Genomic DNA, 70,727 nt, shown 5'->3' with positions numbered 1-70,727 from the left:
TCTGAGTCTGTTTGTTTTTTTTTTTTTTTTTTAAAAAGGCTTTCTTCCTTCTAGGAGGTTGAGTGAGGCCAGTGTCACTCCTCTGCCTCACCCCTCCCTCTAAGGCCACACTTAATGCTCCTCTGACCAGCTGCCTCCTCCCTAAAGCCTACTGTTCCCCACTCAAACCGACCATGACCACCCACACCACATCACATGTGCCCACCCTGGAGGACCTTGTATCCCCCAGAGGACCCAGCTCAGGACTCTGCATATAACAGACTTAGCAGAAGGCTCATCATCCCAGAAAGCCACAGCTGGAAGGGGACTCAGGCCCAGAAGTCTGTATATAAGGGCAGACGAGCCCCAGAGACAGGAAGGGACTTACCCAAAATCACATATCAAGGTCAATCAAAGACCCCAGACTCCAGTTCCCTACTCTGCCCAGCCTCGTAGCTTGCTTACTGACCTCCTTTATGGGGCGGAGGGCCACGGGCGGCTTCTCACCCAGCCCCGGATGAAGGGAGACGAGCCTTTTCTCCTGTCCCTTCATGGGCGGGTCCAGGGACGTGATTTCTGGAGGTGGTTGCAGCTCTAAACTCAAGAAGTCAGAAAATCTTACTCTAAACCCAAGTCAACCTTAGTGAGAGGCAGTGGCCAAATCACGTCCCTTCTTTGTAACAGGGTTCTTGAGGTCTGCTTTCTAGAACTGTGGTGGAGCCTCCTGACAGCCCAGTGGCTGAGAACGGGGAGCAGGGGGCAGGCAAACCAGGGCTCAGGACCAACTCCACAGCCCCCCTGGCCAGAAGATGGCAGGCAAGGCCCAGCAGCAGTGTGTGAAATGGGTGAAGGGGTGCAGTGAGGAGAGAGAAAGCTGTGGACCTTCCAGGGCCTGACTCTATCTATCCCAACCCTCCCCAGGAGGCCACCCTGCTGATCACACCCGTGGGCCAGCATCACTTGTGTTCGTATCTTAATTCAGACAAGTTGTGGGCAAATTACTGGCCTGCTCCACTCCAAGCCTCAGTGTCCCTATCTGTAAAATAGGCTAATGATACCTACTTTAGAGGGTTGTGGGAAGGATCCAGAGGCAAGATATCACCAGTAATATAGTAAATAATAAGCCACTGAACATGGGAGTTGCCGGCTTTATTATTATCATTGCTGATGTGGCTGTATTCCAGCCACCAAGTTTTGCCCTGAGAAGGTACATGACCACCACAGGCGGGAGTCTGCCCCGGGCTCTCCCAGGAGCCTGAAGGCTATCTCGCAGCAGGGACAGGCTGGTGTCATGCCTAGTGAATGAATGAACAGGCTTGCAAAATGGTCCCGGAGCCACAGAACGTCCTCCGGGTTGAAGGCTTTAAAGTAAGCACGTTTTCTAAAGCAACCTCACAGAGCCTCTCAATGTGCAAAGTGTGTGAGCCGGGGGCAGGTGGGGCCGCTCGGTCCCCAGACCAGGGACCGATGTCTAAAGCTCGGCGAGCAGCCAGTGAGCCCTGTGGGGACGGAACCCACTGCCTCCCCAGATGGGGTGTTCGGCCTCTACTAACACAGCCTGGAGCTGTTTTTCCACATGCTTCTCAGCAGCTCCCCCATCCCCATCCAGCCATTGTGCCACCATCCTGACATCTGGCCCCAGCCCTCCTCATCCCTTCCTCAGGATGTTCTGAGAAACTCTCTCAAGGGCCCCAAGGAATTCCAGACATGTGATGTGTTCATTCACCCACTTCAGTCAATTCCGAGCGGGGCCGATGAGGAGAGATGACCAGTTATGGAGCTCCTGTTCTGCAGCGTCCCTGCCCCTGGCACTCTTTGAACACCCCCCAAGTCCCAGGAAGGAGGCCTGGGGGGATGGGCCTGTTATCAGGAATGCGGGGAGGATGCCTCAGAACTCAGAATGTTTTGGGTTTTCAGGTGGGGAAACAGAAGCCCAGAGAAGCTAAGCCCCTCGCTAAGAGTAGCAGAGCTATTAGGCGGCTGGGGGTGTCTATACATATGGGGGCCCTCGACATATGTGCCCGCACGTCCTCGCCAAACAGCTCAGCCCCAGGCTCCGGGGGCCACAGGCCAGACCAGAGGAGAGAAAGGAACTGCACTCTCTCCCTGAGCACAGCAGTGTCACGGGTGAGGACTGGTGGCTCAGGGAGGGGACACCTTGCCCAGGCCCAGCCTCACACATGCCTCACACACGAGTCCCCTAGGCAGCACCTAGGGGACCCCGGGTTTGCACTCCAGTACCACCCCTTGGGCACCCAGAGGTGGCAGGCCACCACTGGTCCTCTGAGCCATCTTGGACCCTGAGTGTGAAGCGCCGGGCACCGTGTCTGGCACACAGCGGGCACTCTTGTCGAGCGGGAGTCCCTTCTCCTGGCTCCATCATCTGTTTGGTCCTGCATCCTCGGTCCTGTCTTCAGGGCCTTTCCCCTTCTAACAGACAGACCGGTGGTGGGCCTGACCTGCCTTTGACTCCCACTGAGACAGCGCTCGGGATGGAGGCAGAACCCGGCGGGCTCTCCCTCGGCCCAGGCCCCGCTCCTCCTCCAGTGGCCGTCTCCAAGGCCTGCACCCACACAGAGAGCCTTCAGGGAAGGAAGCCGCCTAAACAGGCGTGTCTCTCAGTATCCTTCTGCAGCTTTGCACGGATGCCAAAATCACACCGAAAGACACAGGAAAGGGAGTGGAAGACCCCATCTAGATAGTTCCACCTCTCTCGACCCTAGAAGAGGAGATCTGCTGGGCATTACTGGCTGGCAGGCAGCCTCGACGCCTTAGGCTCCGGGAAGACGTCCTGCTTCTAGAGTCGCGAGGAGGGGCCAGATCAGGCAGCCAGGGCAATGCCCACATGGTAGAAGGCAGGAGGGCAGGAGGACTTCCCAGAAACACTGAGCAAGGCAGTAGCAGAACCACAGCAGAGCCTAGGTGTCCTATCTCCTCACCCAGTGCTCTTTGCCATGCCTGCACCCCACCCTTCGAGAACCTCTCAGGCTCCCCACATCTCCTCTCTCCAGACCTCAGTCTTCCCTTCTGTATTATAAGGGCTGGGTTGGGTGATCACCAGGCTCCATTCCAGTGCTGATATCTGGTGATTCTAAACAGCTAAAGCCAGAGCAGCTGTGCCTTCCACAGCTGGGCTCCCCCAGGCCTGGCACTAACAGGACCAGAGGCTTCTCTGGCTTTTCCTCAGTCCTTCAGACACACCGTTCCTCTTCCCTGTTCCTGGGGCTCTGTCCTCAGCAAGCTGCCAGGCTTCCCTGGCTTCCTCCCCTGGGAAGTATGTACCATCAAAGAGGGTCCTAGTTGGGGAATGACTCACTCATGGTGGCATGTCCGACATTGTGACAGCCGTAAGAGGGCAGGCATTTTAAGCCGGGATGAAGCTGGTGCCTTCCTGGTAGTCACCTACTCACGGGCCACCCTATGCCCACATTACCCTCTGTAGTCGCCTGCCAGTGCTGCTTTGAAGGTAAGACCTCCACACCCCAGCTTACCCAGAGAAGGCAGCCAGACTACTCGGGCCGCAGAACAAGAACCTATTCAAGAGCCATGAGAACCAACAGGGGGCTGGGTTTTGGCACAGAAGGGTCACTCTTGCATTAAAATATTGCCAAAAAACCCACACTTAAACACGTTTCTATGGAGAAACACACACAGCCAGAAATGCACACAAATTCAAAGACGTGCATGCATTCAAAGACACATGGTGGGGCGGGGGGGTGCGTGCCCACAATGAAATGCACGCATAAACATACAAGTCCCCTCATCACTACCACACACAGATACACACACATAAACAAACGTGCACACTGACCATCACACAGAGAAATACACCCATACGGTCATGAATCATGCAAATGGAGATACAAATACACCGGAACAAACTCACAAATATACATACATACTCAGCTGTCACCAGGCACATACAGAATGACCAAACATACCAGCTCATATGGACTCATATTCACAACCACAAAAAGCTAGGAGCCCAGGTCTTGGGTCAAAGGGGAGAAAATGCTGCTGCTACCATAATCCCCATGATCTGTGGGCAGGACCTCACTTTGCACCAGAATCTCTATTTGCTTCTCTCACACCCTGAAACTTTGCCTTCACAGCTCCCTGAACATGTGGTTTCTCCGAGTCATGTGGCCTCAGGGCCCCACCCCCTGTCCAGAGCTGGAGATCCCTGCCCCAAACATTTCTCCTCCTACCATCATCACACCTAAAACTCCACCTAGGTCCTAGGGTTACCTCACTCTCTAGGAATCCCTGGGAAAAAGGCAAATACTTTTTATCCCCCGCCCCCAAGAGGCATGGCAGCAAAGGGTTCTACCACTTAATGACTACGGGCCCTAGGCCAGTGACCTAACCATCCGAGTCCATTTCAGTTTCTGTAGAACGAGGACAACAGTCGTCACCTCCAGGTTGTTGTGACAAGTCAGTGAGATCACACATGTAAAGAATTTAGCCCTTTTCCCGGCACTCAGGAAATGTCAGTTACTATCATCTTCGTTTTTATGGCTTGGACTTTGACCACCAAGGGCCAGCCCAGCCATTAGCCGGAAGGAAAGAGAGAGCAGGAGTTTATCAAAGCAAACTGTAGAACCCAAATTTCCTTTGGTGGGGAAGTCTGCTGGTCAACAGCTCATTCAGGGTGTATTCTCTGAGCCTCCCCATGTGCTGAGTCCTGGAAGGGATGGGATTTCTGCCCTCAAGGATTCCACAGTGCAGCTGGAGAGGTGAACCTGGCCCTTCCTAGACACCTCCAGGAGCCTCCTCGCTGCTTTGCTATCTCCGGTCTTGCCTCCCTTCCCCTGTCCATTCTCCAAGGGCATCCAGAGGGGTCCCTGTAAAAGCAGATCATATCCTGCACTGACCAGCTCCACCCCTTTCCACAGCTCCCAGAGCTTTGGGGATAAAAGCCTAGCCCCTTGGCAAGGCCCTTAAAGCGCTTCATAATCCATCCCCTGGGCTCCAACCCCAGTGGCTTCAATGGGACTTTCAGAATCGCCAGCCCCTCCTGCCACAGGGCCTTGGCATAGGCTGTTCCCACTTCCTACAATGGAGACCCCTTTGCCCAATGGATCCTGCACACCTTTTTGTCTCTCCTCACAGTCTGTCCTGAGGTGCCGACAAAATGCCCTCCGAGTAGGCCAGGTCCCTCTGCAGACTTATCACCGTTGTAATTATACATGTATTGATTTCATGCCTCCCTCCTTCACAGGACTGTGGGGACCATGCTGGCCTGGCTCCCCAGTGCAGGACACATGGCAAGTATTCCTCAATACTTCCTGAACTAATTAACAAATATTAACGATATGAAGGAAAAAGGAGAAAGGCTGAGAATATGCTCTGGGAAGTTTTTTTTTTTTTTTAATGTTTATTTATGTTGAGAGAGAGAGAGAGAAAGAGAAAACGCCCATGCATACACACATACACACAGGGGCGTGTGCAAACTGAGGAGGGCAGAGAGAGAGAGAGAGAGAGAGAGAGGGAGAGAGCACACCCCAGGCGGGCTCAGCGCTGTCAGCACAGAGCCCGATGCAAGGCTTGATCTAACGAACCGTGAGATCATGACCGGAGCCAAAATTAAGAGTCGACGCTTAAACGACTGAGCCCCCCAGGCACGCCCCGTGCTCTGGGAGGTTTTTAAAGGGATTTCCTTGTGGTCAGTCTGGGTGGGTTTGCCGGAGGAGACAGCTTTTGAGAGCGTAGTAGAAACACTGAAAGCGAGGCAATGGGTGGTCTTGCTGAGCTTATCTGGGGCAGGGAAACCGCAGATGAGCATTCCGGGCAGAATCCTGGCACGGGCAATGGTGCAGAGGTATGACAGCACGAAGCCTGGCTGCCTCAGAGGCCCATGGAGTGAGCACAGGTCTCTCTGACCTCCCAGTTACACCCCGCCACCTGAGCCCAGGCTGATAACGTGGGGCATGACCCCTCCCCCAACAGTGCAGACCACACCCGGATCGAGGGGGCCCCTAAGGAAGCCTGGGAGGAAGGAGGAAGGGGGCACCCAGTTGGGAAGAGGATGAGTGTGTGCAGGTAGTAGGAGGGGGTAACGGGGACATCAGAGATGCCCTCCTGATACGTGCCAGGGCCGAGGACTGAGTGGCATCAGTGAACACTGATGAAATGACACACACGTTTCTGAGATCTCAGGGAGGGAGGTGATAACCCAGAGCAGCCAGGGAGTGACTCACTGCCCCATAAATCCTCTGGCTAGCCGACACTTGCCTTAGCATAAGCAGCCCGTCCCAGAGGTCTGGACAGCCACAAACACTTCATCAGCTGCTTAAGCCCTTGGCCAGCCCTGACCCCGGGCTGGGGAGTCCAGCACTGAGGGCTGCGTGGCTGCAGGGAAGCTGGCTCCGTCGGGGAGCCTCACCCCTGCAGCAGGATCTCCCCCTTCCTTTCTCCCCCCTCCCCCCTCCAGGCCCTGCTTGAAGTCCCAGCACCAGGCCAGTCTTCCCGGGGTGACTCACTAACTTCAGAGCTTATTCCCTGTCCTGTGCTCTGTACACCCTGCATGAGTGAACACCCCTACCAGAGGCCACCTGGCAGAATGGCAAGAAAACCATGTTAGGAGTCAAGAAAGCTGAGTCCAAAAACCCAGCTTGGCTATTAATAAGAATGAGGACCGTTCCAACGTGCTAATAAGAGTAAGCCAGATGTACTTATTCAGCCCCAAGCTTCAGGCGCCGTATTAGAGCTTCACGTGACTTTCCTGGTTTCGTTCTCACAACCCAACGTGCAGATGACAGAATGGAGGCCCAGCGAGATTAAGCAACTTTCACAGAGCCACACAGCCAGGAAGCAGCCAAGCTGGGGTCAGTCCAGATAGCCTGTGCCAGAGCCCAAGCTCTTCCATAATTCCATTATCGCACGGCGAGGCTCTAAGCAAGTACCTTAGCCTCTCTGTGACTCACTTTCCCTTTCTCTACAATGAGGGGATTGGTCTGGCTGAGGTCTAAATCCTTTCCAGTGTAGGCATGCCATCTTTCCCCTCCCTGGTGACCCATTTGCAGGTAACAACAAATGGGAGGAATCTTCTGGAGACCACAGCTTTCAGGAAGGAAGGGTGTGAATGGTGGGGACTCCAGCTCTGTGCTGGGCCACAGGGGGCTTCCAGGAAGTCGGTTTCTCCTCCTGCCCCTCCCGCGCCCCCCCCCCCCAGGTACCTAGGTGGTCTGGAGTAACCCTGCATCAGCAAGGCAGGGAAGAGGTGCTACCCTTTTTTTCCCTGGACCAAGAGCCACCAAAAAGCATCAAGACCCCAGGGTGCCACAGCCCCAGGGACGAGAAACATTAGTGGGAGGGAGAGGTGAGAGGCAGGTGGAACCCTCATAAATCCACCTGAGTGAGCAATGCTTTTTAAAGCCCTTTTCACTACAGGATACAAAATGCACCGTTTGGAGAGAGGATTTTATAGGCTATTTCTCCTCCTGGGTGATTTACCATCTGCAGGCCTGGCTTACCTGGGAGTTCTGCCCCTGAGGGATCATGGGAACCCATGGAGTGGAGTCAAGGTCAGTTTCACAACAAGGGCTGGTGTCCTTGCCAGGGCTCTGTGGTGGTCCGAGTGACTTGTCCTGACCTCCTGACCTCTCCTCCCAAGATGGGTGTCCACCTGGCCCCAGAGACATCAAGCGGGGCTCTCAGAAGGGACTTCTGCTCCCTACTCATCCCCCTCCCCACCCTGCACTCACTCACCCAATCCATTCTCTCTCACACACCTTCACTGCACAAGCCCATCCAGGGGCCCACCACACATGAGGCCCCATCTCAATGCCCAGGGTTCAGATAAATCAGAAACAGTCGCTGCCCTTGAGAAAGTCACCGTCTGGTAGATGGTTAAGTCACAGTCTGACTGTGACTGAGCTCTGAAGCCTAGGGGAGGAGATGCCTGCTGGAGTGAGGGAGTGTGGAGGAGGGAAGGAGCTCTCAAGGCAGGGAAATGGAGACGGCCTGTGGACAGGACCAGCCTGTACGAAGGAAGGCACTGAGGCTGGGACAGGCCTGGGGGGTGGCAGCTGGGGAGCTGGATCCCACCCCCTGGAAGCCATTTAAGGTGCTGGAGGAGGGTAATAACAATTGTGGCTTATTTTAGGCATTCTTTAAGCAATTCCAGAGGAAAAGTAACTCATCCCAATGCAAGGCCTTGTATCGGAAACAGATGTCATTGCAGCCACCTCCAAAGAGGGCCTCCTGGCTTTAGAAACAATTCCCACCTGAAGACTCAGGTATAATTATGTCTGTAATCCAACCCAAATGCCACTTGATGTGACAGAGACAATTGCTTTGTTTTCCCACGAGGGGGTGGGGAAGTGAGGGCATCTGAGCCCCGCCCCCCCCCCACCCAGAAGAGGGCCTGCAGAGGCCACAGGGTGGGGTGAGACGAGGGGAGCCATTCCTTTCTGCCCTGAACAGACACCTTTTGACCCTTGGGGACCAGGCCAGCTGGAGGTAGGGATGAGGGAAGCAGGGAAATGGGGAAGCCCAGGTTCAGATGCCAGCTCTGTCCGCAGTTGGCTGTGTGACCTGGGACAATTCGCCTTCCCTCTCTGGGCCTCAGCATTCTCATCTATAAAATGGAGAGAACACGACTGGTTGACAGAGGCTGGGCTGGTGCTGTGGGCCAGGCTCTGCAAGAACTTCAACACCGTTCCAACAGCAAGGGGCTGGCAGAGCTGGGATCTGAACCCACGTCGGCAGGACTTTCGGCCCCAGTTCTGACAACCACCCCACCTCTGCCAGAACACCTGCCTTGCTCCCTTTCGAAGTACTGGTGGGGGTGGACCAAGACACCTGCAAGCCATCAAAGGATGACCACCAGAGTGTCTGTTAGCCAGCCTGACGATGGCGGCAGTGCCCCGATGCTGCCTGGCGGCCCTCAGGCTGGTCGGCCTCAGCCTATGCCTCTCCTGCTGGAAAGCGGCCTTGGCCCCCAGGCCTTGCCCCATTCCAGTGTCTCTAATTTGGGCCCTCTCTCAGGGGTCCCCCAGGTCTCTGGCCAACCCGGGCCCAGTCAGCTCAGCCACCGGGGCCAGACCCAGCTGCCCAGAGGTGCTCCTCGATTTGAGTTGTTTCCTCCACCCAGTGGTGAGCTCGTTTAGCTCAGCCGGGCCCCTGTGGCCCTGGGGGGGTGGTCACACAAACCCCAGGGACTTCCATTCTCCTCTGGGAGCGGCTGCCCAGGCGTCCACTCGCTGCCCTCTGCTGCCCCCAACTGGCAGGAAACGGCCCTGCGCAGACGTCTCCAGCTCCCCCCATCTGTACTTACCACCTGGGAACTTTGTCTCTGGTCCCTTGGGTATCACTTTGCTCACCTCCACCTCCTGGTGCCGGGGCTGAGCCCTAGAAGCTCCACCAAAGGCAATGTTGCTCTGGGGCCGCAGATAATGGGTACAGAAGGGACGGGGTCTGTCTGATTACCTGGGACTCTGGGGGAAGGTGTCTGGAAGGAGTGAGCCCCACCCACCAGAAGAGGGAACAGAGGATGAACGTTGGCTGAAGGCCAGACACTGGGCCCTCACAGCCACTCTGTGAGTGAGGGGCCCCTGTGCCCATCTACAGATGGGGAAAGAGAGGCTCAGAGACCCACGATGATACCATCATTTATTAATGAGGCAGGCAGCTCTCCAACAGCACCAAATACCACAGCCCGCCGTCACTCGCCGGCCTGACCTCAGGTTCAGGAGGCTCCAAATAGCCCCTCACCCCGTATCTCTGCCCCAAAGAGCGTCCTGGCCCACCCTGGCTGCCCTGGCCAGCTCTCGCCCCCGGGTGGCCCTGTGATAACATTCCCGTCTCCTCGATTCCCGCTGCAGGAAAGGAGCTTCTCCCTGCAGAAGGTGGACACAGACCAAAATGATAGTAATTTTCCTTTTGGGTTTGAACAGTTTAATAACAATTAGCCTCTCTCCACCACCCTCTCATCCGCAGAACACTTGCCACCCACCGGGCCGGGAGACTCCAGCTCACAGGCCTCCACTGAGCAGGGTATTGCGAGGAGGGGCCCGGGGCACCCATCTGTGGGACCCCGATCCAGGGCCCGGCCCTACTGCTCAGTCACACCCAACCACGGCCGCACGGCTGACATCCCCACACTGGTTTGGGGGCCACAGACACAGATGGGCCCAAAGCAGCCTGGGGTGGCGGAGGGAGCCCCGACAAGTATTCCAGGCAAGCCTCCCCTCTCTGGGCCTTAGTTTCGCCACCTGTGCAGTGACAGAGGTGGCTCATCTGGTCTGTGAGCCTGACCAGCTTTTCCGTCCACCACCCCGATGCCTCACTCGAGTCGCCCCAGCTGAGAAGGGGCACGAATGGAGGAAGAGAGGCAGACCAGGAGATGGCAGTGTGTGACGAGTGGGCAGGAGCCATCGGAGGCCTCTGGGGACCTTCAGACCCACAAATGCCCATTTCCTTAAGCCTCTCTTCCCAGGAAGCCTGATGGAGGTGGGCAGAAGGACTCAACTGCAGGGAAGAGAGGGCTGGAAGCGGCAAGGCGTGAGCAGCCCCGAAGGGGAGCACGGACACAGGGACACCTGGGCTTGATTCCAGGCCCCGTTCCAGATAGGCTGTGTGACTTTGGGAAAGGACCCTCCCCTCTCTGAGCTCCAGGCCTTCCTCTGTACGGGGAAGCGTTCGTGATCGCTTCCAACGGCCTTCCACGGTGGTGTCGAAGGGGTCCCCCTCACAGGCCTGTGTGTTTATGTCCACGTGCCTGGCACTATGTGTGTGATGGGAAAAGACAGCTGAGTCACGAAAAGGGCGCAGGGAAAAGCTGCAGGAGTGGGGAGAGGCGTGTGGAGCTGGAAGTCCGCATCCCAGAGATCTGCTGGCTCCACTCCTACCCAGCATCGCCTGTGGCTCCTGTGCCCCACAGGGGCAAGTCCAAAGCCTCCACCCACTCACTTTCCTCTCCCGTGCCCCCTCCTTTATGTCTCCAACTCACCCAACACTCTAATCACACAGGGCCGTTGGCTTGTTCCAATTCACGTACGTCTCCCCCAGCTGGAATACTCTTCTCCCTTTGTTCCTGACAAACTCCTACACATCCCTCAAAGCTCAGCCCCAAAGATCCTCCTCCAGGATTTCTTCCCTACCGTTATCAGCCGATGGTAACTGCCCCGTGTTCTGCGTTCCCACAGCACCCCGGCCGCACCTCCATCCCACCACCCGGGGTGCGCACAAATGAGCATCCAGCAGAAGTAGGTGATTGAAAGGAACTAAGACCCCCTTCCAGAAGCATCTGCAATCAACCCGCGACTGAGTTTATCTGCAGCTTCCGCCACCCCCCTGGGCCTTCCCCTCCCTGACACTTCTCCTTCTCCATCTTGCAAAAAATAGCCCTGAGACCTAATTTCAGCTAAACCTTCAAACACGATTCTCCACTTTCAACTTCCCGAAGAGGAATCAATTGGCTGTCAAGTTTCCCAGAGTCTCTGCCGCCTCCCACACCCCAGCCCTGCCAGCCCTCCTCAAGGTCGATGGGAGGGGGTGGGGGGCAGACAGGAAGGACCCAGCCTACACCAAGGGGAGGTTGGGTCTGGGAAGGTGGCGGGCTGAGGGGACCCGTGGGGAGACAGGTAACAGTCACCATCACCTTCCCCCCAAATCAAACCACGAATTCCTAACATGGAGTGGCAGGTGAGAAGGGGCGGCATGCTGCTGTGCTAAGGATCCCTGGGCTTTGGGAAGGGAGATGGGCCCAGGCAGAGCCCCCAGACCCCGTCTGACAGCGTGTGCAGATACGGGGCCCCGGCTTGCTGCCTGCCTTCCCTCTCTTCCTTCCAGGATTCCCTACTGATGCAGAGAAAACAGATCTGGGTTTGAATCTCGGCCTCGACATCTCGGTGGAGCCTGAGAGCTGAGGGCCAGAGACGGGCAGAAGGCCCATGTGGTCACGTGCTCCCAGCTCCCTTCTCCATCCTACCCTAGTCCAGGGTCCTCCACAGCTCTCAGGGCACACCCCAGCCTGCTGGCACCATGGGTCCTAGTGGTCCACTCCCCACCCCCAACTCCACCTGTAGATAGAAGGAAGTCATACCAGATGGGCAAAGGTTCTGTGTCTTGCCCAGGTCACAAAGCTGATATGAGGCTCAGCCCTGAGTCTGCTGACTTTTAGCTCATTCTTTTCGTTACTGCATTGAAATCTTTAAGCGCCCACTTTATGCCCAAACCACATGTTGCCTTACAAAGTCCATACTCCTCATTTTAGAGAAGGGTAAACTGAGGGTCCCCCAGGGTCACATGATCTCCAAGAAACAGAGGTGGGACTTGTGCCCAGCCCCTGATGCCCTGTGGGGTGGCTGCAGTCCCAGGCCAAATCACAAAAGGTTGGGGCCACGTATGGGTACAAACAGCCGGGACCCAGAAGTGCTCCCAGCTGAGTGGTGACCTTGGACAAGTCCAGCCTCTCCCAGGCTTTAGTCTTCATGGGGGAGGCAGACAGAATGAATCCGAACGAACACAACATGTTGATTCTCCATTAAACTCCATGGTTGCACAAGGGCGTTTCTGTGAGAGGGGGTGACATCCTGTCCCCCGAGTTTCAAACGGCAGCGAAGACACCAGTTATTCAGGTATATCCTGTACTGTGTCTCCTGCCTCCCCCGGGGCAAAACCATGTTGCCTGGGTTCCCTCGGCGGGGGAGGGGGAGGGTACACACAGCAGCAGTCAGCCAAGCACGTGAGGATGCGGCCTATGGCAGCACATGTGAGGAAGTGCAAGCTGGGCAGGAGAAGAGGGTGTGCTTCTGGTCCTACAAGCGTCCGTCCCCAACACCCAAGCCCGGCTCCCTCCCACCAAACGCCCTGTCCTTGGCTCTCCACCCTGACCCTCCCCAGATCTCTACTGTTCCAAAGCCAAAAAGGGAAATACGATTCCAAGGATAATGGCGGATATTCAGTATTGAGTGTCCACCCTGGGTCAGACGTGGGCCTCGACGTGCCAGGACTCACGAAGGTCCACCACAGTCCTTCAAGGAAGGGTGGACATTCCACACGTTACTGATACAGACCGGAGGCTCAGAGAGGCTGAGTGACTAATGAGGTCACACAGGTCACGGAAGAGCCAGGATTTGAACCCAGATCCCTATCTCTGAGCTCTCTAGCACCCGTGAGGTCCAAGCACAGCCCAGTATAGACACTCACACCCTGAACTGCTCCACACAGAAAAGGGCCAAGGTGTCCAGGGAAGGACACAAAACGTGAATGTCCAACGGTCCTGGCATCCATCATTCTGGAGCTGTGTGACACCGAGCAAATGATTTCATGTCTCTCAGCCTCAGCTCCCTCATCTGTGAAATGGAGACACGAATGGTCCCTCCCCTCCAGGTTGCTGTGAGAAGTGGGTAAAGTGACAAGTGAACACGCTTTCCACCTTGCGGACCCAGCTCGTGCAGGCGGGACTGCGTCCCAGTGCCTGGGGGTCCAGAAGCCCGGGGCTGGCTCTGACCCACACACGGTTAATGGGGCGAAGACGTCACTACAAGAAGGACGCCAAACCTACCCGGCAGTTAAAGAGCCGCAGTGACAGCAACTTCAGGGTGTGATGATACCTCTATCAGAGCAGCAAAAGGAAGGGGAACAGGCAAGGAGAAACACTGGGAGGTTCCAAGAGGGCACGGGGGCAACGGCTCCCCTGCTCACGGCCGGGAGTGCACACTTGTGCCCTGACGTCAGAGAGGCTGGTCTCAACCTTGGCTCCACCGTTTAGTGGCGCTTGGAGCTTAGCTGAGTGACTTCCCCTCTCTGAGCCTCAGTTTTCTCATCTGTGAAATGGGGTGATCAAAGTTTCAGCTTCAGGGCTGTCTTGAGGATTAAAAAAGATCATCTACGTAGGACCGGAAGCATAGTGCAGGTGGCTACGTTATTATTAGTCTTTGTTCCCTAAGGCCCCTGAAGGCTCAGCCCCAGAGGCTGTGGCCCCTAGGGCCCGGGGGAAGGCAGGACTTGGCCTCAGCTCCAGTTGACTGATTGGAGTCAGGGTCACCCAGGTGTCAGCGTCTTTGCCCTCCCTGCAGGCTAGAGATGGTCTTCCAGGGGCCCCCACCACACCCAGGGGAGTGACCCTGAATCCACTCTGGCACAGGCTTCCCTTTCCTCCTGCTGCCCAAGGCCAATTCAGAGCCTGAGGCTCACACCCACCTCTTGGGGGAGCTTTTTAAATGCAGATACCCAGGTCCTGCCCCTGACCCACTGCACTGAAATCTTGAGGGAACCTAAGAATCTGTTTTGCAAGCATTCTTATGACACACAGACAGGCGGGAGAATCAGTTGCCCCATGGAAAGCCCCACCCCGCTTAGCCTGGCTTTTGAAGCTCCATCGGCCCCAGACTCAGCCCAGCTGCTCAGCTGCCTACCCAGTCCTCCATACCCCTCAACTCCAGTCCCACCACGCATTTCACCGTTTCACAAACACATCAGTTTCTAGTGCGCCTCTATGCCTTTGCAGCTGCTGTTCCCCCTACTTGGAACTCCCTCTTTCACTGTGCCTTTAAGACCCAGCTCATAAAGTCAGCCTCCAGGGGGATACCCTTTCTAATGCATAGGGAACAGCTAGTTACTCCTAGCTCATCTGGAGCCCCAAAATCACACCGCATGGTGACAGCCAGGCCCGTGCCCTCTCTGTTCCATCCACCCAAAACCCTCTTTCCCCTGCTCCCCATAGGGCTGGCGCCTCATCCCTTGGGCCTCGGCGCAAATATCACCTCTCGACCACACCACCTCAAGGAAGCCCTCCTGTTGTCCTCTATCACAGCAGCCTGCTTTTCTTCACAGCACGTAGCTCGAGCATGAGAATGTCTACCAGGTCCTCTCTTGGCCACCTCCTCCCACTCAGCCCCAGTCCCAATAATGGTGCCTGGCACACAGCTGGCTTGCCATAAACACTGCTGGATGAAGGAATGGATGAAGTATCGATCAAACATCCACCCGTCTCCTCTATAGACCATGAGCTCCCAGGGGAAGAGACGGCGTGTTCTGTTTTCTCCCTGTCTGTACTTCTCTGTGCCTCCAGTGGCCGACAGAGCACTGGACAGAGGGGCGCATGGGAACATACAATAGTGTGCGTGCTCGGCGAGGACACAGCGGGACACAGAGAGTCAGATGATAAGGGTCACCGCGTTCTGTCTCTGTAAAGCTGTTCGGGTTAGTCATAAAAAGGTGTATGCTAATGAGGCCACTGAAATCAATAGCTGAAGTATATATGCTGTGCTTTGTCAATTCTAAGGCCTCATCAGTTTTAAGATGCAGCATTATTTTATGGGTCTCCAAGAAAGAAAAAACACAGCGATTAAATTATGACACGCCACAGACTGCAACGTGAGAGATATTAAAACGCAAAAATTAAAATCGTGCATCTTAAGAGTCGCGGAAGCGTGGTGTGCATGTGCACACGTGAGGGTGTGTTTATCTGGCCTCGCTCGCGCTAGACTCTCGCTTCCCCGGCCAGCTTGCTCTGGGCCCCGTGGCTGCGGGGCTGTCTGTCCTCCGTCTGCCCCCTCCCTCACAGGACGGGACCCCCGTGTGGCCCCCAGGCTGAGCCACAGAGAGGGGAGCAGCTGAGTGATCGGATACCTAGAACAAGGGAGGCTGGATGCTCTCCCGGTCCGTGAGGTTCCAGGAAGGGGGCCCGCGGGGTCGCAGAGTGGCACCCCAGGCCAGGTGGCGATGGTGACGCAGAGATAGTTACCGTGACCCGGAACGGCGTGGTGGCCGAGGGCTCCATGCTGGGGTTCTTCTCTGAGAGGCTGCCGGGCAGACTGCGCCGGGAGCCCGGCCTTTCCTGGGGCGACTCTGTCAACAGAGGGAGAGAGAGGGTGAGGACAGACGATCGAGGCCACTCGGTCAGGCCCTCCTGTCATTCCCCATCCTGCCCAGGACGACAGGCAACTGGTCCCCCTAAAAGAGTACAGCCACTGTGGAAAACAGTTCGGCTGTTCCCCCAGAAAGTGAAAGACAGAATTACCCCACGATGCAGCAATTTTTCTCCCGGGTATATACCCCCAAGAGTTGAAAACAGGGACATACACAGACTTGTATGCAAATGTGCACAGCAGCAGCGTCATTCATAATAGCCAAGAGGTAGACACAGCCCAAGTGTCCATCCACAGGTGAATGGACGACCGTTCATACATACAGGGTGGTACATCCATACGATGGAATGCTATTCCGTCATAAAAACGAACAAAAGTTCTCACACACGCTGCAGTGTGGACGAACCTTGAAAACATGCTGAGCTACCAAAGCCAGACACAAAATGTTGTACGAGTCCACTTACATGAAACACCTGCAATCGGCAAACTCATAGAGATGGAAGGTAGGTTGGAGGTAACCTAGGGGCTGGAGGCAGGCGGAATGGGGAGGTATTGCTTAATGATAAGAGTTTCTGTTTGGAGTGATGGCAAAGAGCGAGAGACGGGTAGCAGTGATGGTCACACCGCACTGTAAATGTATTTAATGCCATTAAAGTGTACCCTTAAAAATGATTAAAATGGCAAACTTCATTTTATATATATATATATATATATATGTAATTTATATAAGTATATATATATAATATATGTGTGTGTGTGTATATATATGTATATATGTATGTGTATATATATATATATATATATATATATATATAGTTGTGTATATTCCAATGTGTTTTAAAAAAAGCTCTCTCTAAATCTTCACTTCGAGTCATATATCTTGTGACATAATAAAGCTTCCTGTTCCTGGAGGTATACAAGTAGTCCCTTCAAACATGAGAATCTGTGATCTCTGGCTTCCAATTCAGACCTTCTTTTCTAGAGGCCTTAAACTCGATGGGAGTGCAAAGGCTGGTAGGTTTCAGGATCAAGGGTAGCACCCAGCTGGTTATTTCAGTGTAGCCATGGGGGGGCCCAGGGTAGCCACGGCTTCCCACAGTTCAAGAGAAGCTGGAAACCCGAGCTTTTCAAAATACGAAGTGTTTTGATTTTTAAACGGTGACAGCTTACTTACAACTCACAGCCATGACCTGAGCCTGCCTGTTCAAAACCTCTCAGGTCAGTGCGACCTGGCCACTTTCCTGGCTGGCTCCCCCACGCCGTGCTCGGCACTGGCTATCTCTCTGCCTGTGCTCCAGCTGTGGTCCCCCACAGAGGAATCCGGTCCATCCCATCCCACAGGCCCATGAGGAGACCCCTGGTAATCCCTCTGCCCCCAGCTCTCAGCCCCCTTCTGGCTCCTCTAGCAGCAGCCAGGCCAAGCCTCCTACCGATGATCTCACTTCGCACACAGTACATGTCTGCCTGTCTGTCTGTCTGTCTGTCTGTCTCTCTGCTTGGCTATGGAACTCCTACCGCCCGTGCCCAAGCTGGCTTCATCTCATCTCCAGTATCCTGTGTGGAGCCTGGCACATGGGGGCTGCTCAGGAAAGTCCTGTTGGCTCGCAAGGAAGAAAAAGGACGGGGGGCAGACACTTCCCCGGTGCATGTGCACACACAGGGACGCATGCCCAGCCACACACTCACGTCCACATCTATGCAGACACTCCAACGAGTACCCACGCAGACTCATCCGCAGGGACACATGCATTCGAGGACGGGTGGACGTGTGCACATCTACAGAACAGATGACGAGAAGCAAGCTGTCCCAGAAGGCAGAACGGCAATGTCTACATTTTCCGGTCCTTTCCCTCCATGTAGCCAGATTGGACAGAGGTCTTCAGAAGTGTGGAAGGACAGAGTGGAGCCCGTCACCACGCCCCCCAGGATAGGCTCCAGTACTGAGCCCTGGCCAACGACCAGGCAGGCAATGCCACCCTGGGCCTGGGGGAAGTGGGCCACCACGGGGAGGGGTTCAGGCGTAGCTGACTACCAGGCAGGGGCTGATACCAGGTCCAGTTGTGCACTAGCCAGCCCTCGGCCACCTCTTCCAGAAAAGCTTCCACTACTCAGCATCTCCCCAGCCCAGTGGCTGCGATCTCCCAGGGCCTCTCTGCCTCCCTTGTGGTGTTTCCTGCTGAGAACCTTCTTCCCTCCTCCTCCGCAGTCCCTGCTAGTCACACTCTAGGAGACACCACTCGTTCTGGAGGTTTCCCTAGGAAATCTCTTCTTGGGCTCCTCAGTCTACCTACACCTCTCCCCCCACCCCCCCATCACCTCCACCTGGGTGTCCACCATAACCATTGTGTCCTACCTATGTATGAGGCACTGTGCTCAGCGTCCAGAAGCCCCTCAGGAACTTCGCCTCCCTTCCCCAACACACACACACACACACACACACACACACACACACATCCCTCCACTGCCCTTCCTGGGCATGTGGGCCATCATGGCTCCAGGCAAGACATACATGGAGCCACCAGGTAGGGCAAGAGGAACCCAGCAAGGCTGCCTCTCCTCTGAGACAAAACCTGATATCCCCTGTGCAAAACACTGCCTCTTGGCCTACTGGGTCTTAGCCAGGGGCCTTTGGGGTTACTTGATCCAACCACCCATGGTACAGATGAGGAAGCTGACAGCAGAGGAAAGGAACTTGTCCATTAGCCAGCCTCTAACTCAATAGGACTATAGCACAGACTCTCTCTCAGGTGCTCCCAAAATAGCCTTAGACTTCAATTCAGAAGCCCTGGCCACACCCCACCCATGTGAGAAGGTAGAAACGCAGGAGGAGCCTGCAGGAAGGGATAGGAGTCCCCTCCCCCCTGCACAAAACAGCCGGGTCTTCTCACTTTTCAGCCTCCCCTGCATGCTCAGGGCAGGGCCCTGCCCTCCAGAGGAAAGTGACAAGGGACCTTCCTACCTCTGCAGGCAGCTTCCACTGGCCCCAGTTCCATCCTCCACTCTTTTCCACCCTGCCTTCTGCTCCAGGGGGCTGACCTGTGTAGACCCCACCAGCTGAGCTTCTGGACTCCCCAGTTTCCATGAGGTTAGGCCAGTGGTGGGGGGCCCTGGCAGGAGATCGGACGAGGGGGGGGGGGGAAGAGTCGCCCACACTGGCTGCCTCCTTCCACTGATGGTCCCAGCTCCTATCAAGAGGACCCTGTCCCCTGAGCGCCCACACACCTCCCCTCCCTCAGCCTTGGTAGATCATCCCCGGTTGTCACTGGCTCTGGGGTCCCACACTCCTCTTCACGGTTCCCCACACCCGCCCACACCTCAAATCATCCTAGCGTTAAGTGCCATCTGCTTCCTGCTGGACCCTGACTGCTTAAGACCAGTCTGGCTCCCCTAGCTGCTTAAGACCCGGCCCCCGCTTGTGGAGCGGAGGCAACTCCTTTACAGAGGGGTGGGGAAACAAGGCCAGGAAGGAAGCTGTGTCCTGTCATGGGTCTTCAGGGGCAGGGTCTGGGCCAGGCCAGGCTCTCTCCCCATCTGACACCCCAAAGGGCTTTCCCAAGCTTGCCAGAGGCTTGAAACACTAACAAGAAGCTTGTGGATTACGGAATTCTGAACCAGCATTTCTTTACCTTTTATGCCTTATCATTTCCCCTAAGAGGTCTTTTTAAGCATTTTTTTTCTAGATTCCCCCCCGCCATAAAACTCTAATACCATATACAGTAGCTATCTTTATGTACTGTACAGAAAGTAAAAAGAGTGAAATTTTGGGGTTCGTGGGTGGCTCAGTCAGTTGAGCGTCTGACTTTGGCTCAGGTCATGATCTCACGGTTCGTGGGTTCGAGCCCCGCATCAGGCTCTGTGCTGACTGCTTGCTTGGGGCCTGGAGACTGCTTTGGATTCTGTGTCTCCTTCTCTCTCTGCCCCTCCCCTGCTTACCCTATGTCTCACTCTGTTTCTCAAAAATAAATAAATGTAAAAACAAACTTTTTTTAAATAAAAAAAAAAGAGTGAGATTTTTTTTTTGCCCCTTCCCTTCTGAGAACCAACTTTTTTCACCTACTTGGGGTAATATCACCCCCAAGTTCTGGAGCCATTCAAATAGAATCCCCACATGACACCTTGGACAGCTATGGTGAGCTCCACCTTCCAGATGAGGAAACTGAGGTTCTGCGAGGCAAAAATGACTTCCTCTAAATTTCCCCCAGGCAGGAAGTAAGAGTATGTACTCAAGCCCCTTAAACTGTTCCCCAGCAACCCACACTGAGGACCTCAGAGAAGGCAGAGGGTGGCTGGAGCGTGGGGGGTGGGGAGGGGTGCAAGACTGGTACCGGGAGACAGGATTCCACCTGGCCTCTGCTGTGTGACTCCAGGCAAACCCCCTTCCGTCTCTGAGTCCATGATTTATCATCAATCCAGTGAGTCAGGAGGGGGTCAGGGCTGTGACTATCTCTATTCTCCACCACCAGAACAAAAGCAAAGACAAAAACCCAAATCTTTCTTTATGGAAAGTTGATCACCTTCCCCCATCCTAATTCTGCCTGCAAGGGATCAGTCTGAGTCCTCGACAAACACACAGAGGCCTATGTCCTTTGATTTAGCAGGACTTTTTTTTTTAATCTGGGGACGCAGACACTGGCCTCACGTCCTCAGAGGTCTAAGCAAGACACCTAGTGCCAAACAGAATCCCGGAGACGTTAAGTGACCTAACACTGTGCAGCGTGAAGGTGGCATCCCTAGACCTTTGGAGCACTGGCCCAGGAGTCTCCTTTCAGCTCACACTCTCTCTGTGACCTCCACATGACCTCGGGGCTCCCAACCTGCAAAACTGGGCCACCGGCCGAGCTGACCCCAGATGCCCTTTCCACGAGGAAAAGAAAAAAAAGTCTCCATTTTACCAGAAGTGCCAGGCTGCATGCATTTTAACCTTCATGTGTTTGCAAAATAATAATAATAATAATAATAATAATAAAATAAAATAAAATCAGTTTCATTCAAATGCTGCCGGCTTGGTTGCCATGGATACCACCTAATCATGAAGGATGACTGTTACTTGTTCCCATGGAAACATGGAGGCCTGAGGAACATCCTGTAATTTCAGACAAGACACCAAATTTCAGTTGTCGGGTTGTACTGCCCAGATCTTAATGCCCAAAAACAGGTAGAGGCAGCAACCTCTAATACTCACATCAGGAGAAAAGAATTCAGCACGAGTACAGAAAAAGGAGAGGAGAGACAGGGGTGTGTGCATATGTGCTGCAAACAGTGACTAGGAAAATGCAAATTAAAACTACCAGATGCCATTTCTCACCTTTCAGATAGACAAACATTAAAAAAAGAACAGTGACCCCAGTGTTGACAGGGATGGGGAAGGCTCCTTCGTCACTGCCGGTGGAGTGGGAAGGGTTTGGAGAACAATTAGGCTAGAGCTAATGGAAACCGACACACGCATGCGCCCTAGGACCAGACTCCCCCCTACATGTCCAGTCTTGAACGATGCTTCATCCTTGCACATGGACGTCTGCACGAAGATGTCCCCTGCAGCACTGCTTTGTAGTAGAAAAATGTTGGGAGCAGCCTAAACGTCCACCGAGAGGGGAATGGAGCACCACACCCTGGGGCAATCATTTGGAGGAATACTATACAGCAAGGAAGAGGGTATGTCTCCGGGGGCTCCGTTCACATGGCACACAATGGCACTACAAAGGATCCGGTTGTGTGAGATCAACAGGAAGCACACCAGAAATATGACGTCGAGTGAAAAAAAGTACGTTGCCAAAGGAAGCAATGCAATCCGCTTACATGCTCCCCCCCCCCTTTTTTTTTACAAGAATGTTCCTAACATTTGTAATAGCCAAAAACCGAAACAACAAAACACCCTTCAGTAGGTGAATGGTTAAACTGTGGTCCATCCACTATGTAGGAGGCTGAATATCGGCCCCCCCCAAAGAAGTCCACTTTTCTTCCTAATTCCCAGAACCTGAGAATATGTTACCTTACATGGGGACTTTGCAGACATGATTGAGGTTAAGGAGACGGGAGTTTATCCTGCAGCATCCAGAGGGAAACAGTCTTAACCGTGGAAGAGGAAGGCAGGAAGATGAGTCAGAGAGATGTAATGATGAAAGAGGCAGGGGACGTTCTGAGCACGAGAGGAACGATGGCAGAAGGGGATCACAAGCCAAGAAAAGCTGGGAACCCTCCTCTGTTGACAGCCAGTAAGAAAACGGGACCTCGGTCCTACAACTACATGGAGCTGAATTCAGCCAATGAAATGGATTTTTCCAAAGGAACCCAACCTGCTAACATCTCAATTTTAATCCCGTGGGACCCACAGTAGACTTGTGACCTACACAACTCTAGGATGACAGATCTGTATTTAAGCTAATTTTTTTCTAGTGTTTATTTTTATTTATTTATTTTTTATTTTTGAGACAGAGGGAGACAGGGCATGAATGGGGGAGGATCAGAGAGAGAGGGAGACACAGAATCGGAAGCAGGCTCCAGGCTCTCAGCTGTCAGCACAGAGCCTGACATGGGGCTCGAACTCACAGAGTGTGAGATCATGACCTGAGCTGAAGTCAGACGCTCAACCCACTGAGCCACCCAGGCGCCCCTAAGCTGCTAATTTTTTTTAAGGTTTTTGTTGTTGTTGTTGTTGTTGTTGTTGTTGTTGTTAGTAATCTGTACACCCAACATAGGACTCAAACTCACCATCCAGAGATCAAGAGTCATGTGCTCTCCTGACTGAGCCAGCCAGGCACCCCTAAGCGCTAAATTTTTTTTTCAATATATGAAATTTATTGTCAGATTGGTTTCCATACAACACCCAGTGCTCATCCCAAAAGGTGCCCTCCTCAATACCTATCACCCACCCTCCCCTCCCTCCCACCCCCCATCAACCCTAAGCGCTAAATTTTAATCTGTTGTCGCACAATAAGAAACAAACACACATGCTGTGAAATATTACACAACAATGAAAAAAGAATGCACTAATAGATTTCCACAACTTCGGTGGATCTCAAGGGCATTATGCTCCGGGGGGGGGGGGGGGGGGGCGCAGAAGCCAATATCAAAAGGCCACGTAGTGTCTGATTCCATTTATGTGGCATTCTTAAAGTGGCAAAGTTCTAGAGATGGACAGTTGAATAGTAGTTGCCCGGGGTTGGGAATGGTAGGGGGTGGGCAGGTGGGTGTAGCTATAAAGGGGCATCACCAGAGATCTTTGTGGTGCCAGAATAGTCTTGTGTCTTGATTGTGGTGGTGGTTACATGAATGTGGATACATGTGCTAAAAATGGCACAGAATTATACATACACGGTCCCAAGTTTCAGAAGGGGAGAGAAAAGAGTAGATGAAAACAGCCCCTGACATCCAGAAGCCGACCTGACATGCACAGCTACATCATGTTATTCTCCTTCTGGACATAAACAATCTTATAGGGTACTAGTCTGAGACGAGGTTACCATGATAAAGTGAGACAAAACAAGGCCACTTCATAATTTTGTCTAAGCAACTGACAAAAGCTGGGTCACTGTACCACCCGCAAAACAGCAAACACCCTCCCACGTTGGCTATAATGACAGACCGCTGCTGCTTTAACAATGACAGCTTTATTATCGTCATGCTTACCTCCTCCCCCCAAAGATAAATTTTGAGATAACCTATCATGGAAGCGCCCCGCTTTCTGGCAGCAGCCAAGCTAGAGTGGACCCCACTTCCTCAGACTTCCCCAAAAGCACCCAATCAAAGCCCAAATCCTGTAGCAGGTGTTTTTCTACCATATTCGGACTGAGACGCCCTGTGGTTCCCGGTGGTATATGTTGTCCCTCGCTGCCACAACAAAAAATAAATCCAACTTGTCTAACTAGAGGTGTGCTCTCAGTGGGTTTCTGGCTGGAGGGCATTGATGTTGAAGGATATTGTAGGTTAGTCATGTGGGATGTAACTATCAGGGGAAAGCAGGTGTAGGGGGCATGGAAACCGCTCTGTACTCTTTTTGCAACTGCCTATATAGCTGTGATAATTTCAAAATGGGAAGCTAATGCATAGCCTGTTTGGAATACATGGGATCATAGCTGTGTGTAAATAATTGAGATTTTCCAACCCAAGAAATGAACTGCAGAAATATATTGGTATCCGGTGTCACCTAAGTAGAGAGAGTCGCCAGTGGTGTAGAGGTAAGAGGCACAGATATATAAAAATCACTGCTGAGGCTTACCCTAGACGATGTAGGCTGAAGTTCATTTGCTGTCTATGTGATTAAACTGATACGATGTTTTACCTTCCCTTTGTATGTGTGTTTATCAAAACATTATCATCAGAGGTTGCCTTTGAAGAATGGGATGGGCTATGGTAGGAGCAGATGACTGTACCATTTACTGAACGAGGAATAATTTAGACTTCCAAAAACTAACAGTAAAATTAAAAATACACATAGGTGGTAGAATGATTCAGTACGAATTGTGCCGCCTGAACACACAGGAAAGGAAGAGCAAAACAAAATCAGAAAACGAAACAAATCAGTCTCGGCAGCCCAAATGACCAGTTACACAAAGTGGATCAGGAAAGTCCAAAAAGCAGACTTAGGAACAAACCGGTGGCCAAGGGCACATAGCTCCCCATCCCGGAGTGCCAAAAGACTGGTCCCCACCCTCCTCCCCGCCCTCCACTGCGGGAGTGGCCAGGTAAGCAGCAGGAAGAGCCAAAGGTAAAATCACCATGGCAACAGGCCATGGAATCTTCATGTTGTTAGAACTTCCCAGACACAGCAGTCCAACTAGATGCCTCTGTGTCCATCTTTGTGTGTGTTAATGAAGAAATCCGTCCTTTATTATTATCTGCTTCTAACAGCTGAATAAAGAGGGCCTCCTCCTGCACACTTTTTCCAGTTCAGCCTTTGGTCGTCTGTCTTTGGGAGAAGGACAGGTGTTCCTTAGAGGTTACTAAACCTTACCCACCTGCGGTAGGCAGAATAATGGGCCCCTAAGAACCCACATCTTGATCCCTAGAATCTGTGAATATGTCACGCGTGTGGTAAAAGGGACTCAGCAGATGTGATTCAGTCAAGGATCCTGAGATGGGCAATTTACCTTGGATTACCTCCTGGATCCAAAGTTATCCCAACAAGAGGAAGATAGGAAGGTCAGAGAAGGCAGAGCTGGCGCTGTAGTAAAGGAAGCAGAGGTTGGGAGGCGGGGGGTGGGAGGGGGGTGGGTTAAAGACTTCCAGCCGGAAGTTTCTAGAAGCTGGAAAAGGCAAGGAGACTGACTCTGCCCGAGAGCCTCCAGGGGGAAGAGTGTCCTGGCCACCACCTTGATTCTAGCCCAGGGACACTGGTTTCAGACTTCTGACCTCCAGAACCGTATGATAATAAATCTGTGTTGTGTTAAGAGACTGAATTTATGGTCATTGTTACAGTAGCAACAAGAAACCAATACAGCCACTGATAAAAGCACGACTTACTCTAATTACACTAAAGTAAAGATAGAGGGATAGCACTGTCAGATCACTGGCCGATTTAAGACAGGGGACACTCCAGGTGTCTCGTCTCTCGTTCTCCAAAGGGACAGCTGCTTTAAAGAAAGGAGACAAGTTTCCTTCTAGAAATCTTCATCACCCTATATGATGTAAATTTGTGTCTTTCTCCACGATGTACTTGTTATCAAAGGACATACATGATAACCACATATACCTGGAAACCACAAGAGGGTAGGGTACCATTGCTGGCTATTCCGCAGTATAACTTAGAGATGTTTTCACATCTGTGCCTGGAGAACATTTCATCTTTTCAGCACCCTGTGTATTTATCCTCAGTATAGATACTATTTACATCAATCATCCTTCCTCTAGGGCATATAAGTTCTAATGATAGCACTCCAGAGGGAACCATGATTATTTAAACCTAAAATATTCAGATGTGTTATTAAATTTATCCTATCTTTCATTCCATTCAGAAAATATAAGCTATTTATTTTTTCCCCAAAATTCAACCTCAGGACTTACTGTTTTACACTTTTGTTTAAAAACCATACTATTAAATTAGAACATGGCTATAGATATAACAGCCTTTATTTTTTCTGACAAATTAAAATGGGCATAAAGCTTTAAGTGTGTATATACTGATTTTTTTTACATATAACTTTAAAACTCTCTTTACCTTTCAGTACATGACAACTCGGAATTCAAATTTTAAATTATCTCCAAGTTTCTAATTTAATGGTTTGATGCTAAAGCAAACTGAACTTCAGTTCTTTGTATAATTTTTAGCCTGAGGAACAGCTGACCCCCGAGATCCTGTAAGGGACATGACGCTATAATTTGGAAAAACAACAGAGCGATCATTTTATGTTCTGGAACAGACCATCTGTGACTGCCCTAGGAACTTGGGGGAAAAGGGGACCAATGTAAACATGAAGCTCACGCTACCTGCTATGCCCAGAGTCCTTTGTCTCTGACCCACGGGGCTCGTATCTTCTGCCAGTACCCGTGAAACTACCAGGCTAAGCTGCTAGTTTGCAAGTAGGCTAACATCTCCATCCTTCAGGGTAATTAACAAAGACCATCAAAAATACTTAGGAGTAAATTTAATAAAAGAAGTACAAGACTAATAACTAAAAATATAGTCCTGGGAGGCTTTTTTTAAAAGACCCAAATAAATGGAGAGATACACCATTTTGTGGATTGGGAACACTCAGTGTTGTTGAGACGGCATTTCTCCCAAACTGATCTATAGATTCAATGAGATCCCAATTAAAATCCTCGCAGCCTTTCTGAAGACGCTGACAAGCTCAATTTTAAATTCAGATGGCAAAGCAAAGGACCTAGCATGGCCAAACAATCTAGAATAAGAAGAAACGGGTTGGGAGACTTACATTGCTTGCTTTTCCAGACATACTTTAGAGTCTTGAAATACAGCTAAAGCAATCAAGACCTCGTGGTATTAGCATAAGGACATAGATCAATGGAACAGAAGAGCCTGTGGAAACTCTACAACACGTATATGGTCAATTGATTTTTGGAAAAAAAATGCAAAAGTAAATTGATGTTGTGAAGGATAGTTTTTTCAATAGCTAGCACCAGAACTGGATACCTGTAGTGATAAAAACTGGCCCACTAGGAAATGGGGAGAAACAGATGTGGGGACGGCGACTGTGCCACAGGAAGAAACAGGTTCAGAACCCTGACCACAGGGCTAGGAATGCAGAAGGCGGGATTCAGCCCCATAATCTTTGAACCTAAGGGTTTTGCACCATGATGGGAAATGAGCCTCCATGCACAGATGAGTGACAGGACAACGGGTCCCAAATCAGCCAGGAAGCTGAGTTTCCTCCCTGCCCTTGGTCTCTCTCTACGTTTCCAGGTCCCATCACAGCCCAGCCACAAGGCAGAAAGAGAAGAGGGAGGCCTCACTGCGTATCACATTTTGTTTCCATGATGGTGGGCGTGGGGAAGGGAAGGAGTCTTGAGACCATGGAACTATTAACAGTCTCTTGTCTCTCCAGTGGAACTGGGATCAGAGTTCAAGTTGTCTTTAAGTTCAGGACTTTGGTTCAAAGTCAGGCGACTTTGCTGGGGGTGGGTCTGCTGGGAGAGGGGCATGTCCAGGGTACCCATCCCCGCCCAGAGCATTTGGGGGAGGGCACAGCAGCTCCCCTAGAGGGGATGTGGAGGGGAAAGGCTGCTGGTACTCAGGAGGTGGAGGGAAGAGCCAAGGAAACAGCGTTCCTCTCAGTTAACATCCCGGGACCTCACGAAGGGGCCTCTCCAAAAGCACAGTGTGGGGTCTGCCCCCTGGCCCCTGGCCGGCCTCATGGACAGTCCGGGATAAGTCCTGCAAACTTCTCCGCATCTGTAGACACTGTCACCAGCTCTTCTTTAGGACCCTCGACTCGAGCCTCTTAACAATTGCCTTTGACAGTGTATGCCTCCTACTCCTCATCCTAACGTGTGCCTCACTTTCAAGGACTTCCCAGCCTTCCAGAAAGCTCCGGAGTTCCTGGTCACTCCAAGGACTCATAGCCTAAAGGCTTCTCTGGTCCCCGAATCTCTCTCCTCCTTTGCTTTCTAAGGATCTCTAGGAACTTTGGTCTACAGGGTCACCTCCTCCGTTTCTATTGCTGTGTTTCCCCCGCAGCTCGTTGGTCTGGAGCCTCAGGGCCTGTCCCGGGGCAGGCAGAGCGGGGCCGTGTGTTGTGTGCTGGGAACGTAAGGAGCTCCCAGGGTGCAGACACATGTTTGCTCGCCTCCGCCTGGGCGCAGGTTCTCCACATCCGTTCTTTAAAATCGTGCCATATTACACCTTTGGAAGGGTTTGCCTACCCAGTAAAAGCATAAAAGCGCAGGTGGGCCGGACACACACTGCCTTCGGGAGGTTGATTATCCCTGGGGAGAGGACAGGGCACTTTAGCCACACCCCACGGGTCAGCAAATTTTTCCCATAAAGCATCAGAGAGCAAATATTTTAGGCATCTCTCAACGACTCAACTCTGCCAAAGTAACACGAAAACAGCCACAGGGGTGCCTGGGTGGCTCAGTCAATTAAGGGTCTGACTTGGGCTCAGGTCATGATCTCACGGTTTGTGGGTTCGAGCCCCGTGTCGGGTTCTGTGCTGACAGCTCAGAGCCTGGAGCCTGCTGCGGATTCCGTGTCTCCCTCTCTCTGTATGCCCCTCCCCTGCTCATGCTCTGTCTCTCTCTGTCTCAAAAATAAATAAAAACATTAAAAAAAATTTTTGTTTTAAAAGAGGAGATAGAGGGGTTTAGCCCTAACTGGTGGTCTCCCCTGGGGACCGTCGGTAACCCAGGAGCTGCCTCCATAACGTCCCCGGGAGGGGCTTCCCAGGTCCCCAGCCCCAGCGCTGTCTGTGTGGGTGGGACTGGGGGCCACAGCCTAGGTCCTCTGGAGCTCAGGGCGCCACCCCAGGAGAGCCGCTGCAGGAGGGCCTCGTGCCCCAACCTGCTTGCTGTTAAACCTGCAACTCCAATCAGGTGCGTAGACACCAGTGGATCTGTGACCGCAGAGATAGTTCGGGAAACTCAAGTTTCTCTTGGACCTCAGCTCCCACCCAACTTCTCCAATGGTCCAGCTTGGCACACCACTCCCGGCCCTCTGCCCAAGCATCAAGAGCCAGAGTAGGCTTGCCAGTCGAGCCCACAGCTCTGCCGGCTCCCACCCCGCCCCAAGTGCTCTAAACTCACCTAGGTCTTTCCGAAGGACTTATCCCACTACTTTCTTGCTCTCCTGAGTGCCAGGCTCCTACCGATTTGGAATTTCACGACCCAGTTCAATTTTCATGAGTAAAAACAACGCCATAGCATCATGTGGGAACAGGCAGCAATAGGGCCTCTGACTGCTGGTCTTGCCAAATACAATGGTCAAACAACTATCACCATCTTGGGGTGCCTGGGTGGCTCAGTCGGTTGAGCCTCCAACTTCGGCTCAGGTCACGATCTCTCGGTTTGTGAGTTCAAGCCCCACATCGGGCTCACTGCTGTCAGCACGGAGCCCTCTTTGGATCCTCTGTCCCCCTCTCTCGGCCCCTCCCCACTTGCACTCTTTCAAAAATAAAACATTTAAAAACATTGTCACCATCTCGCCTCTCATAAAAGGCATGTTCGAACCCCAAAAAGAGTCCAAAACCCACCATCTCAGAATAAAGAAACGTGACTCAAATGGATTACGTGGAAATGGATGTCTTGGGAAACTCATCGCACTGGACTTACACTTCTTTTGCTGTCGGTCAGGGAGCAAATGTGGCCGTGTGCCCAGTACTGGTCCTCAGATGGGGATGGCATTCCCTGTACCACCTCCTCCAACCTTGTCAGCTTCTCTCCACCGGCCCTCTGCCTCCCTGAACCCCACACCCACTGGCCTCCCTCTGGATTCTAAAGGAAGCGTGAATGACCTCCCTGCCCGGCCTCCCAACCCTGCTTCACACCCAAGTCTTTAAGGACACCTCCTCCCACACTCCCCCAAATGGGTCTGGTCCTTCTGTCCCTCTCCCAGCTCAGACCCACTGTCTCCTGCTTCTGGACAGCCAACATGGCCACCTACGTTCAATGATGGGCACTCTGCCGCCACCTTCTCCCTGACCCACACCAATCTCGAGCGCTGGTTACTAAAACTCACGCTCCTAAACCACAGCTCTGGGACGTATAGTGAGGGTTAAACATTCTGACTCTGCTACTCAGCAGCTGGGTAATACTGAGTAGGTAACTTACCCAATCACAGCCTCAGTTTTCTCATCTGCAAAATGGAGTAGATCAGAGAAACTGAGAGAATGAGGATTCAATGAAATGATGCAAAAAAGGACTTAGCAGAGCCCCTGGCACCATGCAAGTCAGCGTTACAATTACCATTATTTTCAAAATCTTTCCCTTGATTCCCTGTGGCTTGCTAGGGGGAGTTGCAGCCTCTTGGCTCACCATTCAAGGACCTGTCTATCCTTCCAGTCACATCATCTGCTAACCTGATTATAGGATACCTTCTCCCAGGCTCGGCTTCCTGAGGGTGGGGACTGGCTGTATCCTCCATGAGGGTTTGCAAACAGTAGGTGGCTCACTAAAGCTCTGTTGCTCTGAACAAGTACAAGTGACACTTGTAGCAGCCTCTGGGGGAAGGGATGCCAAGGAACCATCTGGATGGTTCCGATCTCCACAGACATCACATTTTATTTCTAGATCAGCCCTAATAAAGGTGCAATTAACCCCTCAGGCTTTGGATGAACAGATCATGACAATTCACCCACCCTATAATAATACTCTTTGTTTGCTACAAGTGCTTCTGGGCCCAGAGACATTTAGTGACTTGTCTGAGGTCACACAGCATTTATGACATGCAGTGAGGACTCCCACCCTGGCCACACTCCTAAGCCAAACTCAGTCCCCAGAAAAGAAGTATAAACGGGTAAGAAACGATTTTTTCCTCAGACTATCCCTAACCAATTTATTGGTTTCCAATGTCTACAAACCTCCCACTCCAAGAGGGACACCCAGAAGGAGCCCCATCTCCCATCTCTGGTTGCTGGGCTCCTCTGGCCCCTCCCTTCCCTCTCCCCTCCGCTCCCTCATCCGCTCCCTCCTCTTCTGCCAGGCGCTCAGGGGAGGGGACGGAGCCTCTCCCAGCCCCACATCTTCCTCCCCATCCTCCCTGTGCTCTGCCTTTTTCATTTCACAGCCATGTCAACTCATCACCTCCAAGGGCCAAGAAAAAAGAAAGAACATGGCCTAGATGCCGAAAGTGCTCTCCTGTCTGTCAGGGAGAAGAGAGGAGGGAAATAAAAGCTAACAAGACTTCTAAAAGCAAAATCCCCAAACCACCTCTTGGGCACCCAGCAGCTGTCAAAGTCAACACAGGAAACTGGCAAAGGAGGGAAAGCCCATCCCGAATAAAACCCCGGCAGCTGTGGAGTCTGGGATGGATAGACCAAGCGCGGCTACATTTCCAAGGGCGAGATGGGCGTCCTCGGCAGACTCGTCTTTTCTGCTAACGCACAGGTGGGTCTGTCTAGACTGCAGAAGTGAGCCAGTCTTTTCTGAGTATCAAGGCTACTGGTCTTTTCTTTTTTTTTTTCTTTCACTATCATTATTTGGAGGGCTATTGAGATTCCCCTCGCTTCCTTATTTATGCAGTCAGAGGAAATCACAGCACAGAGAGCCGCTTCCAAACTCAAGGCCACGTGGGCCAATTTCAGATGGATAATTAAATATTGAACAAACGCTCAAATGCCTCTGCTGGATCGGGATGGCTAAAAATAACCACCCTGCCACTCTGCGTGGCATCTCGCAGGCTCATTCTCAAATCCCTCCTCCCAGCTACTGTCAAATACAACCTTCCCAGTAACGGTGGGGAGCTGGGCACAGACTGCCCAAATTCCCAATCAACAGAAAACAAAACTTCAGCTCCCGGTGAGCTCTGAATGTTCCTGACCAGGAAATACTCTCCCTTTCCTGACATTTAAACCAAGTGGCCTCAAGAGGAAGGTGCAGGGGAAGTATCACAGTCGTTGGCTTTTCTTTTAAAAACAGTCCAAAGGCTTCATGTCACTTCTACGCAAAACATGTATGTGGTCCAGGATGTGAGCGTGTTTGCGTCGAGTTACACGGGAGTTCAACCCCCATCCCCTCCCCCAAGAAGACCCAACGAGGAGCCCAGCTGCCTCAGTTTCCCTTTCTGTGCTAACCTGAGGAAAAGCCACAAACAAAGCCAGCGCAGAAATAGAGCGCAAGGGTCAGAATTCCAGAGCCGGATCTCTCGTTAACTTCTTTGCATAAACTTGAGCACGCGCCCTTGGCTCTTCGGGCCTCGGTTTCCCCAGCTGTCAAAGGGAACAGTTAGCCCCCTGGTGCTGGAGATGCCACGAGCCCTCCCACCTCCATCAGCAGCTGAGCAAAGCAGGCTCCGGCCCCCCATACCACCAGGTTTCAGTAAGGAGAGACACAGCCGCGAAGCTGACCCCACTGAGCACGAGAGAGCGTGAAAAGGGGAAGCGCTGGGTTCCTGGGCACGGTTCTAAGTGTGAGTGGGCTTTGGAGTCCAGCAGCCGCCTTTCACACCTTGCCTCTTACAGCCACTTACTTCACATGGCAACTCAGTGTCCCCACCGGGCAAAGGGAAGTGACGATAAGGCCCCCTGCCCCCTAGGAGGATGGGGGAGTCAAAAGAAATATAAGATGATCAGACACAGCTTTTGGCCCAGGGCCCGGCACAAGTTCAGCCATTATCTTCCTTCTTATTAAAGGTGATAAAGATGGGCCAAGAGGCTGACATTCCAGCAGATTCACTGGGACCTGGGACCTCTGGCCTCCCTCAAGGACATGAACAGCTCTGCAGAGTGGGCCTCAGGCTGTCTGCCCGTCTTCAGGGACCTCACCCAAGGGGACCCTGACCGCTTAGCACAAAGCGATGTGGTGAAGAAACAGGGCTGGGGCTGTTCGACCTGTAGCCTTCCCAGGGAAAGCGCACGGTTGGCAGAACACGAGTAAGGATACAGGGGTGGGGGCGGGGGGTGAGACTGGGCCCAGGGCATCACCTGAGCGGTCCCAGGCAGGCGGGCGGAAGAGCCCACCAGGAAGCCTGACCCCTAACAGACGCCAACAGAATCATTCCCCTGCCTCCCTCCTGAGTTAGGGCCAGGAGCTGGGGAGACGATGGCCGAGAACACTTAGTAGAGTCACTGTGCAAATCGGATAGGAGGAGGAGGCCTTATCCAAGCCAAGGCCTGACCTCAGAAAGATCTGCCTGCCCACAGAATAGCGAGGTGCTGCATCTGTAAGCTCAGGAGCTGGAGTCTTGCAGAGCTGGGCTCCACCATTTCTGAGCCGTGTGATGCCGGACAAGGCTCCCCAGTCTTGGCGTTGCAGTCTCCTCCCCCATAACATGAGGATAATGCCAGGATCCGTCTCACAGGGTTGTTGTGAACGTTAAATGAGATAAGGCAAGCACAAAATTAGGCTCACTGCTGGGCACTGAGAAAGCACGCAACAAACAAAAACCATTTTAACTTTATTACATGCCATGAACGGGAGTGAGCATCCCAGCTCCTGGGGTGTGTAAGGGTGAGGAGGGCCTGGAGAAGCTGGGGCCAAGCCCCGCAAGAGGGATTGTGTCTCAGCAGGTACAAATGAAGAAATGAGGCAGGAAAGGATACTTGTACAATGACAGAGGTTGCATTTGGGGCAGAGAGTTGGGACTCGGAGCCTTGGGGGGGGCCAAGATGGCGGGGGTGAGGGGACAAAAGACACAACCAGACCCCACGCTCAGAGCCAGCTTGCCAGCCCGCGGGGCACCTCGGCAGGTCTCAGTGAGGCCAGGGTCCCTATGGAGTGGTTCCAGCCCCCGCCCTTCCCTGTGGTGGCACACAGCCGCTTCCCTAGCCATCGCTCCCAACCGGGGAGTGGCTGTGTCAAACCAGTACCCTGCCCCACCCTGGTTCTATGAAGGTGCTTCTGTGCCTCAGTGTCCTCATCTGGACCCCCCCGGGTTGGATCACTCAGCTGCCATATCTCCTTAGGAGGTCAGCCTCAGCCCTCCTGGGCACCACTGCGAGGCCCTCTTGCCCGCATTTCTCCAAGTATGCTCAAAGCCCCTCCAGAGGCCCCTCAGACAGACTCCAGCACACCCGGAAAGGAAAGGGGTCCGGGGAAAGGGGAGAGGGACCACACAGCAGCCAAGAGATAAGGCCATGCAAAGGGGCTATGCATGGACGTGGAGGAGGGCCTGACCATCTCAGGAGAAACCATCCACCAAGTCCCTAGCGCCCAGGCAGGGTCGGGCACGTGGCCGGACCCCTGGAAAAACTCAGACAACAACATGAAGAGAAGAATCAAAACTTCTCATGAGGTCAGGTCTCCCGACATGTCAGGCAGCAGGCGCAGGGTTAGCCCTGCTTGACAGAGGGGGTAACTGAGGCCGCGGGAGGTCCCCAGAGTCACACAACCAGCTTGTTGCCGAGCTGGGAACAGAGCCTGTTTCCCACTAACCACGGCTCTGTACCCTCAAAGGGCTCTGTGCCCCAGGGCACCTCAGCAAGCCAGCCTCCTCAACCATCTGGCGGCTTGGTGAGGGCTGGGAGCACGTGCCATTCATCCCCATGTGCCGCCCAGTGCCCAGGCTGGAGCCCAGCACGTAGTAGGTGCTCAAGACATGTTTGCTAGTTGGGTAAATGGGCCATACTTTATCCAGAGAGAGAGGAAAGCTTGCATTTCACCCCAGCGGCCCTGGGGGGACAGATAAGTCAAACAGACGGACAACACTTTCCTTGACCTTGGGGAAGGTAAGTGGGAAGGCACCCTGGCTGATGACACTCTACCGGGGACAGGACCCTCTCATATCCAAGAGCCATAGCTAGCCTTCGAGTGGACTCAGGGTCACAGAGCACAGTGTGAAATGGCCAGATGACCCTTACTATCCCAAAGTCACTCTTTCCACCCTGCCTCTGGCCATTGTCAACTGCAGGTCTCACTCTGCCTATTCCTCAGATGGGGCAATCAGGGCCCAGAGAAGGAAGAGCTCTGCTTAGTGCCCCCCTTTGCTCCAAGCTGGGGGCAGGGCGTGCTGCAGACACTGTCCCTCGCTTGCAGCCCTGCCAAGGACAAAGGCCTGCTCTCAAGTCCACAGTGAGGCCCCCGCCACGACTCCAGGGGGCAGTGGGAGCTGTGCGCAGGGGGCTCCCCCAGAGGTGGCAACCTGGCCACACCCCTTTCAGAGCCCCGGCCAGCTGCAGATCCCGGCCTCCAGCAACGCTTTCCTGCACTTCTCTGTCTCTGAACAAACACACCCCCTGAGTTCTCAGTCATTGTCCTTTCTCGCTAGTGGCAGAGGCCAGAATGGGTGTGGAGCGACGGGTTCGGGGCTGGGGCGCTGGAGACCACCCCGCCGGGCCCTGATGTCACCACTATGGGACCAAGCCCCCATGGTCCTTCTGAGGTCAGAAGGGACTGGCTCAAGGCCACCGGGTGGCTCCCCCCACATGACTTACCACCTAAATTTGGGCGCTGGCCTCAGGAGGAGGGCCAGCCCTGGGGGCAGAGGCAAGGACCTGGGGATCTAGTGGAAGGAGGTCCGTGGCTGCTTTCGGTGGCCAGGGGCCTCCAGCCTCCACCTCTCACCCTGCCAGCCAGTTCTCATGCCCATCCATGACTCCCCATCACGCAAGGCCCTTTCTCTGGCCCAGACTACTGCTCCCCTCCCGGGTCCTTCCCCTCCCCCGGGACAAATTCTGTCCACGACACCCAAGGCATTTTCCTTCTCCCTGTCGTCGTGCACAGGCTGTTTCTCTGGCCAGAGTAAGAACGCCAACTGAGGCCCAAGTTGCAGGCAGCACAGGCTTCTAGCTTTCAGTGCACTTGCTCTCATTCTTAAATGACCCTTCTGTCACTACACCTGTTTACCAGACAGGGCCCCTGAGGCTTAGAGGGGTAACCGGCCAAAGTTTTGTGCCCAACTGGGGTTTGAGCACACATCTGACTCAACCACCCCCTCTACCGAGGGAAATGCTATCCACCTTGTGACTCCCTGTCCAAATGTCACTTCCTCTGTGAAGCTCTCCCTGATTTTCCCAGATCGAACTTCTGTTCAATGACAGTCTCCACCCCACTCCCTGCAGGCTTTGAGCTCCTTCAAGGCTGGGACACAAAGCAGCGGCTGCTGCACAGGTGGGGCCCGGAAGCTGGGGCTCAGCTGACCGCGGGACACAGGGCCTCCTGCCCAGTCAGCTGAGCAGAGGGGGACTTCTGTTTCTCCCTGTGCCTCTGCAGTCAGGGACAGAAGGGCACTGAGGTGCAGAGGAGGTCATGCAGGGCATCTGCAAGGAGAGGGGAGGGGCGGAGGCCTTGGGGTGGCCTGAGCATTACGGGGCATTCGTACACACCCATTTCTCATGGCATAAACCCATTTCCTCACTGAGCCCTACAAGTCCTGCCAGCCCTCTTCACAGCTTGAGAAACTGAGGCTCAGAAAAGAGAAGTGACTGGCCCGAAGTCTCAGTGCTTGAACCCAGATCTCTGGTCTCTCAGGCTAAGCCTGGATGGGGGTGGAGCAGCCAGAGGCCACTTCAAGGAAGGCAAGGGGATGTGTGTCACAGGCCTTCAGAGGCCCTGGAGGACCGAATTCCCAGCACACACCTGTGCACACTCTCAATCTCAGCTTGAACCCATCCACGCATGGGGAACTCACTACTTCAGGAACTCACTACTTCCTGAGGAAGCCGCGTATGTTGTTGTTCAGCCCCGACTGTGGGAAAAGTCTTCTCCATGCGGGGGGAAGCAAATGAACACGTACTGCCTGACTTGCCCTCAAGCTGATGGTAAAACTGAGGTTCAGGGGCAACACTACAGGGCTCAAGCCACACGACCAGCACCCAGCGGGGTGGGGGTCTGACCTCACGTCTGCTGGATTCCAAGCACAGATTTGCTCAAACCCAGGCCTGATCAAACTCAGCCTTCCCGTTTCCCAAGATAACCTACTCGGCCCAGGTCCCTGCTGGGTGCTACCAACCAGGTCCCTGCTGGGTGCTACCAACCGCCTGCGCTCACGTGCGTGCTCTCTCTCTCCCTCTCTTTCTCCCCCTCTCTCTCCCTCGCCCTTGACCAAGTCCCCTTTGAAGCCCTCCTCCTTCCGGGAGTCCTCTCCCTAAACTCCATTGCACCCAACCTGGTGCCCAACCTCGGAAGGAAGTTGTGCTTCCCCCCCCCCCCCCCCCCAAAAAGCAGCCTCCTGGATCACATGCGCTCCCAACTGAGGATCCTGTTACTGGAAAAAAGAAAATGCTGTTCCCATTTCCCCTCCTCCCTGTCCTGCCTCCTGACTTGAAAGAGAGAAACTTTTCAAAGGAGGTGGGCCCACCCACTCCGAGGGGTCCCAGGCAGATTCAAAAGCTCCAGCTCCTTTGGAGCCAAGAACTCATGGGACAGGACCCTCTGAAGTCCAACCACCTGTCCCTCCACCCAAGAGGGGGAGAAGCCTAAGGCCCTGGGGACAGAAGTTGTGGGGGTGGGGGCGCTGAGATGGGCGCCCGGCCCTAAGCTGAGAGGCTGAAGCTCTCAAGGAAAGGTAAGGAAAAGCCAAGACCCTCTCAAAATTACTTCATTGCCAGGCTGTTGGGTACACTGAGGCACAGTGGTGCAGGAGGTGGAATCTGAGAAAGGGAAGAAAGAGAACCCCGATGGCAGTCTTCCCTTCCCCTGCCCCAGGCACAAGGGGAGACGGGATCTTCGGATTCCCCAGGACGGTGGCGGATGAGGGAGAAGCTGGGGGGGAGGGGGGAGGGGGATCAAGCGGACACAGTAATGGGCAGCCAGAAAGGGCGCGGGGGGGGTTCCCGTTATCTAGACTGAAGGAGGATCGGGGGTCCCTGGCATTCCGGGCATCAGGTGGTGAAGTGGCGGTAGAGGGGACCCAAGGGTCAGGGGTCGGGGTGGCGCCTACCCCTGGCGGGCCGGGTCCGGCTGCGGGAGCGGCTCCTCTGTCGCTGCAGCCGGGGCCGCCGCAGCAGCCGGTAGTAGTAGGAGGGCCTCCCGGTGCTCTTCCTGGCGCTGCCGCCCGCGGACATGCTGCCGCCCGCCGGGCACCGGGCCGGGCCTGGGCGCGCTCACACGGGCCCCATCGCGCGCTCCGGCCCGCCCGGCGGGCGTCCCTGCCTTCTCCCGCGCGCTGGTGCGGTCGCCGCCGAGGCCACGGCTGCCCCACAAAGTCGCTCAAACTCCTCCTCCCGCCCCCGCCCTCTCCGAGCAGCCGGCCCCGCGGCGGGGGCCGGGGACCGGGAGGGAGGCCGGGCTGGCACCGGCCCGGAAAGTCAGTGCAGGAGAAATCCCGGCCTGGAGTCGGCGGGGCGAGGCGGCCCGGAGTGCCCCGGGACCCCAGGCGGGTCCCCAGGAGGGTCACCGTCCGCGCCCCTCGCGCCTGAGAACAGTCGCCCGACCTCAGGACTCACGGGGCGCACCAGCTCGCCCGCGGGGGTAGACGGTGCACACTCGCGTGCGCGCGCTCCCGGACACCGGACAGGACGCACGCAAGGCGGCCTGGCGGGCACCGCGCGGCGAAACCGGTCACCTTCAATTAGGGTCCTAATGAGGCTGACGCTGCAGGGCGCGTTTCTGCCCCAAGCTCACAGGGCGGAGCGTGGATCCACAAACAGCGCCTGGCGAGCTCCTGGCCCTCGCTGGCTTGAAAAGACATCCCTTTCACGCAGAAAAATTGCCTATTCTTCACAGTTTAAAAATGGTCCCGTTGGATACACATATTATTTGTATATAATTACAATTGTGGTGTTTCTCTCTCAAGCGCACAGGAAGTAGAGAGAGCGTAATGAACACCCGCGTATCTCGCAGGGTTGGCCAAATCTCAACATTCTGCCCCCTGTGATCTAGACCGTCCCCCAAATACGCCACCACGGAGGCCGGAGGCCGTGAGGTCTGCCTCCCGCCGAGAGTTCACAGCTGCTCTGGGAAGGCAGCAGAAGAGTCCCGACGCTCCTGGAGAGACGCACAACTGAGGCTGGGAGAAGAGAGCTGCCAGCTCCTGCTATGGCCTTGTGCTGAAAAACTTCTCCAGGTCACTCACTCCCCAGCTCAAGAACTTTCCACGGCTCCCCAAGTCCAAACAACCTTCCTTGGTATTTGAAGCTCCAACCATTGGGCCCCAACCAAACCACTCTCTCCAGCCTCCCCTGCAGCTGCCTCCTTCTCACTCCTCTTTGCCCTACTCCCAAAAGGGTCTGCCTGGCCCAAAGACCCTACTTCCCGGACCCAAATTCTCTAGCCTTCCCTGACCGTCCTGGCCCTTGTCTGTCTCTGTCTCTCCCCTAACTTGTCCCTGGAGCTGGATATACCTTGTAAATCTTTCAGACAACTACCTGCGGGAGCTCCCTTCCCTTAAGGGGAAACTGAGGCCCTGCCAGGGAGGGCTGACTTGCCTTTGTCATACAGAAAGTGGCAGAGGCTAGTGGTCTTGCCTCCCGACATGCAGTCTTAGGGAGTCACACATGGGCGCTGGAGACAGTCTGGAAGCCCTCCAGAACAGCTGGAAAGGCGTGGCCCTGGGGGGGGGGGGGGGGGGGGGGGCAGTCTGGGCAGAAATCCAGGCCGGGTTTTGCACCTCGCAAAGGGAGTCCCCTCTTGGGCTCCCTCAGCCAGGGGGAGGGCCCCCAGGTCAGGAGGAGCCTGGATCACAGCTGGAAGCCTGGCGCCATCCGGGGGGGGGGGGGGGGGGGGGGCAGGAGGGTACTGCTTCTCCAAACCTAATCTGGGTTGTCCAAAGAACCCTTCTGGCCCCTCTCCCCCGAGTGCTGGCCAGTCCCTGGGGCAGATGGAAAACCACAGTGCCTGCAAGGATACCATTAACGTCTGTGGCGTTAAGTATTGCTCTAGCTCATTCTTATTAGCTACTAACACTGCCCAGGAGCCTCTTTTCCAAGAGCAGAGGCCCCAGGGAAAAGCTGTACCCAGTCCCTCCGTCCAGAGGCAAGCTCTGGGCCATCTTAGCATTCATCATCCTCTGGCTCAGCCTCCCCACTCAGGTGGGGCTCCCACAGACACCTGTCACTCTAAAGAATGACCTCCACAGCCAGGCCCTCCAGTTTTGGGGGCTGGAGGGCTCCCAGGAAGTCCAGCTCAAGGTGGGGCCAACAGTCCTGTTCCCAGTGCTTGGAGTTCATCAGGCCCGGTTTCCTTCCCAAAGCAGGAATGCCCTGCTCAATCAGGGGACGAGAGGTTCCCTGCCAACAGACTCTCAGTGGCTAAAGCGAGTGGTCTTGACCTGGCCTCTCCAGCTGGCAGATTTAGTTGTTGTTGTGTGTGCGTAGAGGGAAGGGGGATGTAGCTAGGAGCTCAGGACCTCATCTGTAAACACAGTTGGGCTCCAAAGGTTTGGCATAGTCTCTCTGCCTATGCTTGGGCTTCTCAAGTCCTCTGTGCCTCAGTTTCCCCACCTGCAAGGAGAAGCTATGGACTCCCCCACCTATCTACCTTGTGGCGGGAAGAGGGTCAGCTATAGAAGAGGAAGAAGCTTCTGCATTCCTGGCCTTTGAACATCTCTGCAGACCTCAGGAGGGTCTGGAGTAGGAACCAACTGGGGTACTGAGGAGGCAGGGGACAGGGGAAGAGCTGGAAGACAAGGCGCCTGGGCCCTCTGTCCCTCCTCCTGTCCCGGGACCCCCAGGGCAGCAGGCAGACAAAAGGCAGCTCCCTGCACACCCCAGCAGAGCATCTGGAATCAATCCCGCTGCTGTGGAGCAAGCCACCCACTCCCTTTCGCTGCCCCTGTGGCCTCCTCCTTTTAAATGTAAGCAGCCCCCTTTCTGGAGGCCACCTAGACAAGAGGAGGGGCACTTCAAAACACCCTCCCTACCACCATTTCCTGCGACATTCCCCTCCAAAGGGAAGCCCTCTGTGATTGCCCTGGCCAGCACAGGCTTCCCAGGCCCTGCTGATCCGTGAGCCGGGGTCCCACAGAGCCCACGGTCTGTCGGTGGTCTTGTTCTCCACTCCCCTATCTTGACCGCAGAGGGTCTCCTGAATAGGCCCACCTCCCGCCTCCTCAACCTGCTGTTTTGGGTTGGGATCAAGGCTGCAGCCTTCACACCCGTGAGCCTCCAAATCACCCCATTCGTTAAACATGTATATTTCTGGGTTCCCCCAAGACACTTCATTTGGTGGTTCCAGATGGGGCCTGGGAGTCTGCATGTTTAGTAAGTGTAGGCAGGTGGGGGACAGGGGCTGGCTAAATCAGATCTAACCCTCCACCCCCCTCCTCCTGCCCTCAAAAGCCTCCACAGGTGAACTGGCAGAGTACTGAAAAGGACCAAGCTCTGTCACAGAGCAGCCACATCCCCTCGTACCCCTGCCCACTCCAGCCCCTTAGCGATCTGCTCCCCAAAGACACCTGCTCCTTGCCACCTGCCTTTGCATTGTTGATCAGATGGCTGCAATGAAGCTCTTCCTTCTGCATCTGGTGAACCCCTCCTTATCCCTCAGGACCCAGCTCAAATATCACCACATTAGAGCAGTCTGGGCCCCACTGAGAGACCCTCTGGAGCCCGCCACACCCCACCACTTGGGCTGTATAATGAGGACACCAGAGAAGATCAGGAAGAGAGGGACCCCAAGACATTCCCTCTGGGTAGAGAACTGTCAGCATCTGGATGTCAGGAGAAGAATAATACCCTGCTGGGAAGCGGTGGGGGTGGGCAGCCTTAGAGCTGGGCTGTAAGTCCAGGTAAACCACAAGCCAGGCAGGGGCCAGGTCAGGAGAGGCACCAGAGGCAGGGGTGGGGGCCAGCCTAGTGCAGTCTCCCCATCCCACTGTTAGCTTTAAAGTCAGTGAGGGAGGGGGGCACCGAGGGGCTCAGTCAGCAAAGCATCCGACTTCAGCTCAGGTCATGATCTCACAGTTTGTGAGTTCGGGCCCCGCATCAGGCTGACAGCTCAGAGCCTGGAGCCTGCTACGGATTCTGGGTCTCCCTCTCTGTCTCCCCCTCCCCTGCTCAGTCTCTCTCTCTCTCACAAAAATAAACATTAAAAAATATTTTTTTTAACTTAAAAAAAAGTCAATGAAGGAGGAACAAAAATACGTATTGTCAGAATTACCCCTGAAAAGGCTTAAACTGCCCGTAAAGGACAATTTCCCTCTAGTGTTAGGACAGAGGTGAGCAGAAGGCAGAAGGGCCTGGCCCTTACTGAGGGGCCATTCTGTGCAAGAGCAGGAAGAAGCATTCATCTAACATTAGATTCCACCCAGGGAGGAGAGGTGCTCACCCCCGAAGGGGACCACAAAAGTCCAAGACTTTCCACAGAGGAGAGTTACAAGTTTGTCCTGGAAAGGTCTGTCTGAGGATGAAGTTTGTATTTAATACTGATAACCCATATTTGGCATTTATTGTGTGCCAGACCCTGTCTGTAGCATTCAGTGCACATCATCTCCTTAAATTTCACATAAATCTTGAGGCAGGTGGTTACCGCCTTCGTTTTACAGAAAATATTGCGGGCACAGAGAGGGTTAGTAACTCCCCTAACGTCACACAGCTTGTGCTAAGGAGTCCGGATTGGAACCCAGGCAAGCTGGAAAAAGCAAAGTTCTTAAGGTTGAGCAGGACTTAACCCAGAGACGGAGGAGGGGTAGCAGCCTGGAACTTTTCATAAAAGCCAGCTTCGACAAGGAACAGGAGGAGGTGAAGAAGATTAGCAGTCCTGACAGGGGAAACATTGGAGCCCACACCAGGCCCCACACAATGGGTGTCGAGAGGGCTCAGACCTGTCAGGCTTCCTGTCGGGACAAGGGTAGACAGCAGTGACCAGGGGAAGTCCCGGCCAGGCAGCCTTGAATGCATCCGCCTCCCAGGCCAGCCTCAAGCTTTGAGTGGCTGAAGCCCTGGGCAGGGGTATGTGGGGGTGGGGGCACTGATGGTTGAGGTTACGGGCCTCTGCCTGCGTCCAGGAACACAGCAGGGCCAGGAGGAGGACCTCCGTCAGGCTGCGGTGGGACAGGGGCTCTCCCCACGCGGTGGAAGTGGGAACAAGCCCCGCGAGGTCACACTCGAGGCCCAGCCGGGTGTCCACCAGCTCCACTGCCCCCCAGACTCCCTCCCTAAAGCCACCAACAAATTTTCTAACATCCCTCCCAGACAGTGGCCCACTCAGGGCCGTGCTGACCCCAGGCTCGGATGGCTCTGCGCCCCCTCAGCACAGGTGGCACTGGGGGACTGGCCAAATGTGGGTGCAGACCCCTGGGGAGTGTATTTTCTAAAGCCACCCACAGCTGGCCTGAGGGTGAGCCCTTGGGAGACACCAGACCTCCAGCAGGGGAGGAGGCCTGTTGGCAGGTCATTGTGTTTCTTTGGGTGCTGTGTGACTCAGGGGAAGCCTCTTGACATCTCTGGGCCTCAGATTCCCTCGTGTTAGGGATGAGACATCTCAGCCCAGCCCACCTCCACAGGATTCCATCAGGATGTAGAAATTTCTTCCAGTCTCAAACCAGTACCTATGTGTTCCCTCCAGAGGCCCAGAGAATGTGTATTTCCTTCATCAATGCCAACAACCTGCCAAAAAATCCTGGGATGGCAGAGCTAGAAGGCACCGGCAGAGTAGACGATGGAGCCGGAGAAACTGAGGCCTCATGGAACAGCCACTTGCCCCGAGGACGCTGCCTCACTCATCACAAACCCAGATGTGGCATCAGTTCCCCAATCATCACGGGTCTGATTGCCCCTCACACCCCAGCACGGAACAGTCACAGTGGGGCAGCGTGACTCCCCACAGAGGGAAAAGGGACGCCAAGAGAGGTTGTGACTCGCCCGATGTCACACGTGGGTGTTGGGGGGTAAGGCCAGCTTGGGACTTAAACAGAACTGCCAAGACCCCCTTTCTCCTTTCAGTCCCCCAGACCGCCCCTCCCAGAATGCCTGCTGCCTTCTGCCCGCAGGTGCACTGGGCTTCCACTCCGGACCGGCTGCCCCCCAAGCTCAGGGCTCCAATCCCAGGGCTGGGGAAGCCTGGGATCCAGTCTCCAGGGCCCAGCCCCGGCCCTCCTTCCTCACCCCCTCCCTAGCAGCCGGCGTTTCAACCCAGATGGCCAGGCCTGGTGCAACTCTCTCCCTGCACTTCCTCTCCCTGCCCTGACCCAGAAATGCTGCCAAGCTCCAGGTGGGCCCACGGCCCCTCCTTCTCGGGGCCCAGGCCTGGGGCTGAGGCTCCGGGTCTCGGGGCTTCCTCCTCCCCTTCCATCTGATGGGCCCAGACAGCTCCACGCCCACTGGGTGACCAGAGGGGGTGGCATATGGTCCCAGCGTGAGGTCGGAGAGCCCCCTCCCTTCCCAGGCCGTCCTGCCTGGTCATCTGTGAGCCACTTGATGGCTGGCACGGGCCTGGGTCCCAGCTGGGAGGGGCCTCACTCAATCCTCGCAGATCCCACTGAGGAGGACAGATGAACTGGCCCAGGAGCCAGCTCCTAGGAGGCTCCCGTCTAGGCGGGGTGCCGAAAGAGTGTGGGATTCGGGGTGAGGAACCAGCACTCCTTGACTGCGTGACCCCAGATCAGTGCCTTCAGTTCCTCAACTGTAGAATGGGCTTAATGACACTTCTACTTTGTGAGGTCTCAGAAGGTCAAATATCATAGCAAATCAAAACCTTGTGTATAGGGGTGCCTGGTGGCTCGGTCGGTTGAGCAGCTGACTCTTTTTTAAAAATTTTTTAATGTGTATTTATTTTTGAGAGAGAGAGCGAGAGCGAGCGCAGAAGTGGGGGAGAGGCAGAGAGAGAGAGAGAGGGAGACACAGAATCTGGAACAGGCTCCAGGCTCCCAGCTGGCAGCACAGAGCCTGATGCGGGGCTCAAACCCCTCGAACCGTGAGATCATGACATGAGCCAAAGTTGGATGCTTAACCAACTGAGCCACCCAGGCGCCCCAGAGCATCCAGCTCTTGATTTCAGCTCAGGTCATGATCTCACGGTTTGTGGGATCGAGCCCCACATTGGGCTCTGCGCTGAGAGCGCAGAGCCTGCTTGGGATTCTCTCTCTTCCTCTCTCTGTGCTCCTCCCCACCGCCAAACACAGATAAACATTTTTTTTTTTAAGTTAAAAAACAAAACAAAACAAAAAACCTTGTGTATAAACTGGTCAACATCTGTCCCTCAGGCCTATTTCTTTTCTCACTAATCTGGGCCCCTCGAGAGCGGGACAGCCAAAGCTGGTCAGCATGGTTACCAGCCCAGAGTGAACTCTCAGTAAGACTCACTAAGAGAGAAGGTGGCAATCAAATGGGTGACCCCATCTGATTTAAAGTCAGCACTAAGGAATTCAGAGGAGGGAGAAGTCCTGGAAGACTGCCTGAGAAAAGACTCACTGGCATTGAACCAGAAGGCTGAGTAGGATTTGACTGGGTAGAGAGCAGAGGACTGTATTCTTGGAGGGGGAGACGGCAAGAACAAAGGCCCTGAGGTAGAAACCGGGAAGGCATATGCTGGGGGCAGTGTGTAGAATGGAGAGGCTGAAGCAGAGGATGATGTGGGGACTCCGGAGGAGGCTGTATGGAGCATGTGAGGGGTGGGGTCAGGCAGAAGAGATGGGGAGGTAGGCCCAAGTGGCAGTGAGGCCCAGGTGGCACCTCCATATGGGGAGGAGTGAAATGTAAGGAAAGAACCCTGATCGTGGAGGCAGAGGATCAGGGCTCTAGGCCTAGATCTGCCGCTGTGTGACTGCCTGACTTTGGTAAGTCATAGCCCTCTCTGATCCCCATTCTGCAACGATCAGGGAAGGCCTGGCTTTATAAGGCAAGCCTGCAGGTGAGGGGATAGGCCAGATGCCCAGGAACTACATCGGAGCCTTCAGAAACAGGTTCTGGGGCCCCACTCCCAGCATCCTAGAATCCAAATCTTGGTGGGTGAGGCCAAGGAAGCTATATTCTCAAAGGAGTTTTCTCACAGCTTTATTGGAGAGCCGCTGGCTGAGATGGTTGTAGACTTGACTAGATGTCTTTCCAATCCCTGAGCATGCCAAACATGGCCCCGCCTCAGGACCTTTGCACGTGCTGTTCCTTTTCCCTCACACACTGACCCTGGAATTTCAGATGGTCAGCTCCTTCCTGTCATTTAGGCCTCAGCTCAAATAACACACCTTCAGAGGCCTACCCTCGCCGCCTTGTCTCAAGTGCCTCTGCCCCAATCCCCACCCCCTGTCCCACTGCCCTGTTTTATTTTCTTCAACTTACTGCATCCTAAAACTATCTTATCTGTGTATTTGGTTGTTCACTAATCGCTTTTCTTCCCTCAAACTGTAATGAGGGCAGGGTCCTTGTTTAGTCCTGTCACAGCCATGTCCCCAGTGCACAAAACAGCATTCAATATATACCCGGTGAATGAGGTGACTGGAAGGAGCCCGGCTCAAAGCCCCCATTCTTTTCTCAAGAAGGGCAGCTGTGGTGCCAGGGGCCAGTCACTTCACCTCTCCGGGCCTGGCTTTCTTCATTGTGACATGTAGACAGCAGGCTTCAGAGTTTACTTTTAAGCAGCAACCTGGAGCTGATCAGGAGGCCAGGCTGTAAGTCCTGACTCTAACCAGGAGCTTGCACAGAATAAACGAACGGATGAATGAGTGCCTTTGCTCTGCTGTGTGCCTCTGAGCAAGTCCCCTCCCATTCATAGTCCCCTGCCCCCTGTTTCCCCTCCTGTAAAATGGGGTTGGCCTGAGTGAACCTTTGGCACTGACACTCAGAGCCTCTGTGCCCAGTCTGGAACATAGATGGGAACCACAGCAGGTGTTAGAGGAGGGGCAGGCTGGGCCAGAGCCATGGTTCTCACATTTACTGGACTTTTCCTGGAGATCCCACCAGGCCCAAAGCTGGCATCTCAAGGCCACATAGGTGAGAATTAAGTGTAGCTTCTGTGACCTGTCACCCCTCAACTCTAGACAGCAAGAACAATGCCGGCCCTGCCCCCACTCTGGGAACAGCATTTTGTCTGGAAATTCCACCAGGGGGAGGAGGAAGGGCTGGGGCCCTAGAATTTCTGTGCCTGCTCAAACAGGAAGTAGCTCAAAGTTTGGGGCCAAGGAAAACAAGTTCAGGGGCATCCTGGAAATCAGCAGTCCCCTTGGCTGGGACTTGCCCCTCTCACCAGGTGGGGCTCTCCTGGTGACTAATGATTAACATAGACAGACAGATGGTGTGTGAAAGGGGGATGGTCCAGGACCACAGGCAAAGGCCTAAAAGGAAGCAAAATTCACCCAGTCTCGTCTGGCATACCTTTGACAATGGGGAGCTCACTACCAAACTGGCCCCTGTCCTCAGAAAGTCTAAAAGTGACAGTGCCTTCCCACAACTAGGAATTGCAGAAGGCCTTTCGGGATCTAGTGGTCAGCCCACACTTGACCCAGGAGTCAGAGAGCTTGGGACTTGCCCAGGGTCACTCAGATGTCCCCAGGTCCTCTCTCAGTTCCCAGTAGCAGATGAAGCTATTCCAGGCACAGTAAGGAGGAGCTAGTTTGAGCAGCCCCACCCCCACACCCCTCCTGGCTAAAATGCCTAAGTTGGGGGGGGGGTGACCTCTGGCTGATCTTTATTAGAAAGCCCAGAGGGCCCTGGGCCTGGGGGGGGGGGGGCGGGCTGAGACAGCATAGGGCAACATGGGTTATGAAAGCCCCTGTGCTGCCTGCCTGCCTGACCCACAGCCCTCTCCTCTTCCCCTGTAGCCTCTGCCCCAGGAAGCTGCAAGGTGGCTTCAGAATTTTCTAGACCTGCTTTCTCTGACCTCTTTCTTGTGTCCTCCTGTTGCCCCTGCCGGGGTGGGGGGCCCACAGAGCAGCCCAGAGCCCTCAGGAGCGGCCTTCAGTGCTGCCCCCTACTGGGCTATAGATCCCTAGGACAAAGTCCTTGGCCCTGGTGCCCCGTGGGGAGGGCTGTGCCCTTTGAGATCCCCAGGGTGTCGTGGCACAGGGTTCCAGCCTGCTGAGTGACATGAACTGGCCTCCCCCACCCTCTCGGGGGCAAACGGGATGGCGCAAAACCTCGGTTCTCAGATTCGAGGCGCTTCGGTACCCCGGAGAGCAGGTTAAAATGCAGATGCCCAGGCCTACTGGGGACAGCGGTTTACCCAATCTGGGAAGAGCCCAGGAGTCTGCCTTTTTACCTAGCAGAGAGTGAGCCCACGCTGGCCACACAGGCCCCCTTTGGCTCTCTCTCAGGTCCCTGGCTCTGTGGGTTCTGGGACTCCAGCCCTCAACAGTGTCACAAGCCTTTTCTAAACTGCAACCTATCTGTCTCCTGTCCCTTTCTCAGAACTCTACAGTACAGACGGGCAAACTGAGGCTCAGAATGGAGAATAACAAAGTTTACCCACAGTCCTCGCCCCTCAGAGAAGCCCCCGGCTTCCACCTCCCTCCCCAGCTCCCCATAGCCTGCCTAGATTCTGGGGCCCAGCAGGTCAGCTCAGGCCAGGCAGCAGCCCTGACTGGCCCCCTTTGTCCTGGTCTGTGTGCCCTGCGACCTCACCAGGTCCTGGGCTGATTAAAATATCCCCTTACAGCTCCAGTAGGCCTGGTGTCCCTTTACAGGGCTGGGAGGGCCACAATCCCATCTGAGGTGACACTGACAGCTTACTGCTGCCCTCTGGCCACCCTCAGAAGCTGGACACTTGCCGGCCCCACAGAGATTCGAGAGAACCTTCACCTGAAGTATTTGCAGAACCAGCCAGGAGAAACCAAGGCCCAGAAAGGGGAGAGCCTTGCCCAAGGTCACACAGGACACAGTTATTAACCACAATACAGAGCTCGCTCTCTGCAAGGCAGCATTAATTCAATGAGTCCGTATAACAACACCCTCTCCTTTTTTACAGGCACGGAAAGGTGATTGTGGCAGACGCGGGACTCAATCTCACGTAGCCTAGTCCCTAATGGTGACCCAGTACTGCTGCACGTAGTCTCCCCTCACGTGTCCCTGGGTAATTTTGTTTGCAAAAGGGCGTCGTGGAGCAGTGAGGCAGGGCACTTGGCTTCTACTGCCCGCCAAGATGGTGGTCCCTGGGTGTGGCCCCAGTTCCTGATCTCACCTCTCCAGCCTACACCCACCCATTTTCCTTGGTCATGTTGGTCTCCAGCGACCCGCACCCCCCTTCTCTCCTTCATGTCTTTGCTCCCACTGTTTCCACTCGGAGCATGCGTGCTTCCTAGACTCTGAGCCCCTCTGTGAAGCAGGCTATTGGTCGTTCCAAAGACTAGCTTGGGTCCGTCCACCTCTCTCCAGCTCTGCTGTCATGACTCAAATCCAGGTGACCACCGTCTCTAGCTTTGGGGACGCCCACAGCTCCTGACTCGTCCTCCCAAATGTTCCCCGAGTCGATTCTCCACGAAGCAGCCGGAGAGAGCATTTTACAACAGCCCTCTGTCCCAGCCACCCTGGCCTTACTTGCCTTTGGACAGTCTTTCCAGTTCATCCCTCCAGCCGGGAAGCCCTGCTTCCCCCCAAAGGCCTGCCCACACCATTTTCTCCGGGCTCCCTGCACCTTTTCCTCCAGGGAGCCCTCATTGTGCAGTGACATCTTTTTTTTGGTGATTCATGTCACATTTACCTCTCCCGGCACGCTGCCCTCCTGGCAGATCGGGTCCTGCTTGCCCGGCTCGCATCATAACCCCGGTGCCCAGCCCGGTGCCGTCGCATGGCTGCTGCCAATCAAGAGGCGGGGGCATCACAGTCGTGAATTCGGGAAAGCGCCGTCCACATAAACGTGCCACGGGGGTCCCCAGACCTCCGGGCCTCAGCGCCATGAAGCGAAATGGGGCCAAATGCCCTCGGCCCCCACCCCAAACGAGTCATAGCTCAGGGCTCATTAATTTTCCTCCCCACAGGTTTCGGTGCTTTCATTCTGTGATTTATAGCCCATCCGATAAATTTCCCCCATTATCTTTCGCACGCAGCGTGCTGCCTTTCTGCCAGTTCATAATACAGTTGGCTCTCTGGCCTCTCCCCGGAGAAATCGAAGGCTTGGCTCCAACTCGGGAGCAGGCCCACGAGGCCACGTGGGATTCCAAAGGCTCCTTTCAGACCCAAACCTCAAGCAGGTCTGAGCGTCGCCCTCAGGATTAACTGGGCAGGTCCTGATTGCCCTCCTCCCCTCCCTCTGGCAGGAAGTCTGGCAGAGACCATGTAGGCTGAGGTGTCCAGTGCCCACGGGGGCCTTAGCAGCCAGTTTTAAGGCTGGGCTGCAGACTCTAGCGCTTTCCCCAACCGGCCTCGACAGTTTCCGAAGGCTCCACAGACATGATCTTCGTCTACCTCTCCAGCTCCCCGAGAAAGGCAGGACCTCATCAGACCCGTTTCACAGATAAAGAAGCCTCTCTAGAGGTGCCTGGATGGCTCAGTCGGTTAAGCATCCGACTTCGGCTCAGGTCATGATCTCACGGCTCGTGGGTTCGAGCCCCGTGTCGGGCTCTGTGCTTACAGCTCAGAGCCTGGAGCCTGCTTCGGATTCTGTGTCCCCCTCTCTCTCCTCCCCACCCCTGCTTGTGCTCTGTCTCTCTCTTTCAAAAATGAATAAACATAAAAAAAATTAAAAAAAAAAAGAAACTTCTATAACATACAGGAAATTACATCCCAGCCCTGCTCACCCCACTGGGTGCTTGCCAGGTTCAGGTGCAGCCAGTAGAGATTTCTGAGGGTATCCTCTGTGCCAGGCAATGCGCCGAGCACTTGACTTGGGTGGTCTTCACTCACAACAAACATTAGAGGCCAAAGTTACTATTATGCCCATTTTACACATGGGAAAGTCGAGCCTCAGGGAGAAGCAACTCTCCTAGGTTTGTACAGGAAGCAAACAGCAATGCCCCAGAGGAAATGCTACTAGGGTAAGGCATGAGAAAGATCTGGAGGCACAGGGAGCACACAGCTGCAGACAGAACAAACAAAATAAAATAAAATAAAATAAAATAAAATAAAATAAAATAAAATAAACAAAATAAAACCAAAATGTCAGGGATGCAGGGCCAGCTCAGCACTTTAGGGGTGGGGATCCCACCCCTGGGAGTACTCCACCGGGTGACCTCGGGCAAATCCCTTAACCTCTCTGGTCCTCATCTTCCCACTCTACAATATGAATACTGTCCTGCCCAGGACTATCACAGGGTTTGCATGAGGCAACATGTAGAAAGCTACCTTATGAACTGCCCGGTCCGGGGCCGAGTCATTTCTGCATGTTAGAACAGTGAAATGAGACATCGTGCAAAGACCTGTAGGGAACCTCTGTGCTACTCCAGGCTAAGTGTGACTGGTGGCTCTGAACCGTGCAGGCATCTGGACAGAAGACACGGGCTCCTCCTCGGATCACAGGCTGCTTACCTCACTCTGGTCCCGGGCACCTCACCCCCCGAGGCTTGGGAGCCACCGGGTGGCCCTCCTGCTCCAGGGCTCACAGATCCCAGCACTGACCAGCTGGCCCTGGGGCATCGAGCAGAGGACATTCCAGACTGGCCTGGGCCGGGTCCCCCCCACAGCCGCGGCCCTCGGCCACTAGGTCTGCTGTCCTGAAAGTTTCTGCTTCTACTTTATAGTTTCCGTGGCAACCACCTCTCTTTCTCCGATTGTTTTCCTATCCTCAGTCACTTTGCCATCTTAAGAAGCAAGTTTCTCTCTTCTTTATACTAAAAGGAGAATAAAAGTGGGTTGGGGCAAGAGGTCTGGCCGGGAGGATGAGGACAGAGAAGGGATTTCTGGAGTGCAGCCACCGTTTGCCCCCCAATAAAGACCACTGGGCCTGGGACTGTCCCCAGGGTCCTCCACAGCAGCTCCTTCAATGTGACTCCCTGCTCAGAGGGCCTGCCGGGCCCTGCAGGAGCCGCTCAGGCTGGGGAGTCCAGGCTTCGCAAGCTGGCTGGGCCTAAATCTGCCTGCTGCCGTCTGTCTTCACCCACCAGCGCCCTACGTTTGGACGGCATCCACCTCCATGCCCCACGCTCTCTGCTTTTGGGAAACCTTCCTTTCCCAAGGCCTGGCCTCGAAGTAGTGCCACAGGAAGTCCCCGCTGATGTCGCCACCACCCCGTCAGACCTCCTCACTTCTCCACTGTATCTGTTGCTCTGCCACCCAACCTTCCTTCCCGACGGCCTTCTGCCCTGAGGGCTGGGCCGATGCCTCCCTCACTCCATGTCCGAGCAGGGCCACAGGAGGCCACGCGGAACCTGGGGCCATGGAGCCCAGGGTTCCTACCACCATCTGGCCACCGGCTCTCCCCAGATTTGCTCCAGAACTCTATCTTCCCCCCATGGTCAAATAAGGATGGCACTCACTTCCTCCCAGGCTGGTGGAGACTGAAATGAGTTTGCAGGTCTGAAAGAGCTTGGAAAATTCTGAAGTGCTGTGGGGAGTCCGGGATTATTTTTAGGTACTGAATTAGTGCCATCCAATGAATAGCCTGAAGGCCTCCTTGACCCCACAGATCTCAGGCTCTCTTTCTCCACCTGCTGACCTCCCGAGGCATTGACTGCCCACGATGGCCAGCTCCACACCAAGTCAGGGGCCACCAGCTTTCCTGACACACACACACACAGACACACACACACACACACACAGCCCCTGACACACTTGAGGCCTGGAGGCTCAGCCACTGCCTTCTCCTGTTCCTCCAGGACCCACCCTCTTCCCGCCTGGTCCAGTGGGCTACCCAGGAACACCTCCCAAACGCGCTCTCCCCAGAGAAAGGCTTCTCTCCCTCCCCCACACCAGGGCCTCCCTGGTGCTGACAGTGAACTTCACCCCCACTGCCTGCCTGTCCAGCCTCAGACCTACACGTCACCCCTTCCAAAATGCTCACGGAGCCTGCACCTGCCCAGGCTTGTGCTAGCATAGGGCTGGTTTTCACGAGCGAGGGGGCGCCTGGGGCTGCTGTGCACCCTTGAGGGCCGATTCCACTTCCCTCCAAAGACCTGCAGAATCAGAGGGCTTTAAGCAGACTCAGAGGAAGAAGAATAAAGACTTGTGAAATGTTAGAACCAAGGGAATGAAGGGAGGGTCAGCCACAGCCTGCCAGAAACTTCCTCCTGTGCCTGCCCTTCTGTCCCCACTCTGGTCCTGGTTCAGGGCCCAGGACTCCCACAGCTGGCATCGGGAAGCCAGGCCATTCAGCCCCCACACTGGGGTGCATAAGAGACACTTCCCAGGAGCAGGCATTTGAAAACCCATGTAAGTATTAGCACAGTCCTGTGAGGGCTCAGACACAGTCCCTGTCGTCAGGGAGCTAATAGTCTGGTAGGATGCATGAGCTCCCAGAGGGACCCACCAACAAGGGCCCAAGGCAGAGGAAGCATAAGGAAGGAAGGAACTGATCCTGACTCGGCAGGGCAGGTGGAGATCAAGGAAGGCTTCACAGAAGAGGTGGCATCTGGGCCAGGCCTTTGAGCAGGATTCCAACAGGCAGAGGACAGTAGGGAAGGGAGGGGGCCCACTGAAGTTCAGCAGCAGCCTGGAAAGCACAGAGAGACACTTAACTTGCCTTCCCTTTTCCAAAGGCCACGTGTTAGACCAGGGTGAGAGTCTGGGCTTGGAGGATGCTGGCCTTGTGTCCAATCAGCTGGGACTCTTAGGCCAGGCAGGTGATAAATGCCCCCAAGATGGCCCAGAAAGGGGCAATTTCCAGCCTGGCTTCCTGAGACCAGACCCTAGGGCAAGGTCTGTTCTGGTCATTGCTGTCACGGGGCAGTGGCCCCAGAGTGCCAAAGGGAGACAGAGCCTGCCAGGTCTTAAAAGCCCTGAAGAAAAGAGTTCCCTGAGCAGCCCATTCTGGGATTTCACACCACCCCACGGTCAGCCAGGAAGTTCTTCCCCCTATCTAACCTACATCTCTCTTGCTGAAATGAACACCCACCTTGCTTTGGAGACACAAGAATAACAAAGCCCAGGAGCTGAAATGCCTCACCAGGAGCTCTGTTTGCAGCTGAGGTGGGAGTAGGGGTGGGTCAGTGGGCACAGACACAACCCCGGGCTCTGACAAGAGAGGACAAGGCCCCCTTTGTGTGCATGATTAATTTATAGGCCTGGGGAAGGCCAAGCGAGAGGGAATGTCCTCTCTCTGGGCCTTGGAGGCTTCCCTGACCCAATTTAGAAGCTGCGTTTATTGTGTTGTTCATGTCAAACCTTCCCGATGAGGTCTCTATTCCCAGCGTGCTCATGAATTTTCTAGGGGTTTAATAGCGTACAATCTGAGAACGATTTATTAAGAAGATTAAACCCCCCAAATATGCTTCCGCATGCTCTACAAAACATGGTAAATTTATTCTCCAGCGTCAGTAGGCTCCCACTACCCTGAGCGGCACAATCATTCAGCAAAGTTAAAGCTGGAACCCCTGGCCCTGGGGAGGCAGGGAGGCCACGTGGGGTGGGGGCGTGCCCGGTGAGGGTCCGGCGGGGAGTGTGGGAAGGAGCACTTTGAAGACCCGGCCCTCGCCCCTCGCCCACCTTGCCCCGGGCTTCCCCGCTCGGCAAGGGCTCCTGGATGCTGGATGCAGGACGCTGGTCTAGACACTTTCTGGGACTTGGAATCAAAGAGGAACCCCCTAACGTCGTCTCCCTGGGCACCCCTCTCATTCTCCACACTAGGAACTCCTGGAGGGGGAGAACTGGGCCAGATACAGCCAGAGGTGTCGGAAAAAGACCAAGTTTTTGCTTGACCCTTTCTGGGGGGCCACACTCAAGGGGCCGGGGGAGCCTCGCACAGGCAAAGCTGGGTGGAGGATGTGAACTCGGGGAGGTGGCAGCCACGCCCTCACCCCTGGGACAAGGGGAAGACAGCAGCACCCAGGGCCCACGGGGGCGGGCGGGGAGCGGCGGGAGCCGTGTCAGATGCTGGTGCAGAGGCCCAGGCCTCAGTGCTGATCCGAGACCTCAGACCGGCCTGTCTTCTCCCTGCAGCCCCTCCCGTCCAACGGGTGCCCAGGACCATCTGTTTTATCACCGGTGATAAAATATGTCACAGCTATATGGCACGTCCACCACCTACTCTGTGCCAGGCACTGTGCTCAGCTTTAAACACATCGTGCCATGTCACGCCCATGCCACCCTGTTACCCTCGTGTCTCAGAGGAGGGAGTGGACCCTTGAGACGGTAATGCACATGCCTAGGCCACGCAGCCAACGGCCGAAAGAAGCAGGATTCCAGCGCTGGTGCTCAGACTCCAGTGTCTGAGGCCCCAAGGCCCTCCCACCCCACCTAAGTCCACAGCTGGGGCAGTTCCCTCTCGGTCCCTCGGTTTAGGCCCAGTGTAGGCCCCCACCAGAAGACTGCCCAGGCTCCTTGATGGCCACCCAGCTTCCTGCCGCATCCTCTCCCGTCCTCCCTCCACCCGGCAGCCAGAGGGACCGTCCCGGTCACCTCGCTTGGCTGCAAAACCCTCGCCACCGTCCCCTGGCCAACGGCACGGGGTGCAGGCTTCTTTGCCCTAGCATTCATGGCTCCCGCTCACCTCCTCCCCTCTGCCCTCTCTCCCTCCACCTCGTCCACACTCACCACCTGGGCCCCAGGCCTTCCAGTCTCCATGCCTTTCCTCACACGGCTCCCTTTGTCTGACATGCTTTCCCCGTGCCTCTTACTCCAAAACTCTCAAGGCCCAAATCCAATGCCACCGTCCGCATGAAGCGGTCCCAGGATCAGGACCCTTCGGCAAAAGTGCCTGCTCCCCACCCCCCAACAAGCCTAGGAGCTCCTGGGGGGGCTGGGTCTTCTTCCACTAGAAACTCCTCCCGCCTCGTCCCTGCATGCAGCTGGTTGAGTGCAGACAGTCGTCTTCTTGACCCCTCGACCTTGTGAGTAAGGGGAGGCAAGAGCGGCCTGAGTGCCCAGCCTGCGAGTCCTTTACCTTTGTGAGGGCGCCATGGACCCCTGTGGCCTCTAGCAAGGTCTAAGGCTCCCTTCTCAGAAAAATGTTTTGGGGGTTTTGTTTGTTTAAGTTTATTTAGAGAGAGAGAGAAAGAAAATGAGTCGGGGAGGAGCAGAGAGAGAGGGGGACAGAAGACCCAAAGCAGGCTCTCTGCTGTCAGCCCACGGCCCAACATGGGGCTCGAACTCACGAACCATGAGATCATGACCTGAGCCAAAGTCAGACGCTTAGCCTACTGAGCCACCCAGGTGCCCTGGAAAAAATGTTTTTAAATGCATAAAATAAAATACCAAGATTACAAAGGAAACCAATTACACTGAAATACAGTTATCAGAATATGATCCAAAATTTTTTGAACAACATATGTGCTTTTTATTAATGCTTTATATAATAAGATCTAGTTCTAATAACTACAGTTATTTTGCAGCATGAACAAACGCGTTATTTACAGACTCCCACAAAGCTATCCTATGACTTGAGAGCGCCTGTGATTTCCATGATTTCTACAAAATCATAGAATAGCTAATGCCACTGTGGTTTATCACCTACATTTGTAATTGAAAGAATTATAATTTGTAACCATAACTAGAGGTCAGAGAAAACAAAGGTGGGATTTTTTTTTTTCCTATCTGCCTTCTTGGATTCCACCCAGAGACGCCTGCTTAAGAACCTGGTTAAGAAACCCTGGCTTAGAGGCGGGGGGGTGTAAGGGGAAACAGTGGGGTTTGTCCTGGAGCCCAGGTTCCGGCTATGCACCACATGGCATGTCGCGGACCTTCTCGGAGTTCCGTTTTCACCCACCTGCCTCGGTGTGATCCCGCAGGAGCCAAGGCCCGTGCCCACAGCCTGGTTGTCCGGGCTTATCCCAAAGCGCTTAGGTGGGGAAGGCTTTGAGGAGGCCCCTTGGAGACGCTGTGCCCCAGAAGGCCCAGCTCAGGGCCTCAAGGCCCCTGGCTGCCTCCCAGGAAACTTGTTTTATGTCCCGAAAGAACAGGGCTGACAGGCGATAAATCGCCAAGGAAGGCTGGAGGGGGCTCACACTGTCTGCCCGGCGCCCGCCCAGCCACCCTGGACCCACCACCACCCTCTTGGAGAGGATAAAAGCACCATTAATTACCGGGGAAGAAAGGGCGCCGCGAGGACGCGCCCAAAGCCTGCTCAGAAATCATCTCTGGCCACATTTTCTGAGTGTACAGCCAAGCCTGGGGGCTGACTGTCAACCTCCCCGCCCTCTGTCACTAGCGGGCAGGGCTCTCCTCCTTCTGGGATCCCCCGGGCTGCCTTTTAACCTGGGCCTTGCCCCTGAAGACCCCTGACCTATCCACTGTCCATGAATGGATTGCTTTTTGCAGACATGGCCTCTGAAGAGTGCTCCCCAGGTGGGGGTGGGACCCTAGAGGGGAAGGGAGTCACCCTGTCACCTCTGCTGCCTTCACCAGCACAAACCCATCCCCGAGTCCCGCGGACTCCACTGGGGAAGTGTCTCCGGCCTCATCCAGACCCCACTGCCAACTCAGTTATCACCTCACACCCAAGAGGGCTGAGTCACCCGCCAGGCAGCCCTTGCCGTGCAGGTCTGGGCCAGCAAGGGTCCAGGCAAGAGGTCAGACAATCCTCCAGCCAGCCCTGTGAGCAAGACACTATTATCATCCCATTTTATAGACACGGTACCTGAGGCTCAGACAGGTTAAGTGACTGGCCCAAGAAGGCACAGCTAGACACTGACAGAGCCAGAGTTTGAGGCCAGTCTGTCTGGCTCCCAATCTCCCCATTAGCAAAGCTTTTCGGGACCTGCTTGGTCCCCCCTGCAACTACAGGTGGCCGGGGAGTCCCTCTACAGGAGGTTTTTAAGGCCCCCTCTCTTCCTTTCCTGTCCCGGCCCAGGGGCTCCCCCAGAGACTTGTCTCCAAACCCCATCGGTCCCAGTCTCACCTCCTCCAGGAAGCCTTCCCTGAGTACCCACCCTCTGTGGAGTCAGAAGTCTTCCAGTACCTCCTAGCACTTAGCAGAAGCTGCCAATCATGGCCACTAGCACGGTCGGTGGGTAGGGGCTAAGTGAGTCTTTTTCTTTGTCACCCCTACCACCACGCCCTCAGCCAGACCCAGACACCCCACGGATGCTCTTCCAAGAGGAAAAATGAGGAAAACCATGCTGGCAGATGAATGAGGGAGCCACGGTTCATGCCAACCTTCGACCAGAGGCAGGTCTGTTCACAGGCAGACAGGGGGCAGCCGCCCCGGGATCATCGGAACGGGGGCCACCAGACCAGTCAACCAGGATGGCTAAGGGGGGTGCTAGGAGTTGACTCTGTGGCAACTCTGAGCAGAGAGGAGCCCTGGGCTGGAGAAACAAAATCAGCAGATGCACTGGCCCCACAGGTCACTCTGGAAGAACCCAGACCCATTTTCAAAGCCAAGGCCACACTGTGACTTCTGCTCCAAGGTCACGGCAGGAATAACAGCAGTGCTGTTCCCGGCAACACGCACTTCCCTAGTAAATGTCCCCCCAGACAGAGGGACACTGGCACCTGAGCCTGGTAGCCTGCGGAAAGCTCAATGCAGCGGACGGAGACAGGGAGGTAGATGGAGGTCCACGTCCTGGCTAGGAGCACCTTCCAAAACTATCTGAATGCAAAAAAAGCAAGTTGCAAAATGATAAATGATTTTTTTTTAACTGTTAAACAGAATCCTAGATTTTCTGTGGATACATAGATATATACGAGAACACGAAAGAATCCTGAGAAAAGCACATTCCAAAGGCCTGGCTCAGTCCTGCCCCAAGCCACACACCCAAACTGCCCCCCCCCCCCCCGCTCTTGATGCCCGGGGGTGAGCATGAACATCGCCACTTTCAGCCACGGGAGGCAGCAGCCTTAACCGCCCCAACCTTGGTGGAGGCCAACTCGGCAACACGTATCAAAAGTGAAGATCCCTATAATGTCCATTTTAAATTCATGTATTCTCCTTCTACATCCCGTCCCTCAGGTAAACTCTCACAAGCGTTCAAGAACAGATGTACAAGGATGTTTACGCATCTGTTTGCAGCAGGAAAAAAACCAACTCTGTCAACAGCGTCCATGTCCATCACTGGGGGGGGGGGGCTGGCTGAATAAATTACGGTCCCTTCTGAAAATGGAATCCCATGTGGCCACTCTGCAACGTGAGGCGGAAAACTGTGTAATGACACAGCGCCCCGCCGGGTGGGGGTGCGGGACGTTGCGGGGGGGGGTGATGCCCTGGACAGATAAGCTCATGGAAGCATGCATGGAAACAGGTTCTTGCATATTCTTCAAAAAAATAAACAGTGGTTCTACTGGGGAGCGTGTGTGCGTGTGTGTGTGTGTGTGTGTGTGTGTGTGTGTGTGTGTGTTGAGTGTGGGGCAAGAAAGGGGAGAGGCTTAGTTTTCACGTTATAACCTTCTACAATGATTTGATGTTAAGTCACGGAGTGTGCTGTTTTTATATATTAAAACACGGATCCTGGTGCTATGGATGTTGATGGTGGCGGAGGCCGGGCACAGCAGGGTGCAGAGACTTTACGGGAAATCTCTGCACCTTCCCACTCAGTTTTGCTGCAAACCTAAAACGGCTCTAAAAAATAAAGTCCATTGGAAAAAAAGAGAGAGAAGAAGAACAGAGTAAAAGCCTCTGGAAATGAAAAACACACGGAACTTTCCCCCCAAAGTCCGCACTGCTCCTGGGGGGAATGTCCCTGCGTCTTCTTCAGTCTTGGGCAGGTCCTAAGTCCCAGCCATTTCTCACACGGGGAGGCCCACGCGGAAAGGTGGGGCCACGCTGGGGACCCCTGCTGAGGTCCCAGCCCTAAACCTCTGCTCACACCATCTCCTCCGGCTAGAATGTCTCTGTACCTTCACTGTTCAAACATCATCCTTCCTGTACCCTCACCTCCTGAAACACAGGCTCTCTGAGGACAGTTGTGTCCTAAATATCTCTTTGGACCTGCCAGGGTTGGCCAGTGCCTGGCATAGAGCAAGAGCTCGTTAAACATATGCCCAGTCTGTGGATGCCCTACTAAACACAGTAACATTTCTAACATCCCCAAGCTCTGTCCAAACGTCTCTCTGGGGCCACTCATTTTGCCTTGAATTATGATTCTGCCTGCCCTTAGCAGCAGCGAGATCTTCAGAGGGGCTCTGGGACCCCCACCCCGATGCATGCCCCAGCTCTGTGGCCCACCCAGCTCAGGAATCGGAAACGCAAATGCCAGCGTGGGCCAGGAAGGGAAGAGAATGAGCGAAGCAGGCCCTGGACGGCCAGATGATCCAGTTTCAAGAGCAGCTACGAGATTTTAATGTGAAAACCTTCTGATTTGGGAAGCCTGGATGGCTCAGTTGGTTGAGCATCTGACTTTTGATTTCATCAGGTCATGATCCCAGGGCGGTGGGATCAAGCCCCACATCAGGCTCCACACTCAGTGTGGAGTCTGCTTAAGATCCTCTCTCTCTCTCTCTCTCGCTCTCTCTCTCTCTCTCTCTCTCTCTTTCTCTCCCTCTGTCCCTCTCCTCGGCTCATGCTCTGTCTCTCTCTCTCTCTCTCTCACAAAAAACAAAAAACACAAACAAATCTTCTGACTTAAATATAAGCAACCAATTCACATTTAAAAGCAAACGCCACACAGGTCGTAACAAATAGGGCTGCAGGCCTGAACCCGTCTAGCCCCACTACCTATGGCAGCCTCAGGGAGCAATAGTTCCAAATTCAGAGCAGCCATAATTTAAAAAGAATGGGAAAGGCAAAAAAACCTCTCCTTGATCCTGCCATCCCATCAGCCCAAACAGCCCTAGAGCCCACACCCAAACTTCAGCAACCCCCCACCCCCACCCGGGACTCAGAGATCCAGCTATTCTGCAGGCGGCCATCAGCTGTGTGACCTGGGGCAAATGACTTCACCTCTCTGTTCTCTCCTCTGCAAATGGGACAGAGAATAATAACAGTACCTGTCTCCTAGGGGTGTTGTATGGATGCTGGACGGTCCTGAGGGAGAGGACCTAGCACCTGGGAGAGGGTCACAGCCTGTAAGGGTTTCTCCTTATCATGACAAAGACGGATGGCCAGCCTAAAGGAGGTGAGGGACACAGCCCCATCACAGAGGGGCTGGGTGGCAAAGCAGGGCCCCCCTCTCCTTTGGCCTCCTGACCATGACCCTGATGGGGCGGGGGACGATTAGCCTCAGAGATGCCCAGGAAGGCCTCTTATAGACACATGCTCTTCTCCAAAACTGCTACATCCCCATCCCAGCTCCTGACCGGGTCCTGCCACAAGGAACACACCCAATAATAACAGAAACCAGCATTCACAGAGCATTTAGTACCTGCTTGGGCACCATGCTAAATGCTTGGAATAAGTTCCTGTCATTTCACTTTCTCAGCAATCCTGGAAGGTAGTTGCACTGTACAGATGAGTAAACTGAGGCTCAGAGAAGTGACCTGACTTGTTCAAGGCACCTGGTCAGTGGTACAGCCTGGATGTGGCTGTAGTCAGTCTATCCCTGCTCTCTCAGCCACCACCCCAGCTCAGGTGTCTTTCCACGAATTGCTGTGATTCCCACAGTGGGCCAGTGCAGACCTGGTCTGGGAACTATCAGGAGCGAGACCAGCTCCTACTCTGGACAACCTGGGGCACACAGGCAGGGGACCATGGACTCCACCTGGAAGAGCTGATCGGGGACCATGAGGCCCCTGAACCAGGGCCAAGAGGCGAGGAGAAGCAGAACCAGAGATGCACAGGGGAGCAGTGGTCTGGTTGCACCAGAAGGGAACCCAAGGCATCCTCTGGCTTTGAGGCTGGAGCTGGGAACTACAGTCCAGACAAAGCCAACTGGGCCGGACCCCAAGGCAGGTGAGAGAACAGAGAGCTAATGTCTCTCTTGAAGGAATATGAAAACGTGGAAGAAAATGAAAGAGCCAAACATTATGGAGGTGAACATGATTCAACACCGGAAAGCTTAAAACCTACTCTTGGGGATCCCCAGCCTCCAAGAAGAGGCCTCTTGCCCCCAGCAAAGCTCTGCTGTCCCAGTGTCATCCTTGGGCGGGGGGTGGGTGGGTGGGGAGGCGGTGTCACTGAAGCCTAGGGCTGAAAGGTGTTCCCTTAAAATTCACACGGTGACTTTTCTAACCCCCAGGACCTCAGAATGAAACCTATTTGGAAATAAGGTCTTTAAAGAGGCGATTAAGCTACCATAGAGCCATTGGGGGAGGGGCTTAGTCTCATCTAACTGGTCTCCTTACAAGAAGAGGAAACTGGACTCACAAAAAGGACATCACGGTGCCATGTGCACAGAGGACAACCACGTGAAGAGGCTGTGTGAGGGCGGCCATCTTGATCTTGGACTTCCAGCTTCCGGAACTGTGAGAAAATAAATTTCCATTGTCTAAGCCACCCAGTCTGTGGTCATGTTTATGGCAGCCCTAGCAAACTAAGATATATGCAGGGACCAGCCTGTTGTGTCAGAGCAAGGACCCTGGCTTAGCCATCTGGAGCCAACCTTGGGCATGGCAAGCCAATGTCACCTGCCAGCTGGGGGTGAGAAGAGCTGGCCACTCACCTAACAAGGACAGCACAAGGCTCAGATTCAGCACACAGCAGCCAGGTGGGGAGGGGCAGCCCCCGTGCCCTATAGCCCCATGTACACACCCCCGGGCACCCCCAGTCCTTAGGAATGTGTCCACCAGCCCTAGATTCCTTGTAACATCAAAAAGCATCTGAACCTTGAGGTGCCTGGGTGGCTCGGTCCGTTAAGGGTCCGACTTCGGCTCAGGTCCTGATCTCACTGTTCGTGGGTTTGAGCCCCACGTCGGGCTCTGTGCTGACAGCTCAGAGCCTGGAGCCTGCTTGGGATTCTGTCTCCATCTCTCTCTCCCCCTCCCCCACTCGTGCACACACACACACACTCTCTCTCTCTCTCTCAAAAATAAACATTTAAAAAAAAATTTAAAAATAAAACCAAGACAGTTTCAGGGAAACCAGGATGAGCCGAGCACCTTGCCCCTGGCCCAATTGTCCATCCCTGGAGGACTGGGTTTTTCAAGGTTCAGATGTTTGGGTTGTTGAGACAGAGAGGGAGACCCAGAATCTGAAGCAGGTTCCAGGCTCTGAGCTGTCAGCACAGAGCCCGACACGGGGCTGGAACCCATGAACCGTGAGATCATGACCTGAGCCGAAGTCGGACGCCCAACTATCCACTTGGGTGGACGGAGCCACCCAAGTGTCCCAACTATCTCAGTTTTACTGAAAGTCCCCTGTCCTGGGAACCCCCTCAGCCCTGGGCAAAGCAAGATGGTTGGTCATGGTAGCTGAGGGTTCGACCTCTTCTGAGGCCTTCATGCACTCATTCATGCATTCACGTGACAAGTGCTTACCAAGGACCGACTACGAACCAGAAACTGTGTCAGGTGCTAATGGTGAAAAGCCAGACAGGGAGCCTCTCTGCCCTCATGGGCTTTCGGTCCAATGGAAACGCACAAAAACAAGCATTAAAAAACTACAAACACACACACACACACACATGTACATATAAAACTGTGACATACGCAGGGGTGCCCGGTGGCTCAGTCGGTTAAGCATTCGACTCTTGGTTTTGGCTCAGATCATGATCTCATGGTTCATGGGTTCAAACCCTGCATCGGGCTTGGCGCTCAGTGCAGAGAATCCCTGCTTGGGATTCTCTCTCTCCTCTCTCTGCCTCTCCCTTGCTTGTGCTCTTTCTCAAAATAAATAAACTTAAGGAAAAAAAAGAACTGTGATATGGGCTATAAAGGAAAAATCGAGTGCCATGGCAGAGACTAACTGGGAGAGGGGTCTGCCTCTATCAGATGCATGTTCCCGAAGGAGGAACATTCAAGGTGAGAGCTGAAGCCGGGACATTCCAGGGAGGAGAGGGGTCCAGGTCAAGGAGCAGCCTAGGCAAGGTCCACAGGAGGACGGGACTCACAGGCATGAAAGGAATCAAGGAGAGCACATGTGGGTACAGAGGAGGGAGGATGGAGAGGGGAGAGGATCCGGGCAGGCCCACGGGACCTCAGGGCCAAGGCCAGGCTAGCTGTGGTTCTAAAAGCAGTGGGATCGGAAGCAATGCGAACTGATGTCCAGGAAACTTAAGCAGCACACACTCGGCTACTGCGTAAAAATCAGAATGTAGGACAGCAAACAGGAGTGAGCCCAATTAGCAGCGCCCTGCGGTCAAGCATAGACGGGCCGGCAGCCTGAATCCGGTGAAACCCGCGAGCTTGGAAAATGGACAGATTCACATGCTCCCCAAGTGCTCCTCTGGTCTGGCCCTTTAACTCAGCAGACACACTATCCTCACCCCCAGAAAACTCCCAGTGATCAAAGAAAGTCAAGGCCCAGCAGCCTTGGCCATGGCCCTTATCTCCCCCTCCCCTTCCCTGCACACCCCATGGTACCTGTCGTTCTCTCAGCCAAACCTGTCCCTAGCCGGCTGTGAATCAATCCCTTCCAAGGGCCCAAGTGACCATGTGGTTTCCTCCCCTCCCCCCCAGGGGGCATGGAGTACTGGTGGTATTTTTAAGCTATTAACAATTGACATCTGTTAATTATTAGTTTGCCCACCTCTGTTTTTCTTTCACCCACACCATTGCTCAATCCACCGGCAGCCCTGGCCCTGGGAAGTAGAAATGTTCCCTCCCAACAGAGAGCTGAGGAAGCAGAGGCCCGTGGCACAAGCCAGGGTAGGGCTCGCAGTCACTAGGCCCTAGGCAGCTAACACACCCCGGTGAACTTCCAGATCCTGGATCGTAGGAAGGACAGCTGGCTCTGTGCCAGATACTTGGGGCAGGGGGGGGTCCCCATTCTGGCCCTTTCGAGCCCTGCATTTCCATAGGCACCCACTGCCTCTGGACAGGTGGTCCTCCTAGCCAGACCAGACCCTTCTCTTGTAGACCCCAGAGATTTCCAGGCTGTGCCCCAATCAATCAAGCTGCAAATACTATGGACTCTATGAAAGGGACGTTCCCCAGGGGCCAAGGGGAGCGTAAGAAGCACAAATAGCCATGCTCTCCTGGTGGGAGGCAGGGGGCTGGACCGCATGGGGCCCTGCGCCCTTTTCTGGCTTGGTGAAGCTGATTAGACAAGGACAGGATCTCGACAGGTAGGCACAGGGCTGAGGGACAGCATTCCAGGCAGGGAGACCTTGAGAACAAAGTCATGGCAACAGGGCAGGTGGGTGACCATCTAATATTCGGCTGGCTGAGTGCAAAGAAAGACGCTGTGGACACAGAGGCTCCTACCAGAGTTTGGAGGTCTCTAAAACTTGACCTCAGAAGTCTGGACTAGATCGTGGGGAAAACAGGGAGGCTCTCAAGATCCCTGAGAAGAGGGGGGACTGGTCAGACCAGGGTTTAGAAAACTCCCCTGGAGGCGGAGTGGAGGGGGGTCGGGAAGCAGGCCACGAGACAGGCTGGTTATTCCCAGTAGACAATGGGGCGGTGATGGAGGCAGGAGCCAGCGCCAAGGGGACCTGGTAGTCTGGCACAAAGGAGGAAGGAGAGAAGGGAGGGAAACCACCAGGCCGGGATTCCCTGGCCCCGGAGCTGGCCAGTGCAGCCTCACCTGAGAAAGAGGGAAGTCGGGAGGTGGAGGGGTGGTTAGGGCAGGAGGAAGTGGTTTTAGCAGGAAGAAAAAGACTTCCCTGTTGGATGGCTGATGTGCCTTTAGAGCATCTGGTGAAAATCACTTCTCCATCTGGAACTCAGGAAAGAGGATTATAAGAGATTTACAATCCAGAATGGGAATAGTCCAGGTTCAGCAGTCATTGACGCCCCGGGGTGAACGGAGCTCCCAGATGAGAGCTAGCAGGTAAAAAAAGGAGCACACCCAGGTGGGATCAGAGGGCATCAGTCAGGGGCCCGGAGGGTGTGGTGTCCGGGAAGGCAAGAGTCAGGTGGCTGGAGACCCCGTCCAACCCTGGGAAGGCTGGCCAAAGCCCTGAGCGATAGTGAGATTACAATCAAAGATCCCATGTACTGAGTTCCTTTTACATGCCAGGCCTTGAACTTGGGACCTGACATGCATCATCGACCTCGCCGACGCCTCCAAAAACCCCAGCACTGCCATCCCATTTTACCGATGGGAAAGTCAGCAAAGAGCGGCTCAGTCACCTAGCTGGTTGAGCCTAGTCTTGAACCCAGCTGGACTCCAGAGCCCACACATCCTTTGAACCACTATATGGGGTAGGGGGGAGGTCAGTATTTGCTGACCAGTCAGTGGGGGGTATTTTCATGGGGGAAGGGGTTCCTAGAGGCCAAAAGGTGACCAGGTAGAAGCAGACAACTGTTCTAGCTGGGAAGAGTGAGAGGGTGACTCTAGCAACTTCCTCCAGCAGCTGGCCCAGATGACTGGAATAGGAGCCGCCCATCTGAGCGGAAGGATCTGGAAGGCTGCAGCAGGGGGCCAGAGGCGGGAAGGACCTTTAGTTCTTGTTCTGCCTTTAGGATCCAAACTTGGAAAACAATGGCCGCTAAAAGTGATTTGATGACTAAAATTTTTGACTGTGGCTAAGTTTAGCACTCAGGGTGGGGTAGGCACAATGATGTACAACGTGCAAACCTTGACTTCCGCCCCCAGCCCTATGTTGTATCCTGGCCCCTGTTTAACTCCTCTTTTTCCACATTTCCAAATAATAACCCAGGGAGGGCTCAGAGATAATGAGATCCCCATTCGGTATCTCCTTAGCACCGAACGCCTAAACTAAAAAGTACAATGTTTAACCCAAAGGAATCAATCACTAATGACGGAATTTCAGGCACCAGAGGTGGTTTGATAGGAGGTCCCCAAATCGTATGCCAGTTCTCAACCTGCACTGAAACAGTGTCTGGCACATGGTAAGCACTCAGTAAATATGTGTCTCCAGGCAGAAGCCACAGAGCTCACTGTTGTCACAGTCCAAGGACAAGAAGGCCTCCCTGGAGCCTCACAGCACCAGAAGCCACACCTTCCAACAATCGCTCCTTCATCACACCCAATCACATTGTAATTTATCCGTCGGTTCTATAGGGTAATATTGTATCTGGCCAGAAAGGGCTTCCAAGCACATGAATTTGACCTTTTAAAGTTTGGGGGAATCATTCAAAATTGTTTACGTTCAACCCAATTGTTTTCAATCCTTGAAAGCATTTGCACAACACGAAAACTCAGACCAGACTAGGGATGGCAAACAGGCCACACAGCACACCAGCCCCCGCCACCCCCACCACCAGGGCCTAGGCGCGCCTCGCTAACTGATTACAGCACTCTCTTCTGCCGGGCCACGATGTGGCTTCAGATCCTCTCAATGCCCAGGGTTTGCTTTGTTTCGCTTATAGGAAGTGATATGAATACCATGTGGATATTGTGTCTCCAATGAACATTCCTTCTCTGGGGGAAAAAAAAAATGTCTACAAAAATCCATTGAATTTACTAACCACGCATGGCATGTGCATTGTTATTATGGCTCTTTTGCTGTTTTTGTGTGTTTCTGCTCCCCCTTCTGCCAGGGCTGGCACCCCAATTTTCCCTGAGGATCCCCCCTCCCCACTCTAATTCAGTGGAGAAATAGAGCTTAGAACTGGGGGAAGCGGGAGGAGTGAGACAGATAGGACATCCTAACTAATTCATTTAGTTAGGATTCATTGGGCTTCCTTGAGTTCTTTATATACGTGAGTTCATAAAATCCCTCTAACTTTGGCCAGTTTGGGGTGGGGGGGGGGCTTTGTTTCCTGGATCTGAAAGGAACCCCTGACCCCTGTGTAAGCCCGGAGCTGGGCCCTGAGGGGTGACCCCAAGGTGACAGAGAGACCTGTCATTCAGGAGATCCCCAGTGCAGCAGGTGGATAGCCGGACCCAAGAAACCAGGCCCAGAACTGACTCCAGCTCAGAGCCATGGCGGAACCAGAGAGATCACCGCCCCCCTCTTCCTGGTTGCCCCCACCCTCCACTACTGCCCCCAGAGGTCCTGGTCTGGGAGTCAGGAGAATGGTGTGAGGCCTTGCCCTGCTCCTGACTCACTGTGGGAACTTGAACAGATCACCCTGGGCCTTGACTTCCTTGTCAGCAGAATGGGGGTGGAAAGGCCACGTGGCAGCCAGGCTGAACATCAGGGAAGGGAGTGCATGGTCCAGACCTCCCACAGGGAGGGTGGTGGTTATGACCACCGCCCCTGGTCTGGAGAAGAGAGACCGCCTCCCCCCCCTTCCGCCAAAGCCCTGGGCACCGGGCTGCCTCCTCCATACAGGCCCCGGATGAGAGGGATCCGAGGAACCTTCCAGTCCGAGCTTTTCCTCCCACGTCCAGACCATTCACTCATTTGAAACCAGGTCTTCTCTGGGCATTTGCAGGGGGACCGTTTCTGGCAGGAAGTCCCTCATACTGCCTCCCATCCACTGAGCAGTAAAACTCCCATGTCATCGGCGTTCCCCACCACGCCGAGGCCCTCCCTTCCTGCCGTCCCTCGGGCGCTCCGGGGTCCAGAGCCAGCACCTCTGTCCGCCCAGGGGGAAGGTCAGGCCGATTCACAGCAGCTGCCCTCCCTAAAGGCTCTCCTGGGAGTTGCTGCAGCCTCCCTCGCCCTCCAGGAGGCCAGAGAGTGAGGGCCAAGGTCAGGGTCAGGTCGGGGCCAATGCCCAGCGCTGAACTGCCTGTGGTGAGCAGTGACCAAACCCATTAGACCTGACACCTGCCCTTCGGCTCCTCATTTTCCTGCAATAAACCTGCCCCAGCCGCCACAGTCAGATGAGCTCTGTGCAAGCCAGGCATCTTCAATGCAAGAGGGGGGAAATTTAAAGGTAAGAAATACATTATCTGCAGGCACTGCCCCACCCCCCACGCCCACCCTCACCCTCACCATCACCAGCAGCCACTGGCCACCAGTGCCTCTGAAAATGCCTTTGTGGGCATCCCCCTGCCTCTGCACCAGCACCCTCCCCCAAAACAACACTCAACAGCTCTGAATTACCAAAATCAATTACTCCAAGAAGGAGCTCAGGCAGACAGGCGTTAGAATAAAAACAGCAGATAATTCCCACCGTCAGGTAATTGCTCCCCAGAGAATTTCAGATAATAAAAGAGGAATAAAAAAGAGAGCATTTTCCCCCAGAAAGGAAGGGGAGACAGTGCACTGATAAACAGAAGGCTATTCTCTTCCCTTCTGCCTTCTCTCCACTTCCTCGGCTGCGCTCCTGCAGGAGGACCCAACCAGCATTTCAGAAATCCACGGGGCTCAGGATGGGAGGTGGGTGGGTGAGTTCCAGGGTCCCGGGCCCTGGGGACAGTGCAATGTTCACAGCGGACATTTGACTCTCATGTCCTTCCTTGAGCAGGGACGCGGGCAAGGCCAGAGCTCCCATTACACACAGGCCCAGGGATACATGATTCGGCAGTTAATCTCTCTGTGTGCCACACGTTCGTCTCATCCCCTCAACAAGGGCAGAAGCTTTGTGACAGCAAGTCCTTGGCTGACACCAAGAGCCTCTCCTTGCCACCTGGCCCCGGATACCCACATAAAGGACCTATCAATTGATCCGGAAGGTAGGGGCATGCAGGTGTTTCTGAGGCCTGTTACTTGGTTTCCTTGATTGCAAAATGGGGAAACAGCACCAAACTATCACACGGATGTCTACAGCACCGCAGCCCCAAGACAAAGCCTTGTCAACAGGTACTCGAAGAAGAAAAATACCTATGGTTAGAGGTTTGGAGAGTCCTGGGGTAAAAACAAAGTTCGGCTGGTTTCTTCGCTGCAGACCTTCTCAGAGCCTTCAAAATTGCTAATGTGAATTGGTACCGTACGATTGCTCATAAAGCATGCAGCCTTTTCCAAAACTCTTTTTCTGCTAAGTACCTCCCCAGACTGATAGTCCATGGAACCCAGTAGGGCCAACAGTGGCTGCAGACCTAAGGTGGGTGTAATAAGGCATTTAAAGGGAACCGGTCAGGGGGCTATAGGAAAAATTCACGGAGGCGTAGAGCTTAAGATAAATTCTAAAGGAGAAAGGAGGGGCAGAGACAAGGAAGGGACATCCCACGCTGAGGAGACTGCCCAAGCAGGAGCCTCGGGGGGGGGGGGGAGATCCCTGGGCTTGCTGGGTCCAACGATTTGCCTTAACTGTTATCTGGAGAGAAGGAGGGAAGGCTGGAAAGGCGAGGTGGGAAGGGTCTTGGGATAAGGAACACAGCAAGGGTTTTTTGAGGTCCTTGAGCAAATAATGGCTTGCTCATTGAGTAGTTACCGTGTGTAGTGCAATTCTCACAACGCTCCTGTGAAGCAGGTTCTAGTGTATCTCTCTCTCCTTTCAGAGGCAAGGGCCGGTCAAGTGGCTCCCCCAATTCCCGTAGCTCCTGAGTAGTGGGCAGGGATTGGAAGCCTCCAGCATATCAATTACAGAACTCATGCCCCTAAGCACTGCACTGTGAGGGACAGGGCAGAACCCAATGCCGCCAACAGCATCGAGGTGTGGAGAAGAGCCAATTATTCCCTGCCATGTTGAAGCTTTGTCCCGATGCCCGGGTTTTTGATCTATACTTCACCGGCCAGAACACCCCAACTATATACAGAGGTCATTAGTTCTAGATATTTAAAGGGAGTTTTTGCAACCGTCCCTCCGGGAACGGGCAAGAAGGTGCCAAAACACAAGTTGGCACCGATAGAAACGTGTGGCCGAACCCATCAACATCCTCCACAAGATTTATGTTTCCCAAGCACGTGGCTGCTGCTTGATTTATGGGGCCTGTGGAGCCGTCCTGAGGGGGGAGCAGACCGCTCAAGGGAGGGAGGCATCATGATCATCAAATATTTCGATAATCATCTCCATCGCAGTAAAGAAGGCACCAGACCACTTCCTGCCCTTGTGCGGGAAAGGAAGTGAAATTGTTTCCCTTGATTCAATCAGGTAATTAACTAGACAATGCAAAGAGAAATTCCAGCAAGGATATAAATACTTAAAATCCCTGCACTAGCTGGTGAGGAGGATGTCAACAACAGGAGCTCTGGCGGAGGGGAGAGGTAGGGGCGGAGAGGTGTGTCCCGAGCTGAAAACAACAGCGGGCCGGCAGCGGCTCATAATGACAGGCCCTCGCCCC

General features: G+C 54.3%; 1 protein-coding gene across 1 annotated transcript; it reads right to left on the bottom strand.

Annotated features, from left to right (window-relative positions):
* Positions 1-14,482: 14,482 nt before the first annotated feature.
* On the bottom strand, positions 14,483-37,994 carry LOC125927329 (disabled homolog 2-interacting protein-like). Its single transcript, XM_049637586.1, has 2 exons — positions 37,723-37,994; positions 14,483-15,780 (listed from the first exon to the last, which is right to left on the bottom strand). Exons 1-2 carry the CDS (start codon positions 37,844-37,846, stop codon positions 15,491-15,493), a joined length of 414 nt encoding a protein of 137 aa, XP_049493543.1. The 5' UTR covers positions 37,847-37,994; the 3' UTR covers positions 14,483-15,490.
* Between the last annotated feature and the right edge of the window lie 32,733 nt (positions 37,995-70,727).

This window comes from Panthera uncia, chromosome D4 (genome assembly GCF_023721935.1).
Source record: "Panthera uncia isolate 11264 chromosome D4, Puncia_PCG_1.0, whole genome shotgun sequence".
Taxonomy (NCBI): domain Eukaryota; kingdom Metazoa; phylum Chordata; class Mammalia; order Carnivora; family Felidae; genus Panthera; species Panthera uncia.
This window is presented reverse-complemented; position numbering and strand designations above follow the sequence as displayed.

Bases quoted from the DNA above. Each gene is read 5' to 3' on its own strand.
- LOC125927329 (XM_049637586.1), bottom strand. From the start codon at position 37,846: ATGTCCGCGGGCGGCAGCGCCAGGAAGAGCACCGGGAGGCCCTCCTAC. The intron at 15,781-37,722 runs GTAGGCGCCACC...CTCTGTTGACAG, and splicing joins CCGGACCCGGCCCGCCAGGG to AGTCGCCCCAGGAAAGGCCG.